The sequence below is a fragment of the Labeo rohita genome, chromosome 8 (genome assembly GCF_022985175.1).
Source record: "Labeo rohita strain BAU-BD-2019 chromosome 8, IGBB_LRoh.1.0, whole genome shotgun sequence".
NCBI classification, from domain to species: domain Eukaryota; kingdom Metazoa; phylum Chordata; class Actinopteri; order Cypriniformes; family Cyprinidae; genus Labeo; species Labeo rohita.
The window spans coordinates 14,894,239-14,966,327 of record NC_066876.1 but is presented as its reverse complement, the minus strand read 5'-3'; the positions used below and the strand labels follow the sequence as shown (position 1 = coordinate 14,966,327).

The window sequence follows — 72,089 nt, the reverse complement described above, 5'->3', positions numbered from 1 at the left end:
ATGCTATTTTATAAAACTAAATGTTATTACAAATGTTACCAGACAAGTTTTAATTTTACTTATGTATTTTTCACTATAACTTGGTCACAGACGTTGGTGACATGACTGAAGCTGTAACTCTGGTGAGCGGGAAAGGAGCCTGAAGTGCGAAATGTAAAACCTGAAATGGAGCTAGAGAGTTCATTGATTACTAAAAGCTTGAGCTGGAACGAGAATTGCTACAGCTCCAATCCATACTCTGGATTATTAACTCCACAGTGTGAATGTACCTTATGTTGTTGCTGGTGTTCACAATGTGTCATCAGTCGCCATATTAGCGGCACCGAACGTAAACAATGCCACTGAATCTAATGAAACTGGCATATTGATTATTGCTGCTGAAAACGGTCAATCATTGTCGTGTTTTGGGCTGTACTAATCGGTCGGACCGGGAAAAAAACATTATGTAATAACATAGACTGCCAAATGTTATAACAAATCAAGGAGAAGAGTGCAGAAAATATGTCTGAGGAACAAAAGGAATTTGTGGTTGGCCAAACTGAACCAGGATTTCCATGGCAAGAATCTTGACAAAATTTGTGTTTGTTCTTATTATTTCCGGTCAGGTAGGTGAAATACTAGGCTAATATCTTAAATAATACTGCTAGTATGTATCTTTACCACCTATTAACTTTAGTTTGTCAAAATATTGCACCCATTCTTACTTACTAAGTCCTTCTCATGATAGCTTCCACACGTTTTTTTTTTTTTTTTTTCAGTGGATTAGACAGCATAAATTAACAGAACAACTTATTCAGTAATACATTAATCGTGCAATCCATGCTATTGTTTACATCCGAATATCACCAGTATGGGCACGCATCTGCGTAACTGACCAAATCGTGGCGTAAGTGCAAACCCTCTATAATCAAATAATTATATTATACATACAGGAAGCCTGAATGAATGTCAATTCAAATAACAGCTGGGACATGTTGACTGGGGCAGGATATTACCTGTGTAAATTGGCAAATGTTTCCATTTATTTACCTAAATGGATAACGTGTCTTTAAAATGCATTGCCCCTGATAGATAAACTAAAGTGCATAAGAGTCATTTTCTGTCATCTACCCAATATCTTATTTGTTCCATTTTACAAGTCAAGATTTCATATCCTATAAAAATTAAATAGGTGACAAACAGTGTTTAATCCATCAAACTTATTTACTTACAAACTTAAAAATTTAGACTAATTATCCTCAAACTCCCTTTATTTATTATTTGGAAAAAGGCACATATGGATAGTTGAGGAGGACACAGAAGATGTGGTGATGGCATTGTATGAAATTGTGCTCTAAAGCACTCCACTCCAAATAATTTTATCAAATACAACAAGAAGTTTTCATTCCCCATTACAAAATGGTCTAAATAAAAACATATACATTTGCAACACCCCTCCATTTTACTTGACTACGTATGCAATGTATAACGCCATCAAATCTACTGTACATGCATATGGAAACTGAAGAAAATTAGTCAGAAGCTCGGAGAAACTCCATCAGCGAAGATCAGCCGCACATCCTTGCCGTAGTTTAGGTAAGAATCATAACAGAAAGGCACTTTGCATAGTTTCATATTTCAGCCATCCCTTTATGTCCTATGAAACTGTAAAACACACAAAATGAACATTTTATTGATCTTTTTTGTGTTCAGGAGAAAAAAAGAAATTCATACAGGATTGAAACAACATAAGGGTGCGTAAATGATGACAGAATTTTAATTTCTGGGTGAACTATCCCTTTAAGAGCTCCACATTCTTACCATAGGCACTTTAACCTTCAATTGCAACTTCGGTAGCTCCCAGACATCCATTTATGGCATCCACAGTTAGGCCACCAGCCACTGCCAAGTCCTATAAAAATGAGAAACAGCATTAACTAAAACAAATACTATTTTTTGGGGGGTGGTAGCAGCATTGTATTTCATACCCAAAGAAGATTAAAAAAAAAAACACAGAAAAAATACCTTTATAGTTTCGGTTTCTACTTGCGCCGTAAATTCATCTTGAGCCTGAAATGCATACAAATATTTATCATTTCACAGTTGAAATAAAAAAAATCCAGCAAAACGACATGCTAAAAATTCAGCTTTAAAATCACAGGAATAAATTACATTTTAAAATATATTCAAATAGAAAACAGTTATTTTAAATAGTGAAAATATTTAAATGTTTTTGGTGTACTTTGGATCAAATAAATGCAGGCTTAGTGAGTTTGAAAAACATTAAAAATCTTACGGTTCAAAAACTTCTGACTGGAAGTGTATATATCTATAAATAATGGGATGCAGCAGTGGAGTTAACCATTTTAAAAGCTCACTTGTATAATCTCTTTTGGTACAGGCACAGGCAGAGGCTCAGGAGCAGGAATCGTTTCTGACAGTGTCTCTGATAGACCCTTGGGGGCATCTGTTGTTATTTCAGGAATCTGTGGGAACAGGCCATATATTCTATTTAGACCCATCCAAGGAGCTAACAGGATTTAATGCCTGATGTGCACATTGTAGGTGTGTGTGCGCTCGCTGAGTTCAACTGCTCACCTGTTCCTCTGCAACGGTTGTGTCAACAGCTACTGACTCAGTCACAACAAATTCTTCAGCGATGGGGTCACTCGTGGACTCGACCGAAGGCTTGAGCATGTGAAAACCCGAGGGCAAGAGACCATGTTTAAAATTAAACTTTAATCTAAAAGGATTCTGAACAAAAATGCTTGAAATAATCCCATGAATGGAGTTAATAAAAAGTTGTTTTATACCGTGGGTTCCTCCAGTAGGACTGGCTGCTGCTGCTCAGGCTCTGGTTCCACTAAAGCTTCTGTAGGTACTACAGCTTCCTAATAAAAGGAATGCATTTTATTTCTATGACCCTCGGCATGCATTGCAAATCTTACCACAGTTTTTTTTTTTTTTGGTCCAAACAGTGACAATGGTAAACACCTTCTGCTTTATAGTACATATATAAATATATGAGTAAAATCAAGCAGGTAAATATTTATATATGCTATATAATTAAACATGGCTTTGGTTGTGTCTATTGCTACTGAGAAAAAAGATTGCAACACATACGCTTTGACATCTGTCTGTCAGTCAGTGGGGTCACAACTTGACTTTCATTATATAGACAAAATACTGAGATACATTTGTGTTCATGTTCCAGAGCAAAAAGAAGATCATGCAGTTTTGGAAAGACATTAGAGGGAGTAAATGATAAAAGCATTTTTAATATTCTTTTGACTGGTGAGTTATCTCAAAAAAAAGCAGAATGGAGACAAAAAATCAAAAGAACTTACCAATGGAAACGCTTTTGGTTCAGGCTCTGCATGTACATCCTGTAAGAAAAGAAACATAAATATACAGTTGAGGTCAAAAATTTGTGTACACCTTGCATAATCTGCAAAATGTTAATTATTTTACCAAAATAAGAGGGATCATACAAAATGCATGGTATTATTTATTTAGTAAGAAATAACAAAAAATAGGGTTTTTCCTTCTGGAGCATCAGTGAGTGTTTGAACCTTCTGTAATAGTTGCATATGAGTCCCTCAGTTGTCCTCAGTGTGAAAAGATAGATCTCAAAATCATACAGTCATTGTTGGAAAGGGTTCAAATACATAGAAATGCTGAAAAACCAAAGAATTTGTGGGACCTGAAAGATTTTTCTGAAGAACAGCTGGGATTTTAACTGTTCAGGACAAGCAAGGAACTCATGAACTATCACTAAACAAAAAATCATTTAGATTTTAGATTGGATCATTCAGGTAACAACACAGTATTAAGAATCAAGTGTATGTAAACTTTTGAACAGGGTCATTTTTATAAATTCAACTATATGAATTTATGTGTTTTTTATGTGAAATATCTTATTCAGGTCAGTACTAAATAAAAATAGCATGCATTTTGTATGAACCCTCTAATTTTGGTAAAATAATTAACATTTTGCAGATTCTGCAAGGTGTATGTAAACTTTTGACCTCAACTGTACATTTGCTAGCACTATAGTTAGTATAGTGTGCTTTAAAAACATAAAATAAAGTGTTCAAGGGAATGCTCAAAGAATGGGAAGTGTGAGGCTCATGTCATGCCCAACTATCCAAACAAGTGAACGGAACGGACAAGACAAAGTCACCTGTTAGTGCATGCAAATACACTCATGCAAAGAGTCCATTGCAATGTGCCATGAAGATGTATTGTGTCAGGCACCTCCGTGACTTCTGTGACTGTGTGGACTTCAGCAGGCTCTTTTTCAACAGTTATGGCTTCAGCTTCTATGACAGGCTCTCCCACGACCCCGATAACGTGCCCATCGACTTCCACTGCAGTGTCAGCAACAGGCTCAACTTCAGTTACTACCGTTTCTGTCACAGTTTCAACCGCAGCAACACTTTCAGCTGCAGTCACTGTTTCCTCCTCTGGCATTGGTACCTCTACCACAGGATCCTCAGCAAGAAGCTCAGCTTCAACTGCCTGCTCGGTGTCAACCGTCTCGACAGGTTGAGCTACAACAAGCGTCTGCACCAGAACATCATAAAGACAAGAAAACATGCAAAACATACTGTACACAAAAGTTAAATGCTTACTGACCTCAAAAATTTGAATAGTAGTGGATGATAATTTATTGAACACAACAAAAATGTAATTTGCTTTGCACTTACAATCTACTGAATTATTTTTTTGTTCATAAAGCAACATTTTTTTTTGTTTTTGTTTTATGGTGGTAAAACAAATAGTATGAAAAAAAAAACATTATTATCTATCTATACATACAAACCTACCTCTGTGGCTACAAGTGTAGTGTCCTCAAACTGGACCTGTGAATAGCATATTTTAAAAAGATCATGATTAAAGAATGAACAAATTCCACTGATAAAGTCCATTACATATCCATGATATTGATTCTCTAGACATGCTGTATATTTGTGTAAAGCTGGAGTTCATGTTAGTATGGGTTAATACGTTTTCTTTACACCTCATAACGCAAAGTTATGAGAAAAGCATGTTAGTGCACCCTGAAAGGTAAGGTGTGGCGCCGGAGGCCTGGTAATTAGGAAAACACCTTTCCAGCAAGGGTGTATGGCCAAAGGCAAGGGTGTTTAGTAGATATACAGTGATGAAATGTCAAGGGCTGATGGGATAGGACATGTTACCATACCTCAGATTCTGTAGGGATGGACACCGGCTCATCTGTAGATGATGTGACCTTAAAAAAACAGTACAACACAAAATTATAAAGCTCAGTGTCACTCTAAGGATAAATTAAACTAATAATACTGATAATCATAATACTTTACAACACATGTAACAACAAAAATAATCTCTAGCCAACAGTTTTGGAAAAAACTAACACTACTAAATTAAATTCTGTTAATCATGCATATTTATTGTAGAGCAATATGTTGTACACATGAGTACAACATATGCATGTTGTTGAAATATTAAGTATGATTTAATATTGATGTGCTCTACATTACTATGCCAGTCTCTGCATAAAGTACTGAACATTTGCACTTGCTCACAGAAGGGAAGTGCTCTAAACGCCCCCTGTGGGAGCAGAACAAAATGTTCCATGGCTATTTTAACTTTTTTTGAAAAAAAAAAAAAAGTGTGCCAGGCTGTTCTGAGATCTTTCACTGTTCCAACACTCCAATGCATGTATCTGCGGAAGCCCATTTCTGCCATTTTAGAAAAAAAAGTAATGATTTGGTATCATAATCATAATTATGACATAGCAGATAATAATTATGACATAAAATGTCATAATTATAAGATAAAACATAAAATGTGTTGAAGTTCTGACAAAAACATGACATAAAAAGTTTGAAATTATGAGATAAAAAGGCAACTTCATGACATAAGTCTAAATTCTAACATAAACAGTCATAATTACGACATAAAAGTTTAAATAATGAGATACTGAGTGATAATTATGACATAAGAATTAGACTTTAATGTCATAATTATGATATCATTTTTACCAGGCTTAGTTTTTTTCTTTTACATGGTGGAAACTGGCTTCTATCATCATATGGAAATGAAGTTTCTCTTTTCAGTAGGCCTCACTTAAGGTTGTAACAAGACTTTGGCAAAAATTTCAACTACAAAGTTAAAACTGTAAGCAAAAATGATTAAAAATTAATGCAATTTAAATGTTTAAATTTTAATGCAATTCAAATGTGGCTACAAATGTTCGGTTTTACAATTCATCTTCATTAAGCATGAAAATGCCACTAGAGACCGCCGAGAAACTTTTATGTCATCAAACATTTTTAAATACACTACCAGTCAAAAGTTTTTGAACAGTAAGATTTTTCATGTTTTTAAAGAAGTCTCTTCTGCTCACCAAGCCTGCATTTTTTTGGATCCAAAGTACAGCAAAAACAGTAAATATTTGTACTATTTTAAATAACTGCTTTCTATTTGAATTTATATTTGAAATGTAATTTATTCCTGTGATTTCAAAGCTGAATTTTTTTATTTTTTGCATCATTACTCCACTCACATGATCCTTCAGAAATCACTTTAATATTTTGAGTTGCTGCTCAAAAAAAAAACAAACAAAAAAAACAATTATTATTATTATTATGCTGAAAACAGCAGAGTAGATTTTTTTTTCAGGTTTCTTTGATGAATAGAAAATTCATAAGGACAGAATTTATCTTAAATAAAAATCTTTTGTAACATTATATTATCCTTGCTAAATAAAAGTAGTAATTTCTATATTTTTTATTATGTTAAAAATTATAAAAAAAACTTTTTATTTCACATAAATATTGATAATAATAATTATAATAATAATAATAATAATAATAAATGTTTCTTGAGCAGCAAATCAGCATATTAGAATGATTTCTGAAGGATCATGTGACACTGAAGACTGAAGTAATGATACTAAAAATTTAGCTTTGAAATCACAATAATAAATTACATTTTTAAATATATTCAAATAGAAAGCAGTTATTTTAAATAGTAAAAATATTTCACAATATTACTGCTTTTGCTATATTTTGGATCAGAAAAAGAGACTTCTTAAAAAACATTAAAAATCTTACTATTCAAAAACTTTTGACTGGTAGTGTATTAAAAACTAAATGAACTCAAACTAGAAGACTCTGAAAAAACCCTAAAACTAACAACGACAGACTGAGAACTAATCAAAACTAAATTAGATTTAAAAAACAAAATTACAATAACAATAACTACAATAACCCTGGTAAAGCATTACAAATTAATGTATGCTCACTTCATAGATGCACCATGTGCAGAATGACATTTAACTACATGTATTGTATAAACCACACAAAGACTTGCACAGTACAAAAGTGCACAAAAAACTGTTGTCACAAAGATTGTTGTTAAAGAGACAAAGAACATTCTGTTGGCCACGACGCCTCCTCAGAGCTGACCATGTGCATGTGGTTATAAAAGAGCCTACAGTCAGATATCCACTTTACATTTTCTTTATAATTAATAAACAGTTTCACCATCTTAAACAAAAGAATACCTATTATTAATTAACTTTTGCTTTCACAATTCTGATTTCTTCAGTAATCACTACCTACACTCAAATGGAACAATAAAATGATTAAAGGTGCCACACCCCCTCATTAGCATGCATGACTACGCCATGTACCCCACCCAAGCACATTCCTAGCCTCCACCCACCTATCTGCGCATACACATACAAGCTCCTCCTCCACACTAACATACCAGCCACTGAAACGCCCACCTTGGCCCCTCAAACAAATCTAAGGAGGGGAGAAAGAGCTGGGGGGAGACACAGAGCACACAAAACATTCTTTCCACCAGCTAAACCCCTTCACCAAGCCTCCATCCATTAAGGTGGGAGCTCACCTGCGTTTCCACAGAGACATCCAGCAAGTCAACGGGCTCGCGAGGGCCTCGAAACCAACTGAGAATGAGACCCATGCTGTCACAGACCTGACACTCCAGTTAACTCAGCCCTTAACCTGACACTCACTGCAAGGGTATGTGCCTCTCTCTCTCTCGCCCTGCCCCGTGCCACTCTCAATGTGTGTGGATGTCCAACCCAAGCACTTGTGATGTCTGTGAAGGGAGAGGAGAGGCTGAAGCAGAGCTCACAGGAAAAGAAGGGTGGGCTTTAAGAGCTTGGCTGCTATTCAAAAAACAGGAGGGCGGGTGAGGTGCAGGAGGTTGAAGAGAGAGTGGCAGTGACTTTATATTTTGGGGGATCATCTGGGGGGAATGTCAGATTGTATAAAGGCACAACCAGTGTCGGGGGAAAGTTACTTTTAAAAGTAATGCATTACAATATTGCGTTACTCTATAAAAGTAACTAATTGTGTTAGTTACTTTTTATGGAAAGTAATGCATTAGATTACTTTTGCATTACTTTTTGTCACCAAAAGTAATATTTTTCGCAACTTTAAAAGCTTTTTCACACCAAAAGTGATATTAATAAGCCTCAGCCTGAAGAAAGTACCTTTGCTTTAACACCTCACTCCCAGTTTCTCTCAACATGGGGACAGGAGAGGTATCGGTGAAAAAAGAGGAAAACAAAGTAACTTGTGTTACTTATTTGAAAAAGTAACTCAAAAAAGATATTTTCTAGTTACCAGAAAAAAGTAATCTGATTACGTAATCTGATTATGTACAATTTGTAGGGCTTCCCTCGACTAAAGATTTTTCTGGTTGACTAGTAGTTGTTCATTTTACAAATTGGTAAACTAATCGCATGTTCATTAATAAACCATTTAAATCATAATAATGAGCTTTTAATTGCCTACATAGCCTAATAAGCGCTCAAGTGCACGCATAAGGCTTGTCACAGTATACCGGCAGAAGTACTGATTATGAATGTGTCAGGGAAAAACAGTAAGGAGGCTGCATTAATATTTTAATAATTTGATAAACTAGTGCTTTCTTTGTTTTCGGCTTAAGAGATGAAGTCGACCAAGCCTCTTCTCGTCGGTTAGTTGACTATTAGGGGGTAACCCTAGAAATTTGGTACATTTGGAGTTTGGGTTCTGTTAGATTAACCCTTAAATGCATGAATGTTTCACCAATCACTATTACATATTCGGGTCTTTAGCGACCCGGACTTATATATACAGCATGGATGGATCTCTAACTGTTGCAATAGCAAAAAACTCTCTTGATATTTTAAGAACATTAAAATAAAGCATATTTTGTTACCTTTTGAAACTTATAAGGGTTCAATTTGAGCAGATGTTTGTACCATCGCCGTCACCGTGAGAGCGCACTTCTACAGTACATTCAGCATCTGGCTCATATTCCCCATCTCAAAAATATTCTGAAAACTATCATTTTCAGTCACTTCAAAATCAATAGTTTAATCGCTGGCAGTTTATTCACCACATCTACTATCAAATGATAGTGACATTTGTATTTTATTGCATACAGCAATTGTTCTGAAGCCATTCAAACCAGTTACATTTTTGCTAATGATATTCTTTTGTTTTATGCCTACCTTAATTATGAGTGAAACATCACGTCTTTACTGTCTATTAAACAATGCCACCTCGTGGAATAAAGGTAAATTGCATGTGCTGAGTCATCAGATATTTAAATATTTTTCTGCAGAAAAATACACTTACACTATTACACACCTCGGGTCTCTAGCGACCCAATACAACTTTTTTTTATAAAAAATTTGTAAGAAAACAGACATTCTTTTATTTTTATTTTATTTTTATTTTGTTTATAATGAATAGAGTGAAGAATACTAATAAAGTCTAACTTTTAAAAAATGAAGGAGGGAGAAGGTAGTGAATGACGTCCCGGGTCGCTAAAGACCCGAGGTATGCATTTAAAGGTTAAGTCTGGAATACAACATGACTTTCGCACCAATTTTTCCCAGATTTACAGTCTTGACGCTAGTTGCCAAAAGTCAGAGCCTGTCTGCTGATTAGAGTTGACTGATTCCACAGACAATTGTGTGGTGTATGCTAGTCACAGACTCCGATTTTTTAGCTTCAGACTATGATTCCATCCAGTGGAAGGATAACAAACGAAGGATAGCAAACTGTTGTCTCCCAGCAACAAGGCGCATGTTTCTGCATGAGTTTATTGTGGTTGGAACGACTTGAAAGTAGTAGTGTGTGAGACAACAGTTTGTGTAGCAGCGTTTACTGTGAACGGAGCTGCACATAAATAATTAAAGTGGATATATTGTTTTTTGGGCGGGTTTTGTAACTGGTTTGAATGGCGTTTCGAGGGGTGGGGGGGGTGTCCCCTGTTAAAAATCGCATTCTGGGGGATAAAATACACGTTTTTTGTCAAGTTCTCCTGATAAATTAGATTTTAGGGGCTTAATATGACGTTATTGGGATCGATTCAACATGCAGACATCAAAAACAACCCACGGCAACAGTGTTAAAGTAGCCCAATTGGCAACACTGGTGTGTAAGGAATTTGAAGCAAGCAGAGTACGGCTGTTTCTAAAGCACACAGTGCCATCTGCTATTAAAACCTAAGCTCATGATCGATTCCAGAGAGAACAACGATGCATTTGTGAAAAATCGCAGAATCAATCCACAAATTGATTTATCGTTGCACCCCTAATAACCAACTTGAAACTGTTGTAAAATCTGTGTGGAGAAACCTTTCACCCTCATGTGAATTTTCCAAACGTGTGGTTTCGTATTGAAATTACTTGTTTTTGCCCTCGAAAATTTGTCAAACAACTGTAAATGTGACTGTGCATCTATGCACACTAAGCAGTTGAAATTCTGATTGTGTTACAATCCAAGCCTCCTCAAGCTTGCACACTGGACAAAACATCAAGTTACCCACCTCTTTTTGGCGGCCCTGCTCACAACCAGCAGACTTACTAAAGACACAGTATGTGTTAAACCAAGCCTAAGAATAAACACAAAATATCTAATCTTATATACTGAACACATTCCACCAGATAAACTCCTACAGAGCCAACTGGTATTCAGCGACAACAAGTATGAAATACTGTTCCTAAAATGGAAGCAGCATTCAGAAAAGCTAATAATCTTATTTTCAATAAAACTGCAGCTTGGAAGAATCTGACATGGCTCTAGGCATGGTGTACACAATGTTCACTCACTAAAAAAATATTGCTCTCCTTCTTCCATGCTGGCTGCAAAAAGCCATTACTGCCAGGCAAATACTTTTATATTGGTCACAACAGTAACATCTATAATAAATTACAGACTCCTCAAGTCCAATGTAATAACTGCTAATTACTTCCAACATTTTTTGTGTGCACTTGATAATTATCAACAACTCTGAATCTATAAATAATGATGTTCCATAGCACATTACCTCTGATACTGGAATGACAACGCTTGCACCTTCCTCAGTCGCATCTGGCTCTTTTGCAGGGGGTTCCACTGGGGTTTGTCCTAGGTCCTCTGCAGCTTTCACTACTTCGTCTTTGATGCCATCCGTGACTGAGACTTCTAACGCGACTGGTTTTGCTGGAGGAACTTCAGCAGGAACGTCAATGGGGGCAATCACTGCCAGGGGAATTGGAACTGCAACAGGGCATTTTGAGGTTTTAGCAACTGGAACTCGTGCAGGAACTGGGGCAGGGACAGCACACACTCCTGAAGTTCCCCTTCCAGAGGAGGCGAACCGCTCCTCCACAGCCTTTTTTTGGGCTTGCTGTTCAAAACAAATACAAGCATGAGAAATAGTTGAGATTTGAAATCAGAACCAATTTATTTCTTATCTTTAGTTCAGCTGACCGCATAATAGCATTAGACAGGGTTTAACGACTTCACTAAGAGCTTACATAAGTGAACAAAAGTTGGCCGTCTAATGGCAAAAAATGGCTGAATCCAATTGATTCAGACATGCCTAGTCAAGCGAGTTGGAAGAGTCAGCACCCCTCGGAGCTCTGGATGGGGCTAAACAGAATGGACAAAAATGCTAATCACATCATAATGGAACTATAATCGCATTATAATCACACTCACAGCTTCATTATACAAAAGCAAGGGCTGGCCAGTGCAGTTTACATAGGCCTCAAAAGAATTTAAGCTCTCATTGTGCATGTATGGGATGTACAGTGGCCAGCACAGTTAAGGCCAAATTATGCAACCATGTGTGAAGACCAGCATCAGCACTGACAAAGCCAAATCAGGCAAAATATGGGCCCAGGTCCATGAAACAGGCCATAAACAGTCTGGCGTTTGGGGGAACAGAGGAGGCGGTTAAGAAAAAACAGAAAAAAAAAAAAAACACATTTTGCTTCAAGGTTCTTCATTTTATAAAAACTGGAGAAACTTGTTTGGAGGATTGTGCATGGGCTTAAAAAGATGAGTTAATTGGATCTGTCAGCTGAGTTTAAAAAGATGTTTATTCTGTTTTGAAGTGCTGGTTAGCAACAAATGGGGTGTTGGAATGCACTCACCCCCCAGTACTCACTATTTCCTATTTTACCAGGATGATTAGAGACGGTGAAATGTGCCCTGTTTAGGACCAGCTGTATCTGAGGGGCTTAACAGCTAGAAAGATAAAAGATACCCCTCTATTTCTGTACTTGTGTGAAAGGCAGTTCTGTTGATATGACTGCATGCCAAGGTTTTGGGACAACAACTGAGCATTAATCAGCTACATGTTTAGCTAAGCAGAATGAAAAAGGTGAGATTTTAATGACATGCACTTTAAAAAGCTGCTGTAAAATTCGAACAAAGGGTTCAGTGTTCACACACATAAACTGTGTGTGTTTCATTATGTCACTGGTCAGAGAAGACAAAAAATGTCTAGGAGTGGCGAGGCATGGTCAGTATAGTGCAACATTCCGTTTGCACTGACGGAATGTAAACTAAATCACTTTCCAAAAATATACTTATTAAAAATCAAAGGGTTTAAAAGGGGTTATTAACAAAACCAATGGAAGCAAAGTATTTCTACTAGTCTGCCTCTGTAGGAATGTGCCCTGAACCATGTTTGGTATTAGACTGACCCAAAGGGTGTGCCAAAATCAACGAAAGTCCATATGAGTTTGGGGGTGGGGTCAAAAAGCATGGTTTTGGTTTGTTGCTCAGACAGAACAAAGAATAAGGGCCACAAACCAAACCAATCACACTCTATAGGCAAAACACAACCATGGAAAGCACAAAAACACGGTAATTATTATGATTCTGGTATTTATTGTTATCATGCACAGTGCTACAAGTCCGAAATGTGTTATTTTAAATCAGTATTTTAAATGTGCAATCCAAGCAACACTTTTTAGGACAATACATTACTAATAAGAACAGTTTTTAATGCATTAAATTAATGCATATATATATATATATATATATATATATATATATACACACACACACAGAAAAAAATTGCAAAAATATTATTTATCATTTAATATTATTTATTAATTTATTAATCCAAATGTCAAATGTTTCGGTTACATCTCTGCACTGGTTCCTATGGGACACACCCCCTACTACTACAGATATGTCACTGCAAGCATAATGTACTAAATATTATTAAATTCTTTATGTGGAAATGGACCAATGGTAGGAAAACAGAAAAACCTAAAACTATGACGTCAGTTCACTAAAAGTTATTTATAGTACATAAACAGGTTCAAATAACATTATTGGACAAAGATTTCCCTTAAATTGCATTTTGCTACAGTTTATTTAAAGTCCATGCAAGGCTGACAGAACAAACTAGAAAACTAACCAGCTATGAAATCATTTTCGATGCTAAATTAAATCAGAATTGCTGGCAGGACAATGAATCTGAATAAAAAGAGTGCGAAAGTAAATGTACTCACCACTTTTCTCATTCGGCGCTTGTTCTTCTTTCTCTTGGAAGGCATGTTTGCTGTGAAGAGTGTGTAGAATGAAAGTATATAAAGTGTATTTCTTCGGTCGTGCGATGAGGCAGTGGACGGCGAGTGGATCCGTCGCCGCTCTGGCAGTGAGATAACAGCAGTCAGAATGACAATATGGTTCTATTTAAAGGCGCGTTGATTTTTTCATCTCTCTGTCTGCCTGTGGGGGAAGGGGTTAGGAGCGCAGTCCACGCACCTCAGCATCAGTCTTCATCATCATCATGAGATGAAGTGGGCAGACCCTACAGCTCTTTGCATGGTTGCATAATATTATTGTAACTGCGGTCCGACAACAGAAGCAACGTTTTAACGCTATTCCACTAATACACGCGATTTCTGAGTTCAGGTAATTTGACAAAAATCGTTACAAATCGGTGTCTTGCACAAGTGGTGTTGGAGTTGGACTTCATAAAAAGTAAAAAGAATGTCGTCCACATTTCGATTATAATAACAATATATTTAACGCTATGTGTGAATATGTGCAACAAATGAAAAAAAGCTGACCAGTTTATTTTTTTTAATAATTAAACCTACACATACAAATGTACGCCCACTATATGCTACTGCAAGTTTAGTGATTCAAGTTCTAGTCCATTTACATGCACATGAACACGTATGATGATGTAGCCTACACACACTAAAGTTTCCAGTCTGAGATACATGCATTCCTGCTCTATTTCTTTCAGCCACCACTACACACACACACACACACACACACACACACACAAAAATACCCCTTGCAGAGAAAGCGGCCCTGAAGAACTGGAGTCGAGCTGTGTTAGTCTAAAGGACTGAAGTGATAGTCTGTGAAAGTCTAACTGGCAACTGGCTATTAACTATAACTAACTGTGCTTATATAACTAATAACTATAACTATAGCTAATAACTAACTCCATGTCAACTACACTACCAGTCAAAAGTTTTTAAATGTTTTTTTAAAGTCTCTTCTGCTCACCAAACCTGCATGTATTTGATCTAAAATACAGCAAAAGGCATAATATGTAGTAATTAAATAATTACTATTTAAAGTAACTGCTTTCTGTTTGAATATATTATAAAATGTAATTTATTCTTGTAATCAAAGCTACATTTTCAGCATCATTACTCCAGTCTTCACTGTCCCATGATCCTTCAGAAATCATTCTAATATCCTGATTTCTTTTTTATTATTATTATCAAGATTTAAATCAGTTGGGTACATTTTTCTCAGCATTCTTTGATGGAAAAAAAGTATATATATATATATATATATATATATATAAAAGAGATACATACTTTTAGAAATTGATCAAAAGTGATGATAACATTTATACTGTTACTAAAGATTTCTATTTCAGATAAATGCTGTTCTTTCTTTCTATTCATCAAAGAAAACTAAAAAAAAATTACTCAATTGTTTTCAAAATAATAATAATAATAATAATAGTTTTTTGAGCAGCAAATTAGATTATTAGAATGATTTCTGAAGGATCATGTGACTGGAGCAATGATGCTAAAAATTCAGCTTTGAAATCAGAGGAATAAATCACATTTTAAAATATATTCAAATAGAAAACAGTTATTTTAAATAGTAACCATGTTTTAAAATGTTGCTGTACTTTGGAACAAATAAATGCAGGCTTGGTGAGCAGAAGAGACTTCAAAAATCTTACAGTTCAAAAACTTTAGTAGCATATTTTCAGTAGTATAGTTTTAGGTAAATATTATGTGTCACATTAGATTTTAGAACTGGTGATCTGTGATTTTTATTATTTTTTAATCTGTACCTCTTATTACCTTGTATGGTAAGTTGGACATGTTTAATCAGACAATGTGTAATGGAAATCTATGTTCTTCACAGCAAGTTGCAGAGTTGAATAGCAAGAGTATATTGAAGGTTTCCAGTCATCCTTGAACCCTTTGACCCCTTAAGAGTGAAGCCTCCAGTGATGTTATTTCACATACTTAAACGCCCAAGGACTGAAGTAAGTTTTGTTTAAACTTGCAGTCTTTGGATTAAACAAAATACTGAGACAAAGTATTCATTTAGTTGTGTTTAGGCTGCTATTATTCTTTTTGCTTTGCAGGATGTTCTTAAAACATAAACAAATCAAGTAGACCTACTATTAAAAATATAGTGCTCTATAATGCACATATAGGTGAGATTTCCTTTCATTAAACCTGTATTCATTACATGCTTGATATTGACTGGAAAGGAAATGACTTCCTGCATTTCATCTTATTTTCTGTTTTAACTACAGGTCTTTTTTGGTCATTGGTGTTGCTGTAGAATGTTATCTACACTTGCTATGTTTAAGCATTCCTCCGGCCCTCAAGTCTACCTCACACACAGATTACGAACTCTTTTCTCTCATTCAAACACCTTCTTTCACTTCCATCCTTGGCCTCTCATTTTTCCATGTCACCCTCTGACCCCTGACACACTCCACTCTCATTTCACAAGCTGTCATCAGTGTCAGTATTTAAACCCCCTACCAGGTCTGAAGGACCTCCATCCTGTTCACAGAATTAAACATATTAATAGAGGTCTTACACATTAAGTCTAAGCATATACTGTGTCCATTCTTTATTTTAAACAGGGAACATAATACATTATTTTGCTTTCCAATTTTCAATGACTGTATACATATATGAGCTACAATTTCATAATGTAAATGTGAATGTGCCAAACTTCATCCTAAGGGTACTACTACATCCCATAGGTACTACAAACATAACTGGATAGTATTAAAAATGTTACATAAGTTTGTTTTTAGGTGCCTTTTTCTGCCAAAATTATTTTGCTGTCTGCAATGTTTTTTTAAAAAAAGTCTCTTCTGCCCACCAAGCCTGCATTTATTTGATCCAAAGTACAGCAGAAACAGTAAAATTTTGAAATATTTTTACTATTTAAAATAACGTTTCTATCTGAATATATTTTAAAATGTAATTTATTATTATGATTTCAAAGCTAAGTTACTCATTCATTACTCCAGTCACATGATCCTTCAGAAATCCTTCTTTTATTCTGATTTGCTGCTTAAAAAACATTTATTATTATTATTATTATTATGTTGAAAACATGATATGAAAACAGCTGAGTCGATTTTTTTCAGGTTTCTTTGATGAACAGAAAGTTCAGAACAGCTTTTATCTGAAATAGAAATCTTTTGGAATATTATAAATGTCTTTATCATCACTTTTGATCAATTTAAAGCATCCTTGCTAAATAAAAGTATTAATTTCTTTAATTTCTTTCCTAAATAAATAAATATTAGCTAAATGGTTTTGAATGGTATAGTGTATAATGTTACAAAAGATTTTTATTTCAGAAAAATGCTGATCTTTGAATCTTTCTTAAAGAAGCCTGAAAAAAATGTACTCAACTGTTTAAATATTGATAATAATAATAACAAAAAATGTTTCTTGAACAGCAAATCAGCATATTACAATGACTTCTAAAGGATCATGTGACAGTGAAGACTGAAGAAATGATGCTGAAAATTTAGCTTTTATCACAGGAATAAATACATTTTAAAATATATTAAAATAGAAAACAGTTATTTTAAATAGTACAAATATTTCAAAATTTTACTGTTTTTGCTGTACTTTGTATCAAATAAATGCAGGCTTGGTGAGCAAAAGAGACTTCTTTAAAAAACATAAAAAAAAATCTTTGACTGGTAGTGTATTTGTCCATTAAAACGCACTTGGAAAGTGCCAAAATATATTGGAATGGGCCCCAGAGGAGTAAAAACTGAAAAATGGTTTTGGGACATCGTAGCTGATTTTTGTTGGTCTAAAATCATCATTGTTAATCAGAGTTGGTTGACCATCTTAGACCTGTTTCAAACCAGCTAGACCAGCTTTATAGCTTAACTAGAACACGTCTGCTGATCAACTGATTCATGAGACACTCACTTATCTCATATCTCTTCCTGTGAGGTCACTTCGTTTTCTTCTGCCCATCTTTCAGGAAAGTGTTTCTATATTTTTCAGTTTGATAGTGATCAGAGTCAATGGGTCCTGGAGAGTCATTTAAGGTGAGGAACACGTCTTCATTAGATACTGTCACTGAATGGACTCTTTGTTTAATGCCTTTAGAGCACCAGGTTGGCTTCAGGGGCTTCACAGAAGGGTCCACTGCCTGATAGAGACCCTCACCCTCAGCTAATGTAATTTTATACTTATGCCACGGGCACACTATACATGTCCGTCCATCAAAGTCCTTCATTGGTAAAAGAGAAAATGAACAATTAAAACAAATTTGTGGTATCTAATATAAATAATAAAAGATATTGGCTAATGAAAGTATTCAGAACAACCCACCTCTATATCTCCTTCCTGAAGTGGACCTCCAGAGTCTGCAATTAAAATAATAAAAAAGCATAACAGTGTTACATGACCTTCAATCTGTACAATTCTGAGCAGACAAAATAATTAAACATGCCTAAGCATTACATGTGTGTGTGTGTTTATAGGAAAGAAAATTACATGGAATTGGAATGATATGAGGATGAGTCAACATTTTACATTTTTGGATGAACTATCTCTTTAAGTCAACCGGTTCTAACTCACGGTAGCAGCGCACATCAATAGCATAGAAGTCCCCCTGGTGGTAAATCACCAGAATATCTCTTTCACCAACTGACTTCACCACTCGTCTTGCTTGAATGATATTCTCTTTCTTTCCTATAAAATGAATATGTCTGGATGCAGCTGCCACATCTTCATCAGAGCTCATGTTTTCCCCCAATCTTCTGACAATCTGAAATGGTCCAGAATAAACAAGGTCAGAACTCCGCAAAATAATAATAGACAGACAGAAATACATTTAACAACCAACACCATAGCTCAAAAACAAACAAAACTACTTCTACCACAAAAATATAAATATTGAAAAGGTCTGTTGCTGGAGGCTTGTCATTGGCTGTTGTATTTGAATAATTAATGAGGTATGTCTAGTCAAGGTTTGTGCGATGTTTTGGGAGTGTTTTTAGAAGTCATTTATGAACATTATTACGTTACAAGTTCCATTTTGTGTACTATATGCACTAATGTGCATTATTAAATAATGCATTATTTACACATATGCAATTCCTGAATTATATGTAAATAAGCAATAACTTGAATTTGTACATTTTAATGTGTTTGGAAGACAAAAGCCTTTTAAAGATATAGTGACACATGATTTAATTACACATTCAGTGCTAATTCAAATAACATGTTTATTAGTAGTCAAGTAACATGTTTATCAGTGTTGAAATGTTAAAAAACACTGAACGTCTACAAAATTGAAACACCTTACGAATATATAAAAGAAAATGTAAGAGATGAAAAAGAATTAGGATGAACTAATACATTATAAATAATTTATTGCTATAGTATGAATAATATATAATCATATAATCAACAAACATGCAACCACAGTCTGATTACGAGTATTTTAAAAGAAATATAATGTAATTACACGTACTTAATTTCTGGAATCAGATCACATGTAATCCGTTCGTACCCAGGACTGGTCACGTGACTTTGTAGTGCGTTGTTTCCTCAGGTGTATCTGTCCAACAGATTCTTTTAATGCTGTTTGATTCTCCCGCCTGTGCTGCAGCACGGGAAATACTGAAGGATGACGCCTACCCTCTCCAGCAGCCTGAATGACATAGTATGAGATCATATGGTGACTATTTTAATACCGGCAAACGCTGCTTAACTGTCACATGTAAAAGACCCGTCATATGCTGATACCAGAGTGCACATTAAGCGCAACGGTTTAAGTATCCGGAGACTCCGAACCTGCGTTTGAGATGTATTTCAGACGTTTTTAACACGTGATAATCTTCTCTGGCATCTGTCTCATTTTTCATAACAAGTGATTTGTAAATATTTACGACTAAAATATAAAAGAGGAAACCACAAAATGAAACAATTCACAGTAGTGAATCATTTCCTGTTTCTTATTTCCTTCAAAATAAGAGTGAAGAATGCAAATTAAGAGTTTCTACATAGAAGGATGAACTTTTCTGTTTATTATTATTACTACTACTACTACTACTACTATTATTATAGGAACAGTGTTGGGAAGGTTACTTTGGAAATGTAATAGGTTACAGATTACAAGTTACTTGATTTAAAATGTAATAAGTAGTGTAACTTTTCAGTTACTTTATTAAAGTAATGTAACTTATTACTTTTAATTACTTTTTGATTACTTTTCTAAATTTCTAATATTTTCAACTGTTAATCATTTTGAAACATTTAAACCAGGCAGAGTTAACCTTACAGTAGCGCTCAACACTGATTACTGTCAGACTTTCAAAATCCTTTATCACTTGAATTAAGATTATAATAAGTAAGGGATAACATACATCTTTATTTTGCGATAACAACTGGCTGAATGTACATTATCTCACTTATTACACAGCTGCTTGATAGATTATTTAGATGTTTCGTGTCAAAATTATTAGACACGAAACACTGATCTGAGTTAAAATATTTGAACGCAAAGCTTCCGTGAAGAAAGCAAGCAGTTGCTAGCAAATGGCAAGTTCAAACTAGACATTTTAGGGATACAGTGCAGTCATACCACTTTTCTTACACAACATTTCACCACATAAATAATTAAGTAGTAGTACTAGTTTGTTAGTTATCTTATAATCCATTACAATGTACAAAAAGAAAAAAAAAATGGCAGCAGCTGCGTTTGTATGAAACAATAGAGCAAGTCCACGATATCAGGATGACAGAATTAAGAAATTGTCCACATAATATTAAGCTTTAATATTTTATGAGCTAACCAAACACAAAGCTTCCAGCAAGAAAAATTATCAAGCATATAGCACTGACTTAAGTTGCCCCGAATGAGTCTGAGCTGTGTAATAATTTCATTTAAAGCACAGCCATCACAAATTCAGACTTTTTTTTTACTTATTTTTGGGGGCTTTTTATGCCTTTTATTGTGATAGGACAGGAAAGAGCTGGGAGCAGAGAGGGGAGCGGGATCGGCAGAGGACCTCGAGACGGGAATTAAACTCGGGTCACCATGAGCGCAGTTGTGCTGTATGTCATAACAAGATCATAACATAAATAACATCATAACAAGAAATAGTTTAATATCTATAATACTGGGTTTAAAATCAAATGTTAGCATAGTTATGACAGAAAACACTAGGATCTAACAATGCCTGGGAAAAAAAAGTCTTAAAAAAAAAAGTTTACGCATAAACCCAAAAAGGAAATAAAACAGTTATCGAATAAGCATGTGTCTTATTCTGTGTCCTAAACTCCTGAAACATTGGTGTCTCATTTTAGAGCAGTCAGTGCAATTTGAAAGAAGTCAATTAAATCTGGAAAAATTCAAAAGTAACTGTAATTTAATTACACATTTTTTCTCAGTAACTGTAACTAATTACAATTACATTTATTTTGTAATTAAATTACATAATTCTGTTACATGTAACTAGTTACTCCCCAACACTGTATAGGAACATGTTAGATGGTGTTGTCATTTTTAGACTTTTTATCATCATGCTTTCAGGTTAAAAATTGTATGCATTTTTTTGGTGGAAGTGTATATTTTAGGGTCAATTTCTTACCATTTTTAATGTTTTGTCTTTACTCATTTTCAAGGTACATAATTTCCGTAAAAACCTGAATATAATGAAAGAAAGACCTATATAAAATGGAAGTAGCTATTGCATGGTGTATAGTATATGTCACCACGTGATATGTAGCTAATCTTTCCTTGTATTTCATGTCAACTGCGCGTATATTTAATCTGAATAAACACGTAAAGGCCCATAGCACAGAACAATATTACACAAAATTTAATGTGAGACCTTTAGGTGGTGCTGTTGATACGCAACCCAGTTAGAGAAGTGGCCGTCTGTTTATGTCCTGCAAGTCCAACGATTTCAATTAATATTCATTTGTTTACAAAGCTTTTTGCTGCCCAGTTATAAATCCACTTACATGATTTTTGCATAGTGTTTTTATGCTATCCTCCAAGTTGTTTTTCTTTTATTAAAACAGGCCAACTTTAAAAAAAACATTTAAATGTCAGTGACAACTGGCCTTAAATGTCAGTAGAAATACAAAACCAATCAATACTTTAAATTTAAAATGATGCAAAGAGAAATAAATGCAAAACAAGTTCAGAACAGAGTATATAATAAATATACTGCAAAAGCCTAGTACATTTTAATACAGGACTGGAATGAACATCTACAGCAGGGGTCACCAAACCTGTTCCTGGAGGGCCGGTGTCCTGCAGAGTTTACCTTCAACTTTCCTCAACACACCTGCCTGGACGTTTCAAGTGTATCTAGTAAGACCTTGATTAGCTGGTTCAGGTGTGTTTAGGGTTGGAGCTAAACTCTGCAGGGACACAGGCCCTCCAGGACCGGGTCTGGTGACACTAATGTCAATAAATATTTAAGCTCAGTAGCTCACGGTGACTTATTGCCTGGTTTGAATTTCCAACACAGGCCAAAATGTTTATGTAGGTTGCTGGTAATGAATAAACAAAGGCAGATTCCAAGATTTCCAAAATTATAAATGTACAGTGATTTAATGAAATGCTGATTTACTGCGAGTAAATTAGGGAGACACAATTCCCTGCCATGCCTGCTTTATTGTAACATTTTTCTTTTTTTTCTATTAATGATGGGATACATTTGCACCAAACATTCACAAAATGTCAATCTATTTTAAATAGCAGGAAGTATAATTTTAAAATGCATTCCATCATTTGACCTGATGCTTTTGGGTGTAAACATTTAAAACGGAGTTTGATGTCCCTCCTCCACCCCTCTATTTTCCTTCCATTGCCTGACTGAGAATGCATTAACCCAGATTCTTCCAAAGGCCAAATGTTGCTTTTAACAGCTACTTAGCATCATGGGAATTAAAAGCAGGATGTTTTATTTACATCAGAGCGCAGGAGAAATGGAAAATAAGATGAAACCTTGGTAGCCTACGCTGTGTACACTCATTCCTTGAAACTGATGAAAATGGAAAATACAGTACAGGCATATACAAATCTACTTCCCATTCTTTCCATTGAAGTGTATTGCTTTACATATCACTTATATACAGTATAATGCAAGCTGCAAGCTGTGGAGTAGAATCTGTGGAAAGCAACAAGCACGGGCAACCTTGAATAGCAATCAAAGGCTGAAACGAGGGTGCATTTGTAAATATAACTGCACAGCTAATTAATGCTTTTGGTTCATGTGAAACTGTGAGCTTGATATAGCCAGTAACAGATGGTAAAGGGGCCGGAATCAACCGCGAGTGTGCCAAACATACAGTACACATTGCTTGGCTGTTGTAACTCCACAGGCTGTCTGCAACCCCCTTTAGTCAGTATTACTAGACTAAATGGTTTTCCTCTAAACAGAGAGCCAAAAGATACCATTCAATTTTAAGATTTTGGGTGTTAGGAATAGCTTTAGCTAATTCACGTTTAGGTACAACACTCCATCTGCTGCTACTTTACAATCGCAATCATTAACGCCATAATAAATTGCACTTTTCACTAATCGGGACAAGAATTAGTTTGTTGTTTTTATTTTTTGGCTAACGTAGTAGCTACTATTAGTTTTAGTCATACTAAAGAATTAAAAATAAATCTCAAAGGAAAAAGCTTAGGTTGATGTGGCAACAAATCTTGTCGCTTGTGTGTTTTAAGCTGCCAAGAAAGAAGTTATCACGGGATAATAAAAGACATGGAATACTATGAATAGTAAAAGGTAAAAATCAGTCTTAAAATCAGTCTTCTCACTCTCTCTCTCTCCTTTTCACATAAGTGTAGGTTCAATTAGCTACACATTCATTTGCTTTACATGGTAAACTATCCATGCAAATTAGCTTATTTTAACATATTTATTCACAGCAGTGTCTTGCACAGAATTTTAGTGGATTTTATCTATGCTACGCATTACACATTGCAAAACTATAGCTTTATTTTCTGTAAATACAGCACCAGTCCTCTTTCATTATGTGAATATTGTGACTAGTAAGCGAGGCACAGGATGAGTTAAAAGTGAGACATTTTTGTTCTGTATTATATAGCAGCTTAACCTGATTTCCTGGTGTGGATATGTAGGTTATGTAGGTCTCTCTTTTTTCTTCTTTTTTTTTATCCAGGTTACAGACAGACAGATGGTTCTCAGTAAGACGTGAGCAGCTACACAGAAAAAAAGAGATCAGAATTGTACCTTTTGGGGTACAACAGCTTGTCACTGGGGCAGTACCCTTAAAAGGACATCTTTGTACCTTTTTTTACCCCTAATAAGTACACATTAGTACCTTAGAGTAGTAATGTGCCCTTAAGGTACTATGTACCTATTAGGGGTAAAAAGGTACAAAGATGTCCTTTTAAGGGTACATTTTTTTTCTGTTTGCATAACCATATATTACTATACCTTTTAAATGTTGAACAAGTGATTATCTACGTAAGCTATCTAACCCAAGAGAAACTCAGGGGTTAATGGAGAGCTGGAGAGCTGTGAGTTTAGTTTGTCCAGCCTCTGGAGAGTCTGCGAGAACAGTCCCGTCTGAATGAAGGTTACAGACAGAGCAGGAGGAAGCAAACACCTCCTGACTGACAGAGTGATCTGTGAAGAACAAACAATCCTAACGCCAGGGCTCGGTAAGTGTCATATGACGTAGACTTTTATTCAAAAACATCGCGTTTTAACCGTTACACACTGGAGAAGGGTTTGTGTGACACGTAGCTTGATGGCAAGATGCCCTTATTCGGCGTCCTAATAGAGTTCCTATGGATACAAGGAGTCTCTATCAAGTTTCACAGCTGAAAAGTTTCAGTGCAAGATGTTTGTAAATAAGAGGTAGGGGATTATTCAGGCAAGTTGTGTTTTAGAGATAACGTGTTGTGCTTTACGTTCACTGCGTAGCAGTTTGGTGCGATAGCCGTCGCTGAGCACCTGTCAAAATGTGTCGCTTTAGGCTTTTTAAGCACTGTAATAGTGTAAACACACGAAGTTTCATCAATAAACCCTGAGAGGACGTTCAGTCAGATCTCACACTTCAGTGTGAGAGCGCCCCATCTAACAAAATTACCATGGTAACCTGTTTTTCCCCCAAAAATAGCATAGTTACTTCAGTTATTGTCACTATAAATCACAAATGATTAGTATGTCCTTCAAACAGGGTAAGCGTATTTCTATTGCTGCAGAACTGCTAATTTGAACACCGCAGTTATATCTATTGATTGATATAACACCAATAACACTAAAATAAGAGAGCAAGAACCTCTAGTTCTTTGTTGTTGTTGTTGTTTTTTAGTTTCACTCATTTTACCACATCTCACAGTAACTGAAGACAGGCAATACTTCTATGCTTTCATAAAGCGGTGTAGCTATTTATTATTTCTCTTTGTCAGTTAATAAGGTGCAGATGCATCTTAACACCCAGCTAAGATTGTTCAAGCATTTAATGGCTTGTGCAGGAACTGTATAGCGTTGAAAGTGAGTGTAGCAGATGTAAGGTTATTAGCTTTGGTGCACAGTGTTGCATTGAGACTATAATGTAATATCTCAGAGCTTGTTTTCAATGCCCTGTATAAGATTTTATGTGAGCTATTTTTGTGTACTGTGCCTTGATTCGAAACATTTTCCCAGTGTTTTTTTCTCCCAGTTACTGATAACAAGATCAGAGTATGATATTTATCTTTCGTTTAGCTTCAGAGATAACCATACCCATTTTTTTTATTTTATAGCTTTAAAGTTTTTTGATTTTCTGCGTATTCACTCATTGCCTAAGCTTCCATATTTAAAAAAAATGTATTGTTTGAAACATACTGTAGCTAAATCGGTATAAATGAACTCTACAACCCTTAACTAAATATAGAATCCTTCAGACTGCTTCTAACATAATTTGACTAATGCAGTTTGACCCTAGTTCAGGATATCAATGCACTTGCAGTGCTGGCAGAGGAACAGTGCATTGTGCCATCCTTACACAGGCTCAGGGAGAAAATCGTTCTCATGAAAGTCAATTTTAAGAGCTTTCTGCATGGAGAGTGTGTGGTCAGCAATTTTCCCCTCATCTCTCAGTGTCTCCATCAAGATTGCTGGACTCATGACACTGTTATCTTCCAATGCAGTCTGACCTTGTTCCTGTTTGTGCCCGCAGTGTTTGGAGGTTTCTCCGGACAACCAGACCTTGGCGAACAGGAGTTTCTGCTTTGACCTACAGAAGGTGTGAGGAAGAACAGACCTGGAGATAAGCAAACAACGGTTACTAGGAGAAGGTGAATGTCTTGTGTCAGAAAGAGTGCCATCAGCAAACTGTGCACCAAAAAATTGATTATCTACGGCTTCCGCATATTGTCTGATGAGATCAGTAGTGGCGAATCTGAGCAGCCTTGTTCACCATATGATTTTGATTCATCCTTTTTGTCACCTTGACAAAATTTGCACTCAATAATACATCAATAATTACTGTTAGTACTCAGTGTTCTTGTAGATCCCGTCAACATCTACCAGAACATCTACTAAAACAACTTCCACCAGAGCAACATCTACCAGAGTGTGAAATGCTAAGATCATCCAGGACGAAGTTTGTGCTTCTCTTTTAATTCTACCAAAGTCTCTCATCTAAGCTGCCAAGACAACTGGAGCAAGGAATCTCCTTTAAGAGTCACTCAGCGCTAACAAGACAGACGCAGAGAGGGAGTAAAAAAAAAAGAGAACAGGGAGGGTGGGTGGAGAGCTGGAGAATTGGCGCTCAAGTGTGAGCGAGAGAGAGCACGCAGAACACAGCAAGCGAGTGTCTCCTCTAACCATTGGCACTTTGATACATTTCAAAGCCTTGTACCTCGCACCGAAGAATCTGACAGAACGCAGTTTGCATCTGAGACTTGTACTCAAGCAGACGGCCGAACGAATGGGCTTTTATTTGAGGAGCAACAGTTCAGAAGGACTCGTCTGAGGCGGCTATAATTGAGGATGAATTTTTGAGAGACCTGCTGGGTAAGAGGGATCCAAATAGCGACTTAAGATCTTCCAGAAAGCCAAAAAAGAGAGGGAAATTCACAATGGATGGATTTCCTTGGATTTGTTGGCAGTGCTGATCTGTTTCTCACTTTGTTGGTGCGATTGGGTCTCTGAGGTTCTGGCTTAAGGAGAAACAAGCTTTTAAGGACTTCTGGTACAGGCCAGTTCCACGCTGGACCACACAAACTATCTGCAGGAGGTTTGGAGAGCATGGGGAAATCAAACAGCAAGCTTAAACCAGAGGTGGTGGAGGAGCTAACCAGGAAAACCTACTGTAAGTACTTTCTGACTACACTTTTAAAAATAAAGATTCCGTTGGGTTCCACAAAGAACCTTTCATGGAACACTTCCTAAAAGAGTGTGAAGAACTTTTAATATTCTAAAGAACTGTTTTGATCTATAGAGAAACATTCAGTGGATGTTACAGGTTCTTCATGGAACCTTAGAAGAACATTTATTTATAAGGGTGCGTGTGATACTGTTTCGTACCCTGTTTTTTTAATAGTGTTTATTTTTTTCTTTGTTGCTATAATCTCATAGATGTTTTTTCAAGCCTTTGAAAGTAAAAAGGCCATGGTGGCTATTAAAACCTAATTTTTAATTTATCTGCTATCCTCTTGGGTTCAGCACATACACTAATTAATAGACTAGAAATATGAGCTAGTTTGTTTCAAAACAACATTGTTAAACTGCATTCAAGATCCTGCAGCTCCTATCACATATATTTTATCACAAGAAATCACAATTCTTGTTGCATCGCAAATTGTGATTAGCAGAAGCCTGGAAGTGGGCCTAATCAGCATATTTTAAAAGCCCTCCAATTGGGACTCGAGCTTTATGAATATGCAAATTGGTCAGTCTTGAGATCTGCAATCAGGCTGGTGGTTGCCCAGAGAGATATCTGAAAGTGGCTTGCTCTCTGCCAGTGAAGCAGATTGGGTTTCCATGGATGCATAGGCTATATATGTAAACACATGGAGCTAGGTCTTGATTCTAAAACTAGTGCAGTGAAATGACAACAGTGTTGGAAGTACTAAGGACACAATTCACTGTATGCCTTATTTGCATTTGTTTCACCGAGATTCTTCGTTAGTTTGCTGTCTCTTTATGTAGTTACAAATGTATTTATTTATTTCAAAAATATGGTAAAACCTTGTGGCTGGGGTACTTTTCATAGTGACTCAAGCTGGAACAGCTAAGTGCATGAAGTGTCTAGCATTCCACACTTTGCTTTTTGATTAATTAAGTGCATCATTTAGGTATTACATTTTCAATGCATTGGCATAAATTAATGCAAAAGTATATGACTTGGGATGCACCTACACTATAACCTACAATAGAGTTTTGGAATGCTACATAGTTTTTACAAAGATTTACAGCAAAATGAATTTGTGTAACATTATAAATTGTATATTAGGTTGCACTGTCTACAAATAGCAAATACCCAACTTGACCATATGTTTATTATAGGTGATTTAGGAAGCCTAATATTAAACAGATCTTTTTTTCATCAAGCTTATGAAAAGAAGCCAAGACACTGTGAGTAAATAGTGTCGGTGTTAATAAGCAGTGAGCACTGTAAAGTAGGCAGCGCTAGTTTAAAGCCATGCAGATATAGAATGGGAAGTGACAGCCAATGGCTTCCTAATGATGGTGTGTGCTGTGTGTTGGGCTCGGTGGTGGGCGCTGCATGGAAAGGCGCTGGGCAGGAAATTGCAGCATGCAGGGAAATGTGCCTCCGTGCTGGGATGGAATCCATGGCCCTCGGATTCTTTCTTTCTTTCTTTCTTTCTTTCTTTCTTTCTTTCTTTCTTTCTTTCTTTCTTCTCATTCTCTGTCTGAGTCTCTCTCTCCCATTTAATTGCCTCTCTGCGAGCATGGAATGGAATACTGTAATTAAGGCCTTATCAGCTCTGCTTTGCAATGAAGGACATTGCATTTCTCTTTCTATCCATGTATCCCTCTTACCTACCCCTCTCTCTTCTCAGCAGTCCCTTATCTTTACCCTCCTTTGTTGTTTTTTTTCCCCCTTATTCCCATTTGTAACCTTTATCGGTTTCTCCTTCTTTTGTTCCGGCACGTCTTTTAACTCTCTATAAGCTCGATCCCATAGCTAGAAATTATGTTTTTATTCAGGAAGAAGGTGTTAATTGTGTATTTTTAGATTTGTCTTAGCTCTATTGTCTGGGGCTACTGTAAGAAGCTGTGTGTGTAGCATTAAGGCTTTAAATACATTTGTTTTTTGCAGTGTAGGATGACCACGAAGGAGCAATGTTTTATTAAGACAAAGGATTTATCACACTCTTGTACTTAAACGCTATCTATCTATCTATCTATCTATCTATCTATCTATCTATCTACCTGTCTTTCTGTCTATCTGTCTATCTAACATCATAATTTAGAAGTAATAGGTTATTTTCTGTCCTGCTGTTATCCACCCTCATCAGAGCGCTCTGTTTGAATAGGCGTGGTGGATTGTAGACTCGGAAGTAAGCATCCACTGCTCTGATTGGCTAACAGCATACACTGATTCCTTGTAGATGGACACCACTGTTTTTAGATTTAAAACACATAAATAACTCAGTACATATGTAACAGTCTGTAAGAAGAGCCAAAGCAATAGTGACCACGTAATGAAAACAGTTACACTTTTGTTGCGACATCACTACCAGATCCAATATAGTCGGCAGAGCTTTGTCTTTTAGTTTCAATCTTTTTGAAAATCCCACGTTGAATTGTGTCGCACCGGTTACTGACGTAACCTTTGTTCCCTGAGATAAGGGAACTAACGTTGCACCACTTGACGGTATTAGTAATTGTAAAGTAATCTGCTGTAAAATTAAGTAAACAAAGGACCGAGTTCTTACTGATGCGGTCTGGAAATTCATTAAAAATAATGTTCATCCACTCTTTCCTAAAGTTGGGATGAGAGGGAATGCAATGCAAAGTTTTTTCCCACAAAGTGGCACTACAGAGCATCCTTTTGTTTTCAAAATCATCCGTTTTTGCGAATACCTGCGCGTTCGCCTCACTGGTAAACGTTATGCGCCAACAGAAAGTTTAATCAACTAATCATCGATTATTTCAGTGATTAATCAGTAGATTTTGGTTGATTATTCATCTTTTGCAATTAGTTAAAATATTGAGTTTTTGTCACAAATCTGGCCCTGATCATCAGTCCGCTCGCCACCAGAGGTCGCCTTGCCATTTCACATTGCACAGACTGTTGCACTTTACCCTGGACTACATTTCCCATGCTCCAACTAATCACAAACAATATAAATACAAGGCCCTTCCCACTATTCTGGGCCGAGTATTGGATTGCACTTAGCACTCTCAAAGTGTTAGCATCTTCACGGAGCCACGTTGTGTTTTCTGAGTCCAGTTCAATCGTGTTTCTAGTCTGTTTATCCTAGTCTTGTATCCCCGCCTGGTTGATCTTGTCTTGTCTGTTTCGCTGCCTGCCCTGGATCTCTCGCATGTTTATCGGATCACCCTTTTGCCTAGACCCTTGGATTACGTTCGCCGTTGATCGACCCTCGCCTGTTTCACAGATTACTTTTGTGTCTTGACCTTATATACCTGTTTGCCATTGTCTGACCCTGCCTGTTTATGACCATGTCTCTGTCTCAGTACAATAAAGCTTTGCATTTGGATCTGCCCGCTTCTCGCCTGTCACTCTGTAACAGTTATATGTATTCTAACAAATAAATAAAGGTAATCACTTCAGCTTTTGAAAATAATATTATGTAATTACAATTATTGTACAATTAATTTATTAAAATAAATATATTTGTCACACAAAATGAGATGACAGACAGAAAAACTCTCTTATTTGCCATGTAATTAGCTATATAAAAAAGTAACTGAATGACATCATTCTGCCTAACATCTCCTTTTGTAAGTATTTAAAAGAAACAAAATAAAGGTAAGTGATAAGATGATTGATTTTTAGACAAACTATTTTATTCACAACATAATCTCTCTTAAAATACCTTATAGGGTTATGATAATCAAACAGTCCTGAACTAGATCAAGTATTGATCTCTGTAAACCAAACTATAAATTTAATGAAATAAAACGATTTTATCATTAGCTAGCTCCACACTGGAGAGCTGCTTTATAACAGAAAATCAAGTTGTAATTCTAGAATAAGAACTAAATACGCCACTGACTAAAGCTGCTTGATTTAAAGCTATCTATTGCATAAAGTATTATATAAATCAATGTGTTGTGACTGCTTTACTGGAGTACCAATCTGCTCGTGCAAACAACCGCATCGCTGTAATCAGATGCGTTTTAATTGCTGCTTTCACACCATTGTCAGTTTTTGTTGTGTTTATTTCATTATTGAGAGGAAAGTGCGTACCATATATTTACATATTCATCCAAACGTTGCTCAGGTTCAGGTGCATTTCAGAGATTTTCTTACTAGGGAGATGAGAGGGTCTGTATTACTTACTATTGAAGAAAGTGTAAGGGCTAACTTGGATCATGTGTTCCTTAATAACCAATCACATTACAGCCTTGATGTCATTGAATTTCAGTCAGAGTTGTGCAACACTCAGTTGCTGTTTACCAATACCAAAGGAATGAATAAGAAGTTCCGTAAGCTGAATCCCACCTGTCGCAAAAAGTCAGTGACTTCTCTTTTGTCATTGTTCAATGTATTGTTCAGTGTAAAACATGTTGAAGATTAGCAGATAGGCTGTCGATTCATTAAATAATAAGCCGTTTCCTACTGAAACACCGTCTAAGCTGTTCGCCAGTCGCAACGCAGTGAGAGAGCTAACCAATCACAACACATTTTTATTTTTTCGGAAGGCGGACCTTTATTATACCCAGAACTAATCATGCCATTTGTGCCAGGCCGGGAGAAATATATTGTAATAATGTAAATTATGTTAAAAATAATGCATTTTTCAACCAAGCATGAAAGCTTGTTCTAGTACACCCCAAAACAAAATCAAGACTTTGTAAAAGCATAACAGGACCCCTTTAATCTCTTGAATTGCATCCAAGAGGGCTGAATTACAGTCTTGCGCTACAGCGCCACACTAGCCAAACCGGATTATTGCAGGCTCTTACATTAGCTCGTATGAGATCGAACGACTACTTGACAACAAAAATATTTGTCAACAATTTTTTATTGCCGACGTTGTCAATAATGTCGACTAATCATTTCAGCCCTAACCGGCAGCTATGTCGATCTTCTTCTGCGGAGGCGGCGCTTATCTACCTGTTGCATAATACAGAGGAACATTGCAAAAGCTGTTTGGCAGACTGTGTTCAATATAAGCTGTTTTTAGACTAACAGAAATTTACTGTACAGTGACCTCTTATATGTCAAAAGATCAAGGCAATTTTGGTTTCTCAGTTCATCACCCCTTTAAATTTGTCAAAGCTGATTACTCACTAAAAACTCCCACAGGTCAACATCTTATGGTCCAAAATTTTTCATATTCATCATCCTTTCTATTAAAATGCTTGCTACGGATGCAAAAACCCAGAAAATGGAACCTGATCCAAATTTTTTTATGACGAACGAAAGTTTCGGAGGCAGTGTGTAAACGTGATTGACACAACGTGAGGTCGTATTTATTTTTTAATGTGCAAAAATTACAGACAAACATTTCGGACTCAGTGTGCAATGACCTTAAGTCTTATTTTGACGTAACAAAGTGGTTATATCTAAGTGTGTGAGTTGTTTTCTTACTTTTTAAATTAGTTTTTCCATTAACGCCATTGATTATATTGTTTATTCAGACTGATTCGCGAATGCAGAATGCACACAAACATAATGAACCAATTACACCCGATCATAACCAGTCGTCTTGCGATGTAGGCATTGGCTCCTCTCACTTGACTTTCCCCCATTCATTCTCAATTACCCCCAACTAAACTCACGGCACGCTTTGGGGGTTCTGTTAAAAATCTATCTATTATTAATGTAGTAGTTAATGATTTAGTTATTTTTGTCACTAAAGTGCTGAGGTGGATGATGACATCACTGAATCAATACTGAACAGACTTTAACTGGAAATTGAGTGTTTACTTATTGTCCTTTCGGATTGTCAACATACTGTCATACATGTTTTCCTATTTAACACTGTAAAGCTGCTTTGACACAATCTGTATTGCTAAAAGCACTGCATAAATAAATAAGTTCTTAATATTGGAACAAATTAGCTTAGTTATAATAATAAAAAGTTATAATAATGCTTACTTATTAATAATATTGTATTTGATTTGCAAAATTATGAAATGAAATGTCTTTGTTTAGTCTAAATTTGTTTAGTTTAGCTAAGAAACCACTAAACTGGTTTATATTGATTCACCATGATTTACGCATGTAGTACATAAACAAATATGATATGTAAAGCATGGTTGAAATCATCAGTCCCATATAAACCTATAACATAATTTGACTTTTTGACTCTTTTCGATTATTTTTTAAATGAACAGCTGGCCTGTCTCTCTCTCCTCACTCCCCACTCCCATGATCCCAGATGCAACCGACTGATCCAATCTACAGTTTCAGCTGTTTCACGTCTGTATTTTGCATATGTTTATGGCAATTAAAGGACAGCTTAACTTGTTTTACAGCTGTGGAGGCTTGCTGCTGCAAGTGTTTATTTCTCATGAGTGGGCTACGTGATTGAGTTTTTTTGCGTGGTGAAGAGCAAAGGGAAGCGTGCATGAATACAGACTAGATTTTAATGTAGGCAGAAGATTTTTCGTTCTGCCAGTAAGGCCTTGATCAAAAGCTTATCAATCAAAACACTGGCTCGCCTATTCAGTGTGGTGAAACAGATTTTCCATGGCATTTAACTACAAGTATGAGGCACTTCTCTTTTGTCAGATTATGCAACACTGGCTGATGGCATTTTCATAGCAATCATTAGATTATTTAATGGAGGACATATCTCTTGGTATTGATCGAATGTAAGCTACTGTAGCAGCTCTGTGGAGAATTGTAGCCTCAGAGAACTACAACACTGGGCATTAAAGGCCTGAATGATTTAATGAGGCAAATTAAAACAAAAGTCTATATCACTGCCAGCTCACATCTCACTAAAGTGCTACTTGTTAGTCTTCAATGGTGCTTTCTTTGGAGAGATCACTATGCGCTTAGAGCAGTGGACCAATTGCCCCATTAAAGTTTTGCCCTTTCAGTTAGCAGATTTGCATACAATTGACATTTTAGGTTCCCTTTAGAGTGTTTGTAGCTGTGGAGTCCAAATGAAGTATGAGTGTGTGAACTCTTAAAGGACTAATTCACCAGAAAATGAACATTCTGTCATCATTTGCTCACCCTCATGCCCTTGCATGACTTTTTTCTTCTGTTGAACAGAAGACATTTTGAATCATACACTAGTCACAATTTAAAAGCACCATAAATCTACTATAGTCATAGTGTATACTTGTTATCAGGTCTACTGAAGTAATAAGATTTATGATTGAGACCGTTTTTTGAACTGTGCTTCATTTAAAAATCTGAATTTGTTCTTAAAGTAATTGATAAGTTAAAAAATTGCACGTGGACTACTTTTATACTGATTTTATTGTGGGTTTTTCGCTTTTTTTGTCATTTTGGAGCTTAACAGCCCTCCCTTACCATTTTCTTTCATTATTTTGAGAGTAGTGGTAGTCTGAGTAGTGGTCACCTTTAATATTCCATTGCAGTAAATCAGTAAATAACACAGGTTTTCAAAGTACTTCCATTGTTTGGGTGAGCTGTTCTGTTAATTGCTCACAGTCATTGTGCTGTGACAGTATGTCTGAAGTGGCCAGTCATTTCCTTCTCCGTCACGCTTTTCTAAATCTCTTTTTCCAGAGCTTGAATACAAAGTCTTTGTTTACCCCCATTAGAACAGTCTGCCTCAACAATGATTTCCTGTGACTTTGCAAGGAGGCATCTGAAAAGATCTTGCTACTGTACAGTTTCCAAGTGATTAGTGGTCTTAGTACAAAGAGTGCTTGGCTGCAGAGTCATTCACAGAGAAGGAGGGTTGTTTGAGTCATTTTGGTATAAAACAAAAAGCCAGCATGAATCCACACTATTACCTCTAAGCAGTGCATTTAGAAAATGTGCAATGTTTTAGACATATAAATGTTTAATAGTGACAAAGGAGGGTCTGCACATCCGGACTGTGTCAGAAACCTGTGAAGTGTTGACTTTTTAGGCAGAATGAAAAGGCAGGAAGGCATATTCAAGTCCGATGTTTGCATAACATCCTACAAAGATGCCTCCATCTGGTCGATTTTTCTGAGGGCAGCGTAGATGCATCATTTGTTGCCTACGGCAGTCCCAGCAGGATTTCATCGAGCTTATTTCTAATCATGGCTGCCCAAAATTATGGAGTTGGATGTGGCTTTTCTTAAAAAAAAAAAAAAATTGTGTTGTTTTGCAACAAAAACTCATGAATATCATTATGTAATTATGGAAATAAGTTAGTTTGTTACCTTCTTACAAAAACATCTGAGTTGGGCAACAAGGCCCAAATATTCACTGATGACATAAGGTCTTGGCTCTGTAGTTGCTTCTCTTGGCCAAGGACTGCCCAGATATGAAGAGGCCTTCTGAATAACATATAAAGTGACTAACAGTTGGTGACGGTTATACCAACAGCCGTCTGATGCTCCTGGTATACGTCTCTCAACTTTTTAGTTCCCACAAGTAATTTGAGTGATCTGAATACAATACTAATTAAAGCTGCAGCATCACCACCACTCGGTGGCTTTAGGAAACCAGCGAACGATGGGCAATATGCATTTAAAGTTGTAAATATAAAATGAATAACTCCAAGTCATTTTTATGTGCCAGACTTCCTGCTATCATGTGGTGGCGCTATGGCTGTAACTGGATACTGGCATGTAGATGTCTTCAGGCCAGCATTTTTATCAAACGTGAAGTTTGGTGCAGATTGAACATGGTATGTTTGAGTGAGTACAAAGCATGAAGTATTCTGTTGCCAGCAATTGGCGCTATGATTATAACTGAATATTGGCCTTTAGATGTCTTCAGGTCAGGACTCTTAGCAAACATGGAAAGTTTGGTGCAGATTGGACATTGCATGTTTAAGTTAGTGTAAAACAAGTAATTTCCTGTTGCCAGCAGGTGGTGTTATGATTGTACGAGAATATTGGCCTTTGGATGTTCATGCCAGGATTCTTATAGAACGTGTGAAGTTTGGGGCGGATCGGACATTGTTTGGCTGAGCTATAACAACTTCTATTCCCACAGTGAAACATCTAACTTTGTCAGGCCGCCACAGACACCCTTTAACGAAAACTCAAGATCTTCGCAATTTAAAATTACAAAGGCCTTTAGAGTAGACTGACCAAATATAATGTTGATGTCATTAAATCTCTATGAGTTTGTTAGAGTGTAATACATGTCACTTCCTGTTGCCAGCAGATGCTATAACTGAATAAGTTCATGGGCATGTGTTCAGGACAGGACTCTTATCAAACTTGTGAATTTTGGTGCAGATCGGACATTGCATTTCTGAGTTATAACAAATACCTTTTTCATGGCGAATCATCGAAGTTTGTCAGACCACCACGGACATGCCCTTCAACAAAAACTCAGGATCTTCACAATTTAACATCACAAAGGGTTTAGATTGCACTGACCAAATTTGGTGTTGATCTGTTTAAATCTCTAGAAAAGTTTGTTAAAAAACAATGCCTGAATGGAAAAACAGCACAAAACTTGCAGAGAGAATTTTAAATAACAGACTTCCTGAACTTCCGAATTCCGTACATGTATGTGAAACATAGCTCGAGGGGCACTTCATTGAAATTTTTCAGGTGGCGCTATTGAGCCATTTTGCCACACCCAATTCTGAAATAATCAGATGTAAATTTTCACCACTTTTTGCATGTGTGCAAAGTTTCATGAGTTTTCGATCATGTTTAGGCCCTCAAAAATGTCGGTGTTTGGGCCCTAAATATCTGGGTTGCGATCTTAGTGTCGGTACTTTCATATTTACCCCCATATGCCACTTATATATGCCATTTTCAGTGAAATTCAGAGTTTAGTTGCTTGTGTTGAAGCACAGAAGCACTCCTGGAAGTTCGGTAGAAGTCATCCAGTCAGATTTAGAATTAAGCTCTGTTCTGTACTTCACATTTTAGCCAATATTATGTCATCCAATTGTTCTTTGCATACAGAATTTACATATTGTTCACAGTATACATCTTATACTAAGACTATAATAAGATTCAGAACTTTGCCTTTTTTTCCAGATGCAAGGTGTCCAAGTCTCTTTACTTTCTCTCTCTTAATCTCTCTCTCACTCTTTTTCTCTTCATCTTTTCCTCACAAATGGAGCACAACATTCCCAACGGAGGTTTTAGTGAGACAGGATGAAGGTAGACAGACATTGCCCACTCAAATCCTCAAAAGCTTTCCCTGCTTCTGTGATAGATTTAAGCCCCTCACTGCACAAACAGCCATATTTCACTGTTGATGATTATCAGCAAATGATGAATTCTCTAACCAGCTAGTCAAACATGACAGAAGAAATTGATGTATTGTTATTTACATGTAGATTTCCAGGTACAGCAGATGTAAACTAAACCCATGCTGTGCTGTGTTTGACATCCTGTGTCTAGCTATGTGTATTCAGTCATTGTGTTGGTTACGTTTTCGGTCATTGTTTTCAGGCTTCTAGGTTACTGCTGTTTCCCAGCAACAACATAACTGTGCTATCCCAGCATTAGGGTTGTGTGGGTACAGATTCATGTAGCCTTCTGCTTATAATGCTTTACCTACAATGACATCTGTTGCATGAGGGAACATGTATTTTTTTGAAAAATTAAAGCAAAATCTTTGCTCCGTTTATGAGGTTGCCCACGTCTGTACCCAATCAGTCAAATACACTTGTCTGTTGTATAGCGGTGGGGTGCCCAGGGAGAACAGGAAGACACACCAGGTGGATTATGCAGATTGAGAACTTATTTTTAGTTTGTTACAGATTGTAAGAAAATTTAATGAAAAAATCAATAAAAATCTATTCTAATTCTATTCTTTAATTAAAAAAAAAACTAGCTCACTAGCTTCTCTATTCTTCATGTTTTCTGTTTTCTTTTTATTTAATAAAATATTTACAATTGACATTAAAAAGAGGAAAAAAAAACCCTCTGACACTAGCTTGCTCTATTCTTTTTCTGTTTACTTTTTATTATATAATAAAAAAAAAACCCTTGCTACGTGTACTGTGTTAAGCTAACTGTAGCTTGTCATAGCAATTACATATCATTGCTCTTTTGTTGATTTTGATTGCTTCCATTGTCCTCATTTGTAAGCCGCTTTGGATAAAAGCATCTGTAAAATGACTAAATGTAATGTAAATGTAAATAAGAGCTACAGGGTGTTTTGTGTATATTTGTGGGCTGTTGATTCTTCTTTCATTCTGGAAGTCTATGGCCCATAAAACTGTTTGCAGAAAAGTTATGAAATTTGGCACACGGATAGAGGACAGTCTCATCATTAACAACAGCAAATTTGGAGTCTCTAACTCAAACTCTCTAACGCCACCAACAGGCCAAATTTGCACTCATGTTACTGCTAATAACTTTTGAACCGTGAGGTCTAAAAGCTGAATTGTTCTTTCCTCTGATTCCTTGACTCATACTGCGTCAAATGCATTCCAAAATGCATTTTTTACAATTTTGAATTTTGTAAAAGCTCATATTTTCACCAAAATTGCCTCAGACCATCTTCACACAATGCTGGCAAAAAGTTTTTAAAAAGATTTCTGATAGACCAAACCGTTCTCATAAAGTGGGTTAACAAATTTGACAAAATCTGTGCAAAAAGGAGTAATTTTGGCAGATTTTGATTTTGTTGGATTCGAAGTGGCACACCGAATCAGACGATAACCAGTTTTCCTGCCAGCCATTTTGGGCGTGGACCATTTCGAATTTTGTAGTAAAAACGCTATACTGTATTGTTATGAATCTTATATAACGGCTTGCAGGAAAGTTATGAAATTTGGCACACAGATAGAGGACAGTCTCATCATTAACCATTGCAAATTCTCTAAAAAACTCAAACTCCATAGGGCCACCAACAGGTCAAATTTGAAGTCATGTTTCTGCTAATATCTTTTGAATGGTAAGGTCTAAAAACAAAATAAACGGACCAAATGTGTTAATACAAGTCACGCGCGAGTAAACTGTCCTCTCATTGGTCAAAGTTCCACGTTTTTTCCGGGATTCAACTCAGCTGTCGTCTGTCAGGATGGAAAAACAACAGCTTTGCGGGCTTAGGTATCGTTATATTAATTTATAGTTTTGAGCAGGAGTCCAGGATTCGTCAGGAAAACATTTTTACAACACACCTACTACAAACAGAGCAATAAGACGGCATTATAAAATGAAAAGGCGCGCTTTGATTTTGAATGGCGCAGACAGACATAGGTTCATTTTAAGTGGTATTAGCAAAACAACAAAGCTACTGCTGTTCATGGATCTGTAATTACCCATTATACAGTGTGATAAAGCATGGTTCGTTGGTCCATTGGATCGGATTGCTTTCTCACTACAACTGAACCGCTCCAGTGTTCGTTTGAAAGCGTACTGAGACCACCTCTTTGGTCCGCTTTTGGTGCGCACTCGAGTGCGATTGCTACATTCACACCTGCCCAAATGAACCTCACCAAGAGGGAAAATAAACTCTAGTGCAATTCAACCGAACTAAATGAGGCAGGTGTGAGAACTCCCTCACAAGACCGCTTGCAGGAAAGTTGTGAAATTTGGCACACAGATAGAGGACAGTCTCATCATTAACCACAGCAAATTTGAAATATATAACTCAAGCTCGATAGCGCCACCAACAGGTCAAATTTGAAGTCATGTTTCTGCTAATAACTTTTGAATTAGGGTATAGAACCAAAATTCTTTTTTCCTCTAATTCCTTGGCTCATAACGAAAGTAAAAATTTTTGGCTTCCAGTCTCATCTGCATCCAGCTATTTTTAGCTGTACAAAACAGCTTGTTTAGCTGCTTGATATTGCAGATTGGTGTGTCTTACCATATTATTTTAATGTATTAGCTTAATTATGAACACACTGGTTTGTAGTGCAAACAGTTTACTGCACGTTGTTATTCTGCTCACTATTTTCCTATAGTGGATAATGAACCAGAAGTCTCACCAATAGGCTTACTTCTGCAGTTGGATGGGTAAAGATTTTTCACAGTTTTAAATTTTGAACTCTTCCTAGTTGGTTTGTCCTATTTTTACCAAAATTGGCTCAGATCATCTTCAGAGCATTCCGGCTAAAGGTTATCAAAAGCTTTGTGAGATAACAAACCGTTTTCGCAAGGCGTGTTAACAAATTTGACAAAGCTAGTACAAAAATGGACATGAGGATATATCTAGGCAGTACTTTAGTGGATTCTGACCAAACTTGGTATGTGTTATATGCATGACCTGAGGGCACATGAGTAGTTTTTTATATGGTCTGCATTTAATGATTGATTACATTAATTAACCAGAATACCATGCTTAATTAGATAACATTTCTAATAAATTGATTTTCCTAGTATATACCAACTTAGATGCTGTACCCATACATCTTTTTATGTAAAATTGCAAGCCTGCAGTTTTAAATAAATTTCAAGTTGTTATCCTCATAGGATTGGATGCTCAGCCATGCACTTCAGGTTTGTTAGAGGAGGGACTCTTGGGGTTTAATTGTGAAAGCTGCCTCTCAGAATACAGAGATGAGAGTAATATGATATGATGTCAAGGGATTTATTGTTTAGCATTTGTAAATCACAGACCTGCATAATGTACTTCAACAAATGACCAACAAACCACAGCCTACTCACTGTCTTCTGGCTCTCACTTCTGTGTTTGTGTTCTTTTTTTGTTAGTGCTGTCCTGTCATTTCTTATGAAGTAACCCCATGTAGTTCTAGAATGTCTAATAAGCCTTCTGCAAGTTGCTTATGATAGATGTGCTAGCTAAGTGTTGAATTAATGTTGATGACTTATAAATGAGACTATAAAAAGTGTTATTATTGTGCATTTTAGAAAGAGACAGGCTGAATCATGAGGCAATCAGACTGTAATGATAATGCAGCACAGGCTACCAGACAAATTTATATGTTGTATTTTATTTCCTCTTTAATTCAATAATTTATTCATTGTGTTGTCTCTTTCTTCCCCCTACAGTTACAGAGAAAGAAGTTCAGCAATGGTAAGTTCTTCTGTCAATCGATCAAATATGTCTCTCTGTTTATTGTGTCTCTATATTGTTGTCTATTTTTCTATCTAGTTCCACGCGTACTCCTCTGCCGTGTTTATCCTCCTCCTCTCATCCCTCTGTTGTCTGTTTTGGCACGCTGGGTACATCATGCTTTTATACCTCCATCTGCTTTGGCCACTCAACACAGCATCATTTTACATTTCCTCATCATTTTGTAGTTGGGCTTCTCAGGGGAAAAATCTCAGTGTCTACCCTTGAAACACAAACATTTGACAGTAAAGTCCATCTCTCCATTCACGTGCCTAAATGTCACCGAGCAGGAGTGTGTAGTTTGGCACACCTCACTTAACGTCAGTCTGTCACAGAGTTGAAGCGCTGGCGCCTTAGCTGGCATGCCCAAGGTCAGTCCAGTACTGGCACTGTTTGTCCCTGGGTGTTTGCCAGGCTAAATTGTTGACTCATTTCTGCCACTGCTGGTAGACATAAAACCAGTGAGGAAGGACGTGGATGTGAGGCTGCAGTGGGACGTGAGCTAGGTGCATTTTGAATTCACTCCGCCTGGCAGAGTCCTGTACTGTTGCTTATTTAGTACCTTACTAAATACTTCCTGACGATGAATGATGTCATTAAAGTGACACAGAGATGAAGGTGTTTAAGGTGGTTTATGGTTTTAGCTACAGTACTTTTATGATGCACAAATGTCAAAAGCGTGTGGCTTTAAATGAAGAAGTGTTACTATAGTTTGGGCTTAGTAAGTCTCTTATGCTTACCAAGTCTGCATTTATTTGATAAAAATAATTGAAATGTCATTAAATATTATTACTTTAAATTCTTTTCTATTGTAATAATTTTTAAAACGTAGTTCATTCCTGTGATGACAAAGCTGAATTTTCAGCAGCCATTACTCCAGTCTTCAGTGTCACATGATCTTTCAGAAATCATTTTAATAAGCTAATTTGGTGCTCAAGAAACATTTCTTTTTATTATAAATGTTGAAAAGAGTTGTGCTGCTTAATATTCTTGTGGAAACAGTGATGCATATTTTTTATAGAAATAGAAAGTTGAATAAACATATTAATTTCTTTAAAGTGCCCCTATTGTGGATTATGAAAAATTCATATTTTGGTTTTGGGTGTCCCCAACAACAGGTTGACATGCATACAAGGTCAAAAATACACTTTCATTGTAATATAATATGCATTTATTTTTTACCTTATTTGCTCAACGAGTCCCAAACGGTTCACTCAACAATTCATTTCCTTCTTTGCGTGACGCTAATCTGCGGTTCAATGACCCAGTCTGTTGTGATTGGTCTGCTGCGTTTAGCGCATTTCAAAAATGGAACGGCCATCACCATTACATTAAACACCCAAACAGCCATGGTATATGCGTTAGCCCAACACAGAAACATATTGATAAAGCACTGAGGTTTGTACACCAACGTATTGTTCTATTCTTTATCATAACTCCAAGTAATAACAACGACAAACATTCAACAATTGTGAGTGAACAGATATTGCTGTTAGCCGGTTAGCCAGAGACCTACAAGCTGCGAGGAGGAAAATTCTTTGGAGGAAAACATTCCATATAGTGGACTTCAGTGGTGCTCAACGGATTAAAGGTCAAAAATGCAATTTCAGTACAGCCTCAAATGGCTCTAAACGATCCCAGCTGAGAAATAAGGGTCTTATCTAGCGTTTTCCTGGCTCTGTGTTTAGCAAAAAAAGTGGGCAGGCAATATGCTAATATTTCATGTTGATGTCAACTTAACACAGCTTAAGATTTGTTTTTAAAACGGCTTGTTTACATGACTCGGAATCAACTCTTTCTTTTGAAAGACAGTAACTTTATACACAGACACTTTCAGATTTACAAATTTGCAGGATGTTTTCATTCACTTGGAGCTGTGTTACACACTGCATTAAAGGTAATTTTAAAAAATCCATAATTAGGGGCATTTTAAAAAAATTGACTTACCCCAAACCATTAAACAATAGTGCAAATAGGTTGTGCACAGTGCCCTCCGTTAATATTGGCACCCTTGGTAAATATGAGCAAAGGTGGCTGTGAAAATCTGCATCGTTTATCCTTTTGAGCTTTCATTTAAACAATTCACAAAATTCTAACCTTTCATTGAAGTCGAACAATGGAAAGTTGGGGGAAAATCTTATTATAACATAAATGTTTTTCTGTAGTTCGCATTGGCCATAATTATTGGCACCCAATTATGTAAATGTTCTTTTGCCAAGATAACAGCTTTGAGTTATCTCCTATAATGCCTGATGAGTGTGGAGCAACCTGACAAGAGATCAGTGAGCATTTCTTCATACAGAATCTCCCCAGATCCTTCAGATTCCCAGCTTCTTCTCTTCAGTTCACCCCACTCATTTTCTATAGGGTTCAGGGGTCTCACTGATAAAAGTATGCGTACGCAATTTTCAATGCACACATCAGGGTTAATAAAAATTAAACTTGGCGTAAATATGTACACACCGTACAAACATCCTAGACCATGCGTACAAACTCTTTTTCCTGGAGTAAGAAATCACATAAAGTCATTACGCAGAACTAAAATTATATGAATATAGACATATTTGTAGTGGATACACTTGATCAATTTTCATATGGCATTCTATGTTTTAATGACAGTGAGGAGAGCTATGGGAGCACAATAGTTTATCTTTAAACTAAACTCCAGATGTCATGTTATGAAAAAATATTTTTAGCAAGAGCAATGATCAATAATGCGCACTTCCATATTATGGTGGACACTGCTGGATTTGATGGTTGAATGGTCCATTGTCTGGTTTGAATAGGTCTAATGATAATAGCTTACTGTACAATCGCAGCTGCACAAAGGTGTTGATGTCATGTGAAGGCTACAGTGTTATGAAAAAATTCCACTGTATTTGAAGGGTACGACTGGGAAAAATGGAAAGATTTGCAAGTTTCCTTTTTAAAATAGTTTTAGCAGTGTTGCGCCGAGTCAGACAGTAGCCTACACCTGCAATAAAAATATGGCCTGTCTGTTTTCAGTAAAAATAGCTAAAATATGTTCACCATATCAGCAAAAACCGCATAAATGTAATTTGATTTTATTGTTTAAAACAATTTAAATAGGCTACTATTTGGCCAGTGAAAAAGGAGATCAAATTTATTCTATTTATGAGAACCATTTTAAACAGTTTTGTTTTTTGATATAGGCGTATTTATTTTAAACATAACAAGGATACTGGATTATTTTTAGCAATAAAAATTAATGTGTATGGCACAAGTGGCATTTATAGTCCGTATCTCTTAATTCCCTCTTAATGTCTCGTAGCTTTGACCGTGTTAAACGTGGTGTCACATGAATATGAATATGCATGGGAATTATATGCAGATGAGGTTATGCATGGTAAAACTAGGCGTTGTAAGAACCATATATGGTGATTTCAAGAAGGAGACGGGGTTGAGATGCACGTACACACAATCTTCCCCCAAATGGGATTTATAAAGGGGTTTTTGCGCAGGTTCTGGCGTACGCATGGTTTTATAAATCTGAAAACATTTGTGCGGATGTAGTTTTAGGATGAAAACTACAGAGAGTTTTATAAATGAGATACCTGGTCAGGGAACTGGGACGGCCATGGCAGAAACTTCATTATGTGCTCAGTGACACGTTTTTGTGTTGATTTTGATGTTTGTTTTGGATCATTGTCCTGATGGGAGATCGAACCATGTCACGTTCTAAGATTTCTAACAGAGGCCATCAGGTATTGATTTTTTAATATATTTGCATTCAGTACAATCCAAGATGCCATGCGTTTGAACAAGATGTCAAGGACCTCCGTCAGAAAATAGGCCTATATAACATTAAACATTTCCAGCAGTATATTTAACTGTGAGCATAGGGTACCCACCATCTGGTGGGTTTGCTGCCAAAAAGCTCTTTTTTTAGTTTCATCTGACCAAAGAAGCCAGTCCTGTTTGAAGTACCAGTCATGTCTTGACAGCGAAATAAGCTGGAGTTTGTTTCTGGATGAGTAAGGAGGATTTTTCTTGAAACCCTCACAAACAACATGTGGTGATGTAGGGGCTGTTTGATTTTATTTTTTTTAGGCTTTCTGACCCCAAGACTCAACTAATCTCTGTAACTCTCAAGCTGTGATCCTTGGAGAGTCTTTCGCCATTCAAACTCTCCTCCTCAACATGCATTAGGACCAAATAGACACACATCATTTTCCAGGCAGATTTGTAACATCTTTAAATGACTGGAACTTCTTAATTATTGCCCTGATGATGGAAATGGGGATTTTCAATGCTTTAGCTATATTCTTACAGCCACTCAACAATCTTGTTCTGCACATCAGAACTGTAGTCTTTGGTTTTGCTCCCTATTGTAGGATGATTAAGGGAATTTGGCCTTTGTGTTCCTCAAATTCACCCTGGTGTCGAATATACTTAAGAGAAATTTTACTCATAGGGGTGCCAAAAATTGTGGCCAACATGCATTGGAGAAAAACATTAATTTCATAATGTGACTTTCCCCCCACTTTCAATTGTTTTACTTCAATGAAAGGTCAGAAGTCATCGCTTGTTATTTTCCTTATTCATCAGATAGTAAGTAAACAGACTGTGGTGGTACATCTGATGCTGAGAGTAATATTCATATATCTTTTTTTGTGTGATTGTGATTTTAATCTTTGTTATTTAATCTCAGAGCTGAAATGTAATGAAACTGACATGAACATCTTCCTCCCTGATCTCAAACTGAATTACAGAAGTATTACATTAGCCTGACAAAATTGCATACTGCAGCATTCATTGTCCTCTTATCCTAGACCTAGACATTGTGTCGCTGATTATACATACAGAAATGAAATTCAGAGCATTGACCAGGAGTTCTACTCCGTATATGCATATAAATGACTGTTTTTATATGCGCTGATGGGCATTGATCAGCCAACTACTTTGCGGTGTGGTTAACCAGCATGGAGGCTGAATTAATGGCTGTGCATAGGTTAACCAACAGGCCCAGGAGCAGCAATTAAACATCTGAGCGATTAATTTAGTCATTTGTCTTTCCCTGTCGAAGCTAATGGACTTGTGTGCTGGACATCATAATGAAAGACTGTATTTGAATATACTGCAATTTACTGAAGTGCCGTTTAATGGAGGGCACAGCTGAAGTGGCATAAGGTGGTGAGGCTTTTGTCAGCAGTCTTGCTAAACAAAAAGTCACATTTAAAGTCACGTTTCATTCCTCTTCCCCTCCTGTGAAATGTTAAAAGCTGCAAGTGGATAATTAAGTAAGTGAGGTGATCTTGATAACCAAATTAGTTTAATTTGTGAACAAACCATTCAGATGAGTCATCCAAAAGAGTCGACTCAATTCAATATTCAATCATCTGATTTACTCAAATGTACAGAAGATCTGTTTCTGCTTCTACTTCATTGCAAATTTTAAATGTGATGTTGTTCCAGGGTAAACAGGGATGTTGATTCTGAATGTCCTACTTGGGTAAATCATATTAAACATACAACACCACAAACGAGCACCTAACTATAACGTTACACTGTCATCATATAAAGCACTGATTAAATCACTGCCTCCAGGAACTGCCAGTGAAACAAAAGCATTGAGATTCCTTTAATGTTTCCCCTTTCATTAAGAGCAAGAGAGGTTCAGAAGTGATGACGGTCAAATGAGCCGCCAGCAGTGCAGATGGGTGAGGAATGACAACATATTTTATTCAGGAGCAAATGGTCAATACTGTTGAAGACACCAGCATATCTTGTGTTTTGGGTGCTGGTATCACTACCATGCTTTCTTAAAGGCCTAGTTCACTCAAAAATGAAATTTCTGTTATTTACTCACCCTCATGTTGTTACAAATCTGTGTGACCTTATTTCTTCTGTGGAACACAAAAAAAGATATTTTGAAGTAGGGATGTGCCGAATCTGAATGCCTTGTCCCGAAAGAAAATTTTACTACTAATACTACTATGGAATCCCTATAGGGAAAAAATAGGAGATGGGAGGAAAAATATATTTCAGTGTTATCTCTCGTAATTATATCGTTGGGTAATCATACTGTATATAATTTGCGAGCATCAGGGAGCCACTATTAATCCATGATGCCATGTGAATTGAAATGCGCTCTCGCTTTTTACTTTCACTTTCAAGATTTGTGATCACATGTACTCTGTTTATGCTACGGAGCGGCAGTACTTTCCACACATTTTACAAGATTAGATGTTTGTCAGTGGTGCTCAAAATCAGCAAATCATTCGCAATTGTCATTTCTCCTTACTCTGTTTATGTGGTAAGTGAAATTTTATGTACTGCAATGTACCTAGGCTACCGCTAGCAAGCGAACATGTCCGTTTAGTGCCTCTGTAGTGCCTCTGTGCTTTTCCAAATACGGATTCACTATTCGGGCACATCCCTATTTTGAAGAATGTTTCAGCTGGTTTTGTTAATTTATTAAAAGTTAGTGGGACTTAAAACATTTCAAATTTAAGCTTTTATTCCTTTTTTAACTGAAGTATAACTACATTACAAATTGGTGACATTTGCATGTCACATGACCAGACTTTCACGTCCCCATATTTGATGTTGCCAGTTAGACCTGCGTCTTCAAAGCAGTGTTGCCAAGTCTGTGGTTTTCCCACGGAATTGGGCTACTTTAATACTATTGCCGCATGTTGTTTTTCATGTCCGTTGGTTGACGCAACCCCAATAATGTAATATTTAGCCCCTAGAATGCTAATTTTACCAGAGGAACCCCACCAAAAAAAACATGTATTTTACCCCCTTGAAATGTGATTGGGCTAGTTTTGGGCTAGTTTTGAGTAGCAATTAAAAAATAGCAAGGGTTTTGTTCTGAAAACCTGGCAACCTTGCATCAAACGGCCATACTGGTGGCACTGAACATAAACAATGCAACTGAACCGAGCAAAACTTGCATATTTAGCTGATAATTGATGCTAAAAATGGTCAATTATTGTCATTTTTTGAGCTGTGCTAATCAGTCGGACCCTGAAAAACATTTGGAGTATTATAGACTGGCAAATGTTATAACAAATCAAACTGTGTCAGGAACAAAAGGCGTTTGTGGTTGACCAAACTGAACCAGGATTTCCAGGGCAAGAATCTTGACATTAGTTTTTGTTCTTATAATTTCCAGTTAGGTAGTTGAAATATTAGGCTAATATCTTAATACTGCTCATACATATCTTTAGCACCTATTAACTTTAGTTTGTCAAAATATTCCGCCATTTCCTGCTTGTTAAGTCCTTCTCTATATGATTTAGCAGCTTCCACACATTTTTTCAATGGTTTCAACAGCATAAATTAGCAGAACAACATATTCAGTAGTACATTGACCACGCAATCCATGCTGTTGTTTACATCCAAGTATCGCCAATATGGCCGCGCATCTAGGTAACTGACTAAATCGAGACATAAGTGCAAACCCTCTATTACCAGCTTGGACCATCAACATCTGACATGTAAATTGTTCATTTTCACATTAGCAATCCAGACAGACTGAACTGATATCGTAGGCTGATGTAGTCGAATATGGAACTTGTATGGACAGTTTAATAGCGTGTAATTAGAGAACGAGGCAACAGCATTTCTAGAAAGTGCCTTTTAGACGATGCCTACACTTCATCATCACATCTCAGTGAAAGCTGACGTTTAACAGCTTTGATGGGGCAAATTTGTTTTCGTTTGAATTCTGAACATTAAAAATGTCATGTTCTTAACTAGATGCTGCATCATATTTGAAGTATGAGTGTTTTATGTTCCTCGCTTTTCAAAAAACAGCAGGAGTTGCTTTGACAACAGCGGTATGCTCAAATTAAGCCGCAATCAAGTTGTATTAGCCGAGAACAAAATGCCTTTACCCTTCTCATTTGGTCTGTTTTCACTCTGTGCATGTTTAATGCTGTGGAGAGTTTGAATTCTCTGTGTGATTGTGTTGAGAGGTAGAAGGTTGTTCAGAGTTTCCTGATAGGGCACAACAGTCCTCTCCCAAGCTGCCGCAGCCACCGCCACCACCACCTACAGACCCTTTTGCCTATGAATGGATAAGGCATGAATCATACTTACAGAGAACATTTTCTCCTTTCTGCTTTCTTGAAGTTGTAAAAATAGCCCAATTGATTTGTGAATCATCCAGGCATGCTTGACTGAGTGTTTTTTTCCTGACCGGTATGGTGTAATGGGGCAATTGCTGAGACATTACACAGCTGGCATTGCTCCGCATGTGGCCAGAGGATGGCGTCATAAAGCTACAGGAGGTTATGCAGACCCCTGACCCTCTATGAGATATTTGTGTGCATGTGGTAGAAAATATCTTTGAGTGGTTTTGTGGTTTTGTGCAAAATCTTTCTCTGGTAACACATAGCTGCTGGACTTAAAGTTATAGTTACACCCAAAAAATGAACATTTTGTCATTATTTACTCATTCTCATGTTGTTCCAAACCTGTATGAGTTTCTTCCTTATGTTGAACATAAAAGAAGATATTTTGAAGAATGCTGGTAATCAAACAGTTAATGGTCTTCCATAGTATTTCTTTCCAGTGGAAGTCATTGGGGACCAACAACTGTTTGGTTCTTCAAAATATCTTCTTTTGTGTTCAACATAAGAAAGAAACTCATACAGGTTTGGAACAACATAAGGGTGAGTAAATGACAACAAAATGTTCATTTTTGGGTTTTAAAAACAAGAACATGGCTGTGTTCAAGACTTGTATGTCCTTGAACTTATAATTCAGCATTTTCATGTGTCATTTGAACTTTAAGTCTGCATTAAAATTGAAATTTACCTATTCTGTTTTATATTACGTATTTTCTTAAATGCATTTTAGTGATTTAAAGGTGAAGTCTACTTCCAGAACAACAATTTACAAATAATTTACTCACCCCCTTGTCATCCAAGATGTTCATGTCTTTAGTCGTAAAGAAATTATGTTTTTTGAGGAAAACATTTCTGGATTTTTCTCCATATAATGGACTTCATTGGTGCTCCGATTTCGAACTTCCAAAATGTAGTTTAAATGCAGCTTCAAAGGGCTCTAAACGATCACAGCCGATGAAGAAAGGTCTTATCTAGCGAAACGATTGATCATTTTTTTAGAAAAATAAAAATTTGTGTACTTTTTAAGCACAAAAGCTTGTGTAGCACAGGCTCTGGGATGCATGTCCACAATGCTACGAATTAGTGATGAATTTCGTTCATTTTGAACTAATCTTTAATGTGACTCGGGAAGAAAGAGTCGTCTCGGGCAGTGATTCGTTCAGCAGTGCATGCGCAACATCCTATTAGGTTCTGTACTGTAATTAGTTTACCTGTTTCGAGTCCATCAAGTTCATCATCTGTGTACTCCGGCTTAAAAAGGTAGAGTATGGTGAAAAACTTCATTTTATTCTACTAACTTCAGAATCGTCCGACATCATTGTACCTTTTTGTTTGTAAACAGCGTTTCACTTGCACTTTCTTAGTCTTTGCGCGTTTACTTTGTAAACACTGGGTCTGTAGTTCCTCCTACGTTCCGCGTGACCTTTCGATGTAATTCAATGGTATGTAGCGTCGTGAATGCGCATTCCAGAGCCTGTGCTACACAAGCTTTTGTGATTAAAAAGTATACAAATTTTTATTTTCCAAAAAAAATGACAGAACGTTTCGCTAGATAAGACCTTCTTCCTCGCCTGGGATTGTTTAGAGCCCTTTGAAGCTGCATTTAAACTACACTTTGGAAGTTCAAAATTGGGGATTAAATCAGCCTACGGTGGTTTGTTGGCATTCTTGCTAGTCTTAGCCTCCTGTTTGCTTGTTTTAGAAGGACTTCAGGCACTTTACAGTTGGTCTGGCAGGAAAACCAGCTGCAGTCCTACTCGTTCATCTGAAAAAATTGAGGAAACTTATTACCACAAAGTTTAAAATTGATATAAATATAGATTTTTACTGACTTAAACATTATTTTGATGAGTGTTGTTGACATGTTGATCATTAAATGCTATTTCCTGTTAGTATTTAATGCTGTTATGTTTGATATTTAAAGGGATAGTTCAGCCAAAAATGAAAAATTCTGTCATGAATTACTCAGCCTTATGTTGTTCCAAACCCGTAAGACCTTTGTTCATCTTCGGAGCACAAATTGACACATTTTTGATGAAATCTGAAAGCTTTTGACCCTGCATAGACAACAATGCAATTGAAATGTTCAGTCTATCGACCATAATTTGCATTGCTGTCTATGGAGGCTCAGAAAGCTCTTGGATTTCATCAAATATATCGTAATTTGTGTTCTAAGGATTGATTGATTAATTAATTACTGTTGTGCTGTACAGTAGTGCTTGTGGTTAAGTTGTGGGTGGCTACATGAAGGTATACACTGCATTGACATGAATTGTTTTGTGTGTGTACAGAACAAAACTGACTCTCAAAATAGCTTTGATTGACACTTTGGTAACCATAGTAACGTTTTGGGGTTTTAAATTTGGTATCTGCCACTACTGACCAAAACTATATTACAGCGACCAGAGACGTGTTATGTTTGGTGATTTTTACTAAACCACTTTCAACATAGCTCTCGCGTTTTGTTTGTGTTTGGAAGGCTGCTTCGCAGAATGCTCTTGAAGTGTTGCCATGTCCACTTATTATAAGTGACGCTTATGAAGCATTTTTAGGCTTGTTGTTTAGGCTTGGCTCGTAAAGCAATCCAGTTTATGGAGCTAATAAAGTAGACAGGTGCAGATTGTGATATTTTGTTTAGTGGCTAATTTTCCAGATAAGTGTTTGAATTTTAGTTTATGTTCTCGTTCTTATTTGCTGTTTTTTTTCCAAGCAAGATCTGGCAACAGTAATGAGTGAAGACATACCGCTTTTCCTGTGATTTCGGTTAATAATTAAAAGATTCACTTTCAGAATAAAAATTTCCTGATAATTTACTAACCCCCATGTCATCCAAGATATTCAGGAAATTGTTATTATGGAAGTGAACTAATCCTTTAACTTCCTCTAGCTCAGTGAAGTTTGTTGGATGAACATAATTTCATTAGAAGTTGTCAAAACTTACAAAGATTAATGCAAGCTGTTTTTTTTCTTTGAGGCAAAACATTTGTCCCGATTTAGTTCTGACGTATCAGAGTCTGGTATCATACTGATGACAAAATTGGGATCAGTCCAAACCCAACTGGGGTATGCAAACAAACCCATATGACCTTGCGCCTGTCCTATCCCTCATGTTAGCAGAGTCTTCTTTTCTTTAAGGAGGAAGTTCCTGCCCTTTATCATCAGGAAAAGGAGAGAAAAATAGACAGAGTTCTGCCTCACTGTTGTGAGAGTTTGGTGACTTAAATCATGCTGAATCTCCATTAGGAGTTTCAGCATATGAAGTCAAAGCTGAGAGTGTTGTGCTGAGATAGGGATAGACCGTCTTTCCCTTCACGGTCACGTCACGCAACAGCGTGAATTCACATTCTGTGATAAGCTGAGCTGAACTAACAATCCGCTTCGGTGAACCTGTCAATAGTAGGTATAAATTTAATGCAGCATTTGAGTGTGACAGGCAGCTGCACAGGTGAAAATTACAGCTTGATTAGGTGAGCATTTATGAGAGCTGTACAATTCAAAGTGCACTTCTGTTCACATTGTACCCTGCAGTGCAGATCACTAGTCCTGCACAGATCATCTAAAAAAATCTTGAAAATGAAAAATCCTTTTTTCTTCTTTTCATGTGGCTAATGCATTTGACAAGTCACTGCTTAAAAAAAACATGTTTGTCTTGTTTTCCATTTAAAATAGATAAACACCCTTAAAACAAAATACATTTACTCAAACAATATAATATAATATAATATAATATAATATAATATAATATAATGTAATATAATATAATAGTCACGGTGTGTTGTAGGGAGGATGCGGGAGACAAAGGAAAATAAACTTTAACAGACTTTAATAAAATAAACGATGGGGGGGACAAACTAAGAAGCAGGCTTACACAGGAACAACCGAGTAACAAAGTACACAGGAAGATGAACTCATAAAAAAACAGGAACCTAAATGCATTTGAAAACTAAGAGCAGGTGGAGGCATAATTAATTAGCTAAACAAGAACAGGAATGAGACCAAATAAGGAAATACAGGAACTAAGTCCAAACCCTGACAATAATGTAATATAATATAATATAATATAATATAATATAATATAATATAATATAATATATGACCCTGGACCACAAAACCAGTCATAAGGGTAAAGGGTAAGGGTTTTTTAAATTGAGATTCATACATCATCATACAAAGCTGAATAAATAAGCTTTCCATTGATGTATGTTTTGTTAGGATAGGACAATATTTGTCTGTATTTGAAAATCTGGAATGTGAGGGTGCAAAAAAATCTAAAAACTGAGAAAATCACCATTAAAGTTGTCCAAATGAAGTTCTTAGCAATCCATATTACTAATTCAAACTTAAGTTTTGATATATTTATGGTAGGAAATTTACAAAATATCTTTATGATCTTTACATAATATCCAAATGATTTTTGGCATAAAAGAAAAATCGATAATTAGGACCCATACGATGTATTTTTGTCTATCACTACAGATATACCTGTGCTACTTAAGACACATATATAATATAATATAATATAATATAACATAGTATGATATATGGTTGGTACTTTTTAAATATTTTTTAAACATGTCTCTTATGCTTAATAACCAGTAATACTGTTTTATTATTATAATTTAAAATAACTGTATATTATTTTGTATATTATTACTTATTTATAAATAACTGTATATATGTTTGAATATATTTTAAAATGTAATTTATTCCTGTCATGCAAAGCTGAATTTTATCATTATGACTTCAGTCTTTAGTATCACATTATCCTTCAGAGATTATTCTAATATGGCAATTTGGTATTCCAGAAATATTTCTTATAATTATCTATGTTAAAACAGTGGTGGTGTTTAATATTTCTGTGGAAAATGTGATATTTATGAAGAATATAAAGTTCAGAAGAACAGCATTTATTTGAAACAAATCTTTTGTAACATTATGAATGTCTTAACTGTCACTTTTGATTAATTGAATGCATCCTTGCTGCATAAAACAGATGAGCGTTTTGTTATTTTCATTGCAGAAAAAACTTGAAAGATTTTTCTGAATATAAAGGTTTGACCAACAGGGCATAATAGACAGGAGACATCATTTGCTACCTGTAGTTGAGTGAAAGTTTCATACTTGTTTCATATCATTCTCCAGTCACAGCAGGGTTCAGGAAGCTGACAGATCTAGCTATAAATTATTTCTAACTGTCAGAAAAAGAACAGACTTCAGAGATCCTATGAAGCAGGAGGCAGAGTATAAAAGCATAAGCCTATTTTGTTAGCATGGAGATCAGTCAGGTGCTACGCTCACAGTCGAGCATAGACTGTTCAACAGTCTTCTGTAACATCTTGCTCACTTTTCAAAGACAGTGTATGAAATTATAATGTTTTTTCCGTCTTCCAGGTACAAGGGCTTCATAAAAGATTGCCCGAGTGGTCAACTGGATGCTGCAGGTTTCCAGAAGATCTACAAGCAGTTCTTCCCCTTCGGCGACCCCACCAAGTTCGCCTCATTTGTCTTCAATGTTTTTGACGAGAACAAGGTGAAGTGCCCATCAGGGTCTTGCACAACAAAGTTTCTTTAGGGTTGGAGACATTCTGTCTCTTTTAGAAGGCAGCTGCCTGCGTAGACAGCAGACAGCGAGAGACCTCAGGTTTTGCGACAGAGCACGTATGTATATAGAAGTGAGGTGAAAGGTTAATTATTCTCGCTCTCTTGTGAATTGTGCTCTGTTCCTGTTATTAATTATTCATTAAATAGCCTCATTTTGTTATCTACGCAATCTGTAATGTGATTAGGAGCCAGTTAGCCCTGCCAGATAAGAGTCGTCTGGCACCCAAACCACTTTCAGAGATCACACACACAGTCAAACTAGTTCCTATGTTTATTTATAGGTTTTGAAAGGCACCGCTGTTAGTGAGAGACATTCGTCTTGGCCTTTGTTTGCTCTTTTCTAGTAATCTGTACCACTGCAGTGCGTCTCACCTCAGATTCACTTTTTTTTAACCACCGTCTCATGGTCAATGTTCTGGAGATGTTATCAGTCTGGGCTTGTAAAGAACTGCAGTGATGTCTAACAGAACAGACTCTGTAGTCTGACTCTAGAACAGAGTTCAAAGAGGCATAAAACCAGACACAATTCTCGCTTTCCTTGAATTTGTGCTCCAACATTTTGACAACAGCATGAGTTTTGCATTTTGCAAGGTACCAGTTTTATTCTGTGATGTTACGTTTGTGTTATTTTTATACATTTAATTGTTATAGGTGTACATTGTAAAACATACAAAAACTAAGAAAATAATTGCATGTACACTACCAGTCAAAAGTTTTTGAACAGTAAGATTTTTATTTATTTTTTATTTTTTGAAAGAAGACTGTTCTGATCATCAAGCCTGCATTTATTTGATCCGAAGTACAGCAAAAACAGTAAAGTTTCTAAATATATATTTTTTTCTATTTAAAATAAGTGTTTTCTATTTGAATAAATTTTAAAATGTAATTAATTTCTGTGATTTCAAAGCTGAATTTTTAGCATCATTACTTCAGTCAGATGATCCTTAAGAAATCATTACTGATTTGCTGCTCAAAAACATTTATTGTTGTGTTGAAAACAGCTGAGTAGATGAATTTCTTTAATGAATAGAAAAACAGCATTTGAAATAGAAATCTTCTGTAACATTATAAATGTCTTTATCATCACTTTTTATCAATTTAAAGCATCCTTGCTAAATAAAAGTATTAATTTCTATAATTTCTTTCCTATATATATATATATATAGAGAGAGAGAGAGTAGTCAACATTTGAAGTGGATCAATACCTTTCATCAAAGTTGTCCCAAAACAATACCAGTTCTTGTCATAGGACAACTTTGACGAAATATTGATAATAATAATAATAATAACAAATGTTTCTTAAACAGCAAATCAACATATTAGAATGATTTCTGAAGGATCATGTGACATTGAAGACTGGAGTAATTATGCAAATAATTAAGCTTTAATCGTAGAAAATAAATTACATTTTAAAATGTATTCAAATAGAAAGCAGTTATTTTAAAGAGTAAAAATATTTCACAATATTACTACTTTTGCTGTGTTTTGGATCAAATAAATGCAGGCTTGGTGAACAGAAGAGATATTAAAAAACATAAAAAATCTTACTGACTCAAAAACGTTTGACTGGTAGTGCATATTTCATCCAAATTCTGTCATCATTTACTTACCCTCAAGTTTTTCTAAGGATTCTAGCAGTTTCATGGTTTTTCACAGTTTATCGTTTTTTTTCCCTGACTGTGCTTATATGAATTAGAATACATGAAACAGTTGCAGAACCACTGCATTTTAATTACAAGCCAAACAAACATGTTACATACCATGAGCAGTTTTTGATGTAAATTAGATTGTATTATTTCAAAATTTTAATCAAAAACAGAATGGTCTGAGCTTAGCTCTGTGAAATTATAATACATAAAACATAAATGCATGACGGGCTGAATAAGAATGCAAATTCACTCTTTGACACCAGGTGGCGCTTATGGAACAGCAGCAATACAGCGTGTCCTTGGTTACTTTTGTAAACACAGCAGCGCTGCACCTAAAATGCTTTGAAACAGAGCGTTATTCCATGCGTTATTCCATGCGTTATTCCAAAATCATCCTGTTCTGGTCGAGGTTGCTCAAAATATTAATGAGCTCTGCTCACCCCACCACTCTCTTGTGGAGTGACGAGCCTGTTTATTTTAGCCGTGTTTAACCGTGCTTATCCGCTAAACTTGCTAACTAGCACGTTATTAGGAAAAGCGATCGCAAAGATTCATTAAAAACCCTTATACTCACTTCTGCTGTATGTGAAGCTGGATCACGAATGATTTGTGCAAACATAGACAGATATATGTAGATCGGGAGGCGCATTCCCTTCACAAACAAACATAATCCACTGCATCTTCAGCAGCTCAGGTGTCGGGAGTAAATGACGACCACTATGTTCATTTTTACATCCAGCAACAAGACATCTCAGTCGCTCAGTCAGAGATATTCTTGTCTGACTTACATAACTGCTCCGGCATCGAAACAATGGACATCGGACTGTTACAGTTGATTTAAGGCGGGTCTGAGGTAAGACGCTCATGTCAATCAACTATCGTGGGAGTGGCCTCTGTCAGTGAGACGCCACACCGACAGGCATCTGAGAATGGCTCGATTTGAAAAGAGGATATTATCTTTACAGATTAATTAAAGACCACTGCATGGATTTTTATCATTAAAGGGTAGATGTGTACATACACTGCCAACACACAATAATGTTCAAACATGTGAAAGTGAACTTTGCATCTGATGATCCCTTTGATGCTAACATATTCCTATAAAAACTTCAGTTTTGATTTCATGAGGATTTTAAATACTACATTAATTATGCATTACACAGAAGTAAAATGAAAAGAAATTACCATTTAAACTTCTCTAAAGACAGTCAGTTTCTCTGAGATGCACATTCATATAAACCCACACCCAATTCAGTATTTAGGATTTACTTCCAATATTGCGCACATTGTGAACAGTGCCTGTATTTTCTCATCTTTATTGATTCTACATCAACAGTACAATCCATTGATTTGACTTTACTACAAATTGTGTAGTTTCAGCATCTGCCAGCAAAGACTAATAGGGCCATGATGACGAGCCAAACCTCATTGTGTATTACTGGAACGATAAACTTAACTTGACCTGATCCCCACTTTGTGTGGTTTTAAGGAAACACTAAACCCTTATGACCATGTAACATTCAAGCAGATCATATAAAATGCAAGTCTAGGCAAGAATATAAATAATGTTTTATGTTGTGTAATACAACTCTGAGCACAATGAAAGCCATCATTAAAGGTGAGATAAAAGATGAAATAAATGGCTGTGCGCCAAAATGTAGTGCTCTGAATAGTGGAAGTGTTGTAGGGCAGTAACACTGTTGTTTTTGTTGTTCTCCATAACAAACTGCATGAGACAGTGAAAGACAATACACTTGCAAATGTGACTCATAACGAAGGGTGGAAAGAAAGTTGAGTCACCTAGAGTTTGCCTGAGGTGTATAGGAAATGCAACAATTTGGTTTAATGAGATTCTGTAGTTTGATGACACCAAAACTGAACCTTTGAACCTCAAGGCTATATTTGACTGAAACTTAACATTGCATGCTAGATTCAGTTTTATAGCAGGAACTGGAAAGCCCATAAGGTTGAAAGGAAAAATAGATTGAGGTAATACAGAGGAACTCAGTAGGTAAACATGAATTAGATTTTTGTTCCATCAGTGAGTTAGAATGTATAGTAAGAGCTACATTGTAGCTATTATAGTCATTTTTAATTATTTGTATTTTATTGTAATAATTTATAAATTAATTTACTATTTAGCTTGACATGTGAAGGTTTTTTTTTTTAATGTTCTTGTAGTCTTCGTAGTACAGAAAAAAAGTAATGTAACGTGCAGGATGCTTGATGTATGTTATCAATTTTAAAGACTTTTTAACTTCGCTGCTTTTTTTTTGCAGCTAAATATATATTAGTTTATGGTATAGCATAAAAAAATCAAGGTGCAAGGGTAGTGAATGCTTTTTATGGACATTTATTTTCGCTTGTCTATAGTGAGCCTTTAGTACATAGTCTAATTGCTGGCATGCATAATTAAATTAGTTTTCTTTTTTACATGCTATTTGTACTGTAGTTCAAGAACAGTTCAGTCTGAAATAATACATTGCACAAATAAGCAAATGCAAATCAGGCAGGGTCACCTGGGTGTGAAAGCTTATCCGTGGAACAATGCTTTGATTGGATAATTTTATTCACAGAACTAAATGCTGTCTGTCATTGTTAGTGCCTCTTTAGAGGTTCCTTAAGCCCAGCAGCTCAGTGCCTAGTCAGGAATCATAAAAATTCACACAATTATAAAGTAAGGTTTGAACAACCAAGTTGAGCATTTCCACCCTTGAGGTTTTAAGACATATTTTGGAAGATTTTAAAGCTGCGTACTAAATAACATGAAACTGCATTCTTTTCCTCTCTTGCTCTAGAGAGGTTTCAGTAGACAAATCATAAAATATGTCATAACGTATCTGCTGGATATTTGGCAATGGAATGCATTTTACAGTGGCTGGTGGTGCCAGCCTGTAGCCCCAAGGAAGAGCAGGGGGGTGGGACAGGAATAGCAGCCCACTGGCCCATTTTACTCTGCCAGTCAACAGAAGGCTTCTGGGTAACACTTTACAATGAGGTCCTGTACTTCAAAATTAGTTATTCCATTAGACACCATGAGAAAGCATACATTTTCCATTTTCATTTTTAATTAATGTATGATCTAATGTTAGCTTTTAGTGTTAAAATGCATTAGTAGGCTAGAAATGAATTAAATTGTAAAGTGTTACTGGGTTTTGAGTGGCATCGTGATAAAAGGGCTTTTTTAATTTCCCCACAGGATGGACGGATTGAGTTCTCAGAATTCATTCAGGCCCTGTCTGTGACCTCACGTGGGACCTTGGATGAAAAGCTCCGCTGTAAGCAAATTTTTGATTAATAAAAGCCCATTCAAGTGACAATCAGTAAAAGACAGAAGCAGTAAAGTACCTTTGTAAGATGCTTAATAAAACAGGAAGCATTCTTAAAATACTAAATCTCAGTAATAGATTTAATACATTTAATTATTTTCTATATAAAACATAGACTGGCCCCAAAATGTATTTGGACACTTAAAGTGAACAATGGGTATTAAGACTTGTATACCTTAATATAACGTAAATTATGTTTCTTACTAAAAATCTGTAGCAAAAAAAACAATGAAATGCTTACGTTATTTAAAAAATTCTACATTGTTTTATACATATTTTGGACTATGGGGGCACCATTATTTCAGTGATGTCAAATGGATGCACTCAATAAGCTACTGCCGCTAACTGTTGCTATTTTTACCACAATACAACTTGGAAAATAAAATACTGATACAGTGCCACATTGTGCGCCTATTTGGCTGTAATTTTCAGTCGAAGGGCAACAAACGAAGCAATGTGAGTCTTCGCTGCTTTTCTTACCAATAAGAAGAGGAGCAAATAATGGGAAGATGCCTGTGGATGAATAAAACTTCCTAAAGACCCTTATCTTTGTTCTTTCCACTTTAGCCCTGAAGCCTTTGAGGCTTTTAGTCGACCACAGCTACTGAAAGAGCTTACAAATGGCAGAGACAAGAAACGCTAGATGCCATCCTAGCAGGATGTAAACATGTCTATCATGACACCGCAACCACTGAAGGAGTTTCCAGGATGGATTTCATTTGATATCCAGGGGTGTTTAGACTCCCTGTGGGAAAAAAATCGATGGTACGGCATTTGGTTTAAGCCTATGCTAATGTCCATCACCACCTGTAAGCTCTTTCTTATTTTATTTTCAGAGTTGTGTATTCTGAATTGTGTTGCTGTAAAAATAGCAACATGTGGCACCAGTAGCTCACCGAGTGCAACTATTTCACATCATAATGGTGCCTCCATTGTCCAAAATATGAGTAAAACGAAGTGGATTTTTTAAATAACGTAAATCCTTCATGGGTTTTCTACTACATATTTCAGCAGGAGACATAATTTACGTTATATTAAGCCATACATGTCACAATACCCAAGGTTTTCTTTAAAGCCCGGTTCAAACTACGGTGTCCACCAAAGCATTTTTTTTTTTTTTTTTACAGAGGCTGGCGTATTTTTTTCAATTGTTCTCAATGGGAGCACCACATTTTTTAAAACGCCAGGAGCGTGCAGAGAGCTGACCATCTTTTTCGCACTGAGCGTTGAGCGTTCTCTGAGTAAAACTCTGAGTAAAACGCTGAACTCATCAGTCACTTTCTAGTCAGCCAGCCAATCACAGTGGAGGAGGGGCGGGACTATTAGCGACCAACTGTCACACCATGCTTGCATTATGACTGAACAACAATGGAGAAGTTAATATTGTTTGTCTCAGAGTATTTATGTCTTTATCAGTTTGAATTGCTGACCTTCCATATTATTGTTATGAAAAATAATGCTTGGAGAAACATTTCATTCGCGATGCGTCTGCCATATTACTAAAGTGTATTTCATATCATAGCAACCACAGCGCCTCAGTGAAAAAAAAATGCTACCCTCTCAAGCACTCACAGCTGGGCTTTTTCAGCTGGCTAAAAAACGCTTTGGTGGACACGCAGCCTTACTGTCACTGTGTCAGATTATGCATTTTTGACTCTTAAAATCTTGCCGTGTTTTAAACAAGAAATATGTCAGACTACACGTTCTGACCTGACCATTCGTTACTTACCGTCTTTAACGGCGTGAGTGCTGTCATTGATACGGCAGGACTAGACAAAGGTCCCGTGAGTGCAAACAAACAATGGCTAGCAAACAGCATGTTTTGCCCTGTCTTGTCATCAAAAAAGAAAGAAAACCTGACAGTAGACTCAAATATGGATTGCATGAATAGGACAGTATGAACTGTCAAAGAGAACTGAGGTAAAATAGTGTTTATTCAACCTTTTTTCACTCTGTCGTGGCAGTCCCTCAAAGTATTGTTGTCATAGCTCCGCAAACATTTCCTCCATTGTAAATTTGCACCTGCAAAACCGATACCTGTCTTTCATTTCGGCTTGTTTGAAAGCATGTACGAAAGTGCTTCTGTGCTGCTACTGGCCTATGTCACAGATGTGACAGAACTCGTTGTGGACAACAGAAAAAAAATTAAACATAGTTTTAACATAGCTATTTTTTCTGTGGTGACTTCGTGAAGCATCACAGTGGTGGCATTGGATGTCGTCCACTATGACATGCTACACAAGATGAAATGATTGAGTCTTGCGTCCCGACGCCCATTGTCATTTAGGATACCTTACGTCAAGCAGATTGTGTCAAAATTGGGCTAAAATTTTGTAGTCTTAACTGAGGTTTAGTCATATTTAAAAATCAATGTATTTAATAGCATTAAATAAAATATTAAACCAAGTGCCATTTCCAAAGGATACTGTAGATTTTTAATCAGAAATTCTTTATCATATTTGGTGTATGAAATCATAATGGAAATTCTGTCTTTATTGGCTCTTAATAACTGTTCCTGTGGGATGTTCAAGCATGTGTCTTGTTGTAGTATCCACATGATCCACTAACATTTAACACAAAGTTTCCAAATAGTTTTTGTCTTAAGAATAATCTATTGTTTAATCATTTGATAGCTGCACGTTTTGTCTTGTAAAATGTTTGGCTTGTAAAGTATGTTAGTGCTTTGTTTCTTTCAAATAAATGTCACTTGGTTTGATATTTTTATTATCAAATGCCAAGAAATTCACACATTTTTCAGTGACACCTACGTGTCTGAATACTTTTGGGGCAACTGTGTTTTGTCAAATTGATTAAATGTGAAATTACCTCAGCGTATAACAGCCAAAGCAATTTTCTCGCTGATACTAAACAGACTCCTTTACGTATACGGGTCGGGTACCGCCTCTTTCTCTGTTGACTCTTCACCTCAGGCACTGACCTGTGTTTGCACTCGCTGTGCGAGTTGTAGGATTGCCTCTTTGTTATAGATGAGTGGAATGAACTAGGGCTGCTGTATGGGTGGGACGTCCTGGAGTCCTGGCGTGAAGAGAAAACCATAGATGGCGAGATGAAAGAGTCGCGCCTCACTGCTGTAATTGCTGTGCAGTGATTTTGCTTATACAAAGCATGCCTTTATCACCCAATCCTGCTTCTATCATTCCTTGCGGTGCTTATAAGCTTACATGTCTGCACTTTCTAACATTGCTCTTTAATTGATATTTAAAAGAAAATTAAGCTTAGTCCAACAAGATTCCCGATGGTGGTTTTTGTGATGGTGTTCAAACAGTTTTACTGTTTCCTGCACTTTGATGTTCTTCTTGATATTTCCCTACAGCGATTAATGAATTGGAAGTCTTGCACATTCACAGAAAATAGCTTACTTCTGTGTTAAAAAAAGTATGGTGGTTATACAGTCATGGCCAAAAATATCGGCACCCTTGCAATTCTGTCAGAAAATGCAACCCTTCTCTCAACCCTCCCCAAAATTCTTTGGTAATCATCAGATTTCATGATACCGTTCACACAGTCAAGGCATCCAGTGCCAGAAGCAGCAAAGCAACCCCAAAACATCTTTGAACCTCCACCATGTTTGACTGTAGGGACAGTGTTCTTTTTCATTTTGTTCTTCTGTAAACAGTGCCATGATGTCCTTTACTGAAAAGCTGTACTTTTGTCTCATCTGTCCACAGTACGTTCTCCCAGAAGAATTGTGGTTTTGTCACATAAGTTTTGGCAAACTCCAGTCTTGCTTTTTTATGCCTTTGGGACAGCAGTGGTGTCCTCCTGGGTGTCCCATCATAGCGTCCCTTTTCATTCACATGGTGACGGATAATGCAACCCGACACTGTTGTCTGCAGATCAGCTTGAATTTGTTTGGAAGTTAATCAGGGTTCTTTATCCACCATTTGAACAATCCTTCATTGTAATTTTTCATTAATTTTGCTCTTCCGTCCACGTCCAGGGAGGTTAGCTACAGTGCTATGGGCTGTAAACTCTCCACACTTTTTTCTTTTCTCCAGGCTCAGTGTGACACACAACATAAAGGTTGAGTCAACTTGTCTCCATTTTAACTGGTTGCAAGTGTGATTTAACTATATTGCCCACACCTGTTACTTGCCACAGGTGTGTCTAAACACGAATTATTTCTTACAATTTTGACAAGGTGCATCATTTTTTCCAGTCCATTTTTGAGTTTTGTGTGAAATTTGATCGTTTGATTTTCTTCTGTTTTTTTTTTTGTGTTGTTGCAGTGCAAACAAAAACAATAAGCACGACTATCAAAACATTTGCAATTGGAACAATTTTCTGAGAGAAGTGTTGCATTTTCTGACAGAATTGCAAGGGTGCCGATATTTTTGGCCATGACTGTATTATGATAAAATCAACATTAGCATGAAAAGGAACATATTTTATACACATCAGACATCTCTGTTAGTGTAATTTTAGTATTATTTATCATATATTTACTATTATAGTATATAATATAGTATAGTCATATTTTGAATTAATTTTATTTATATTTTCGGTCTTCATTTTAATTTTAGTTTTAACTGTTTTAGCAATTGTTATGTGCTTTTTCATTGTTATAATTTTTTTTTTATTATTTATATTTTATTTATATTTATATTAGTATTTATATTTAACTTTAGTTTATTTCAACTAAAATTAAACTTTGCAGAAACTTTAAGCAACTTTTTTATTTCAGTTGCGAAGACATTTCTAGTTTTCATTGAAGTTTTTCATCTAATATTTATATTTGATTTGATTTCAGCTTTGTTTTAATTCACAAACTTTTTTTAATAGTTTTAACTTTAGTTTTAGTTAATAAAAACATCTTTATTGCTTCCTATTGCTTCTTGTCTATTACATTTGTCTGAAGTTTAAGCACCTTGTTAAAAAAGAAAATCACCTATTTTATACCCTGTTTATGGAAAGCGCCATAATATTCTGCACACACTCACCATGACTTCTTGTTACACGCTTTAGGGGCCTTCAAGCTTTATGATCTTGATAACGATGGCTATATCACACGAGATGAAATGCTCAATATCGTAGACGCCATCTATCAGATGGTGGTAAGTCACCGTTCATTTCAGCTGTAATTACAGTCGGAACATATGGCATTGGTTTAATGAGCAAAATCTCTCAGATGTCTTTAACATTACTTGTGTTTGTCTAAGGGAAACACAGTGGACCTTCCAGAAGAAGAAAACACGCCAGAGAAGAGAGTGGATCGCATTTTTGCCATGATGGATAAGGTATTTCCTTGACCCCAATCACACTGAACCAGTTAATAATCCAAACCAAATCTGAGAGTTATTATACAACGGGCTGTTTATTTTATTTAATTTGTGGAAATCACTTAAGCAGACTAACTGCTAAAGGGATAGTTTACTCAAGGATGTCAGTTTTGTCATCACTTTGTATGTCGTTCTAAACATGTATGACTTACTTTCTTCTGTGGACCATAAAAGATATTTTAAATAATGTTGGTAGCTAAACACTTCCAGTGTCCCTTGACTTCCATTGTATGAACAAAAATACAGTGGAAGTCAATGTGAACCAAATCTGTTTGCTTATCAACATTCTTCAAAACATTTTCTTGGTTGTGCAGAAGAAAGAAATGAATTTCTATGAATATGCAATTGAAGGAGAAGTTCACTTCCAGAACAATAATTTACAGAGAATGTTTTCACCCCCTTGTCATCCAAGATTTTTGTGTCTTTCTTTGTTCAGTCGATAAGAAATCATTCTTGAGGAAAAAATTTCAGGAATTATCTCCATATAATGGACTTATATGGTGCCCCCAAGTTTAAATTTACAAAATGCAGATTAAATGCAGCTTCAAATGACTCTAAACAATCCCAGACGGGGAAGAAGGGTCTTATCTAGCAAAAATTGACAATTTATATACTTTTTAACCTCAAACACTCGTCTTGTCTAAGTCTGCGTGAACTCAGTTTTTTTCCGGTTCAATACAGTCAATGCAGTTAGGTTATGTTGAAAAACTCCCATCTCGTTTTCTTCCCCAACTTCAAAATCACCCTACATTGCTGCAGAACTACTGACCCAGTGTTTACAAAGTGAACATGCAAAGAAGATCAACGCTCTTTACAAAAAAAAGTAAATCAGCGACTGAAGAAGAAAACGAGACGCAAGAGTTTTTTGACATACCCTAACTGTATTGACCCGGATTACACAGACTGCTCATGTTCATCGCAGAAACGAGACGAGACAAGCATTTGAGGTTAAAAAGTATATGAATTGTCAATTTGTTTCGAAAATGACAGATCGTTTTGCTAGACAAGACCCTTCTTTCTCAGCTGAAAACGTTTAGAGCCATTTAAAGCTGCATTTAAACTGCATTTTGGAAGTTCAAACTTGGGGGAACCATTGAAGTCCACTATATGGAGAACATTCCTGAAGTGTTTCCTTAAAAAAACATAAATTTTTATCGACTGAAGAAAGAAAGACATGAAGATCTTGGATGACAAGGGGGTGAGTAAATTATCTCTAAATTTTTGTTCTGGAAGTGAACTTCTCTTTTAACCATCACTAAGCCCGTCAAGAAAAATCACTCATTTATAGCTCTGATTCAATTTACTAACCACATTCTCATCATCAATCCAGTGCATCAGATACAGTAAAAAATAAGAGCTCATATCTGTGGCAAAGCTAGCGTCACTAACGCTGCCCTGGGGTCTATAAACGCCAGTTTGGCATGCATTACCGCTAACATTGGATCCTAGCATTAATGCCCACTGAAGCCCTCTTCAAGCCCTGAAAGATGAGATCAGGACTTGTTTGGAAATGTTGACAGAGTTGGAATGCTTTCCAATACTGCAGCAATCTCAGATCAGAACTGCACCCTATGAGAAACCAGTAGGGCTATTTTAAGGACTTATATAATTACTAAAGCTTCTTCAACAAGTACTACACTGAACCACATAAGGTGAAAAAAGCGTTTTCATTGCCTACTCTGTTGTGATTTTTTTTTTCTCAATGGATCAGCCTGTTAGCACTCGCCCCCTGCTGGGCATGTGAAGCATCTTAAAAGTGGGAGAGTGTTTTCCTCATGCATAATTGAAAAACCTCATGGTTGTTTTTTTAGTATCCTGTAGTTTGTAAACTGATATAACCTTAAAGTCTATTCCACATTTGTTTGAAGCGTCATGCATTTGCATGTAACCACAAACAAGCTTAAAATAACACATGTAGTTGTTTTTACTCAGCATTTGAGACAGTTGTGATTCTAAACAGTGTTTGTTTGTTTACCCAGAATGCTGATGGGAAGCTGACCCTGCAGGAGTTCCAGGAGGGATCAAAGGCAGATCCATCTATTGTACAAGCTCTGTCACTCTATGATGGCCTTGTATAGTAGCAGCCTGTCTTAAGGATACAGGTATGCTGTGCTGAATATAAATGCATCCTGCATTCAGGTTATATGTTGTTTGATTAAAGAGATAGTTCACCCAAAAATGAAAATTCTGTCATTAATTTCTCACCCTCATGTTGTTCCAAACCCATTAGACTTTTGTTCATCTTTGGAACACAAATTAAGATATTTTTGATGAAATCCGAGAGCTCTCTGACCCTCCATAGAGAGCAAGGGTCCTACCACGTTCAAGGTTCAGAAAGGTACCAAGAACATCAACAAAATAGTCCATGTGACAATAGTGGTTCAACTGTAATTTTAAGAAGCTACTAGAATCCTTTTTGTTGTGCAAAAAAGCTAAAATAACAACTTTATTCAAAAATTCTTTTCCTCCAAGTCACTTATTTTGGAGAGTACCACAACGCAACATGCTGTCTGCGGAGAGTCAGAAAGCTTTTGAATTTCATCAAAAATATCTTACTTTGTGTTCCGAAGACGAAAGAATGTCTTACAGGTTTGGAACAACATGAGGGTGAGTAATTAATAACAGAATTTTCATTTTTGGGTGAACGATTCCTTTAAATCCTATTACATCCAATGTTTTACATGTTATAATTGATTTTATTGTACTTTTTATATTTTTTAATCATTGGGATGCAGTGAAGATGAGTCACACTCCTTAGTAGCAGAAAAAAAAGCATTTTTCCAAATATCATGCACCTATCACTCTTAGTTATTTAAGACCTGTCTGCCAGTGAGTGCCAAGAAAAGGATATAGAAAGAGATATATATCGAAATGGGGTGATTGTTTTTAGATTTAGGATGCCCATTTTAAGCTTTAGGCTTTTATAGTCTTTGGTGAATGACATATAACTTCTATTAAGGTAGTAATTGGTTGAATGACACTATTATTGTTATTTATGTGATTCTGGCATTAAGATCACATCAAGGTCGGCTGTGCATCCACAGCCTTATCTTACCTCATGGAAGTGTACTTTAAAACCTACAATGGCATTGAGTGAGAAGTGTACATTTTTCAGAACTGAATTGAAAAAACCTTGAACATAATTTCAGAAATAAGTTTCTGAATTTACAATATTTGTACAGTATATTTTGTGGTACTTTATGGCAAAATTATAATTTATTAGCTAATTAATTGTTTTGACAGTATAGACATTTCAGAGAAAAGCACCAATGAAGGGATAGTTCACCCCAAAATGAAAATTCTGTCATTGATTACTCACCCTCATGTTGTTCGACCCGTAAGACCTTCGTTCATCTTCCGATCCAAAATAAGATATTTTTTGATGAAATCCAATAGCTTACTTACCCTGCATAGACAGCAACACAACTGACACGTTCAAGGCCCAGAAAGGTAGTAAGGACATTGTTAAAATATGTGACATCAGTGGTTCAACTTTAATTTTATGAAGCTACAAGAATACTTTTTGTGCACAAAGAAAAAAAAAGTGTGTCAAGGACTGACATGGAAAAAAATACATTTTTGAATAAAGTCAGTGTTTTTTTTTCTCTGCGTAGTATTCTCGTAGCTTTGTAACATTACAGTTGAACCACAGATGTCACATGGACTACTTTAATGAATAGTTAATGACGACCTGATCTCATAATGAAAACATACCTGTGGGAACATTTTTGCAAGACGCGAAATACATACCGCCATGCACGTTTCGTGACTTTGTCGCTGTAAAATGTCCACCGAGTGGTGTTAAAAGAGTGTTTGGTATTTTTTCCCCCAGGACTGGGGTGGCCATACATGCCATTTTTTAGGGACATGTCCTGGCTAGGATTTCTATATTTGGCTTTGGCTTTCGAAAGACGCGAAATACGTACTGCCATGTACATTTTGTGACATAGCCGATGTGAAATGTCTATTGAGTGGTGCTAAAAGAGTGTTTGTTTTTTTTCCCCCGGAACTGGGATGGCCATATGTGCCATTTTTATGGGACATGTCCTGGCCAGGATTTCTATTTTTGGCTTTGTTTCCTGTTTTCATACTTTCTGAAGGCAATGATCGAAAAGTAGTTTGACCAATAGCGTGCAGGCATTGTAATCCACCAATCGTGGTGCATGAGAAGGTGGGATCTACATAGAATGGTCAAGGCCATGCTAATATGCGTACATATTAGATCACTCGTTCATTAATTCAACTTGAAGCGTGCTGTGCAGACCGATCGTTGTGTGACATCAAAGTACTGTGAGAGCGTTTTCAAAGCATAAGGAGCCGTTTGCTTTTTAAAGCTTTCACGGATGTCATATAATGTATGTCACGGATGTCACCCTACCTGGAACAGATGAATGTACATATGGTACGTTTTATGTGATGCTGGTTTTGTACGTGTCACGACGGTTCTGACTTGAAATGTCCATTGAGTGGTGCTATAACATGCTCCATGATATTTTAAAATAAAGTACCATCTGCACTACACTTATACCTACCCAACAGTATAAACAAAAACAAATGCACTGGAAAAACATAATTACAAGCATGCCGTTTTAGTTTTTCATGGGATTCGTACCCAGGGATCCTAAATTTTGCATCCTAAGTCCAATTCTGTTCCGGCTGAGCTACTGAGCAAGCTTGTTATGTCCAGACAGCGAAACATATGGAGCTGTAATCATAACTGTGTATGAAAACGATTAAAATTGCTCGCTGTTTTACCACTTCTAGTGTTCATTTCTTTTGAAAACTGCAGTGATATGTACCTATTGGTACATATTTCGCATCTTGCGAAAAACTTCCTACAGATACGTTTTCATCATGAGATCAGGTAGGTCAATGAATAGTATGCTGTACTATTTTTCTGGGCCTTGAACGTGGTTGCTCCATTGCTGTGCAGGGTCAGGAACCTCTCACATTTAATCAAAAATATCTTAATTTGTGTTCCAAAGATGAACAAAGGTCTTACGGGTTTTGAGCAACATGAGGGTAAGTAATTAAAGACAGAATTTTTGTTTTTGAGTAGATCATTCCTTGAATTTCAACACCAAATCTTGAATTTAAAGAAGTCCACTTCCAGAACCAAAAATTACAGATAATGTACTCACCCCCTTGTCATCCAAGATATTCATGTCTTTCTTTCTTCAGCCATAAAAAAAAATTATGTTTTTTAAGGGAAACATTGCAGGATCCCAAACAATACCAACCCGAGGAAGAAGGGTCTTATCTAGTGAAACAATCGGTTATTTTCATTAAAAAAATACAATTTATATACTTTTTAATCTCAAATGCTCGTCTTGTCTTATTATGATTCAAGACAGTTAGGGTATGTCAAAAAACTCAGATCATATTTTCTCCCTCAACAATGTTAGCTGTGACAACAAAAATCATTTCAAAATCATCCTATATCGCTGCAGAAGCACCGACCCAGTCTTTGCAAAGTGAACATGCAAAGAAGATCAAACACCCTTAACAAAAAGGTAAAACAGCGATATAAGACGATTTTGAAGTTGAGGGAGAACATGAGTTTTTTCAACATATCCTGACTGTCATGAACCAGAAAAAAAACAATTTAGGCAGAACGAGACAAAACCAGCGTTTGACATTAAAAAGTATAGAAATTGTATTATTTTTATGAAAATAACTGATCGTTTCGCTAGATAAGACCCTTCTTCTTCGACTGGGATCATTTACAACCGCATTTGGGATCGTTTGAAGCTGCATTTAAACTGCGTTTTAGAAAAATCTGGGGCACCATAGCAGTCCATTATATGGAGAAAAATCCTGAAATGTTTTCCTTTACAGCTGAAGAAAGGAAGACATGAACATCTTGGATGACAAGAGGTGAGTACATTATCTGTTAATTTTTGTTCTGGAACTAGACTTCTCCTTTAAAATGATCTGTTTCTTAAACAAAATGACCCATTCCTCAATGTGAGCATTTTGTAATGTACAGGTACGGCAAAGGATCCAGTGCGGTGCCATTCCACAATGCCATTTAAGGAGATGAGTCTTCATCATTTGACCTCTCATTCTGGACTCTTAAGACTGAGAAGTCTCACCACAAGCAAATCACATTTCAGCATACATCAATGACAGAAAAGAAACTTGTCATCCTGAAACTTGTGTGTGTGTGTGTGGGGGTGTGGGTGTGTGTTTGCGTGTATGAATGCTATACTGCAGGATCCCATGGGATTTTGTTTTCTGCCAAACAGACGCACTGGAGAGTATATGGGTGGCACTGATTGTTAAAGAAAAGCATGCTGATGAACCTAAATTATAGATGTAAATATGTGTAAACATTTCATATTTTTTAATCATACTTTGCTGGTATATTGTGGATGTGCTCTTCATGTATAATTTAAGAGACTGTTCATATTTTATTTATTTCTTGTTTACCTTGAAGTTTATGGATTGCAGCTGTTACAAGCCTCAAAGCCTCTTGGAATGAAAGACTTTAATCCTGCTTTTTCTCTGAAACTATGAATGCGAAAGGAGATTAATTTATTATATTTGCGACACACAGCTCCCATTGTGAAGAGTGCGCTGCCCATTCATTGCTGGCAAAAGTCCTCAAGCTACTTCCTCAGCAAGGCACTGTAGCCGAGCAACATTCAACACTGTTATTCTCGAATGGTTGCACCTCAGAACTGATGTAAGTACCTCTGTAATGGAGAAACAAACAGTCCACCATCTGCTAACTTAAACTGCACCTCTGCCGTTGTCTTTTCCTGTGTCATTTTCCTGTCAGACGAAAGCCATAGACTTGAACTATGACATTCTCCTCTCGAAGCGAGTAATTTGGTATGTGCCGGGCGGGTTTGAGTGGGTCTCATGCTTTATCAGTCGCTCTCTGGCTGATGATTAAATTTGAGTCACTGCATAATTGCCTCTAATGTTATTTGCCGTCGGTAAGTAAGATGGAGGTTTTAATATCTGATGTGTCCTCTCTTGATATTTCA

At 36.4% G+C, this 72,089-nt stretch overlaps 3 protein-coding genes across 4 annotated transcripts; 1 reads left to right on the top strand and 2 right to left on the bottom strand.

Moving 5' to 3' along the window:
* Positions 1 to 1,232: 1,232 nt before the first annotated feature.
* si:dkey-164f24.2 (E3 ubiquitin-protein ligase RNF12-B) lies at positions 1,233 to 14,078 on the bottom strand. 2 transcript variants are annotated; one of them, XM_051117052.1, is made up of 12 exons: positions 13,796 to 14,078; positions 11,329 to 11,670; positions 5,186 to 5,233; positions 4,809 to 4,844; positions 4,237 to 4,545; positions 3,327 to 3,365; positions 2,793 to 2,870; positions 2,578 to 2,667; positions 2,358 to 2,465; positions 2,005 to 2,049; positions 1,801 to 1,891; positions 1,233 to 1,644 (listed from the first exon to the last, which is right to left on the bottom strand). In XM_051117052.1, exons 1-11 carry the CDS (start codon positions 13,838 to 13,840, stop codon positions 1,811 to 1,813), a joined length of 1,221 nt encoding a protein of 406 aa, XP_050973009.1. In that variant the 5' UTR covers positions 13,841 to 14,078; the 3' UTR covers positions 1,233 to 1,644; positions 1,801 to 1,810. The 2 variants fall into 2 exon arrangements, with proteins under 2 accessions (XP_050973009.1, XP_050973010.1); XM_051117053.1 differs by lacking the exons at positions 11,329 to 11,670; positions 13,796 to 14,078 and adding an exon at positions 7,885 to 8,088.
* Positions 14,079 to 17,417: 3,339 nt separating this feature from the next.
* Positions 17,418 to 19,765, bottom strand: LOC127169575 (Rieske domain-containing protein). The gene is made up of 4 exons (XM_051117054.1): positions 19,350 to 19,765; positions 18,413 to 18,602; positions 18,164 to 18,198; positions 17,418 to 18,062 (listed from the first exon to the last, which is right to left on the bottom strand). Exons 1-4 carry the CDS (start codon positions 19,512 to 19,514, stop codon positions 17,781 to 17,783), a joined length of 672 nt encoding a protein of 223 aa, XP_050973011.1. The 5' UTR covers positions 19,515 to 19,765; the 3' UTR covers positions 17,418 to 17,780.
* A 4,608-nt stretch (positions 19,766 to 24,373) lies between these two features.
* ncs1b (neuronal calcium sensor 1b) lies at positions 24,374 to 67,186 on the top strand. The gene is made up of 8 exons (XM_051117055.1): positions 24,374 to 24,491; positions 25,997 to 27,133; positions 41,050 to 41,074; positions 54,607 to 54,745; positions 59,665 to 59,743; positions 64,781 to 64,869; positions 64,975 to 65,052; positions 67,074 to 67,186. Exons 2-8 carry the CDS (start codon positions 27,070 to 27,072, stop codon positions 67,170 to 67,172), a joined length of 573 nt encoding a protein of 190 aa, XP_050973012.1. The 5' UTR covers positions 24,374 to 24,491; positions 25,997 to 27,069; the 3' UTR covers positions 67,173 to 67,186.
* Positions 67,187 to 72,089: the final 4,903 nt, after the last annotated feature.

Coding starts and splice junctions, on each gene's coding strand:
- si:dkey-164f24.2 (XM_051117052.1), bottom strand. CDS start 13,840: ATGCCTTCCAAGAGAAAGAAGAACAAGCGCCGAATGAGAAAAGTG. Junction 5,234..11,328: donor TTGTCATTCCAGTATCAGAG/GTAATGTGCTAT, acceptor TGTTTTTTTAAG/GTCACATCATCTACAGATGA. Junction 2,668..2,792: donor TCCTACTGGAGGAACCCACG/GTATAAAACAAC, acceptor CACATGCTCAAG/CCTTCGGTCGAGTCCACGAG.
- LOC127169575 (XM_051117054.1), bottom strand. CDS start 19,514: ATGATCTCATACTATGTCATTCAGGCTGCTGGAGAGGGTAGGCGTCAT. Junction 18,603..19,349: donor AGTCACGTGACCAGTCCTGG/GTACGAACGGAT, acceptor GGACCATTTCAG/ATTGTCAGAAGATTGGGGGA. Junction 18,199..18,412: donor TATTGATGTGCGCTGCTACC/GTGAGTTAGAAC, acceptor TTTTAATTGCAG/ACTCTGGAGGTCCACTTCAG.
- ncs1b (XM_051117055.1), top strand. CDS start 27,070: ATGGGGAAATCAAACAGCAAGCTTAAACCAGAGGTGGTGGAGGAGCTA. Junction 59,744..64,780: donor CTTGGATGAAAAGCTCCGCT/GTAAGCAAATTT, acceptor TACACGCTTTAG/GGGCCTTCAAGCTTTATGAT. Junction 64,870..64,974: donor ACGCCATCTATCAGATGGTG/GTAAGTCACCGT, acceptor TGTTTGTCTAAG/GGAAACACAGTGGACCTTCC.